Source organism: Salvelinus fontinalis, chromosome 7 (genome assembly GCF_029448725.1).
Source record: "Salvelinus fontinalis isolate EN_2023a chromosome 7, ASM2944872v1, whole genome shotgun sequence".
Lineage (NCBI taxonomy): Eukaryota > Metazoa > Chordata > Actinopteri > Salmoniformes > Salmonidae > Salvelinus > Salvelinus fontinalis.
Genome location: NC_074671.1, coordinates 41,652,466 through 41,724,554, shown reverse-complemented (window position 1 = coordinate 41,724,554; position 72,089 = coordinate 41,652,466). Strand labels below are relative to the sequence as shown.

The window sequence follows — 72,089 nt, the reverse complement described above, 5'->3', positions numbered from 1 at the left end:
GTGCACAGTGTTGTCTCTTATCGATGGCGGTTATGATATCGTTTAGGTCCTTGAGCATGGCTGAGGTGCACCCATGACCAGCTCTGAAACGAGATTGCATAGTGAAGAAGGTACGTGGGATTCGAAATGGTCGGTGATCTGTTTGTTAATTTGGCTTTCGAAGATCTTAGAAAGGCAGGGTAAGGATAGATATCTTCTTCGGGGTAGGGGGCAGTATTCAGAAGTTTGGATGACCGAGGTGTCCAAAGCTTGTTTAAAAAGAAAATTTGCAAGAGTTTGTAGTTTTTCTCGGTGGCTCCCATTTTGGCTTTAGTGTTGTGGCTCGCGTCACTGAGGGCGCGCACTTCGTTATTTATCTCTGGTAATGAACATGCTATTCTCCATCTTAACTGCTTCTGGCTGCAAGCCCAGAGCCGGGCACAATATGTCAACAGCCACTTCAAGTGCAGGGCGCGAAATTCAAAATATATTTTTTAGAAATATTTAACTTTCACACATTAACAAGTCCAATACAGCATATGAAAGATAAATATCTTGTGAATCCAGCCAACATGTCCGATTATTAAAAATGTTTTACAGCGAAAACAAAACGTATATATATGTTAGCTCACTACCAAATACAAAAAAGGACAGACATTTTTCACAGCACAGGTAGCATGCACAAAGCCAACTTAACTAACCAAGAACCAACCAAACTAACCAAGAAACAACTTCATCAGATTTATTTATTTTATTTTTTATTTTACCTTTAATTAACTAGGCAAGTCAGTTAATAACAAATTCTTATTTTCAATGACGGCCTAGGAACAGTGGGTTAACTGCCTGTTCAGGGGCAGAACGACAGATTTGTACCTTGTCAGCTTGGGGATTTGAACTTGCAACCTTTTGGTTACTAGTCCAACGCTCTAACCACTAGGCTACCCTGCCGCCCCGATGACAGTCTTATAACATGTTATTCAATAAATCTATGTTTTGTTTGAAAAATTTGCATATTTGAGCTATAAATCAGTTTATAGCTACTGTCAGAAATGGCACCGAAGCAGCCAGAGTAATTACAGACACCAACGTCAAATGCACATTTGTGGCCTGCTGGAGGTCATTTTGCAGGGCTCTGGCAGTGCACCTCCTTGCACAAAGGCGGCGGTAGCGGTCCTGCTGCTGGGTTGTTGCCCTCCTACGGCCTCCTCCACGTCTCCTGATGTACTGGCCTGTCTCCTGGTAGCGCCTCCATGCTCTGGACACTACGCTGACAGACACAGCAAACCTTTTTGCCACAGCTCGCATTGATGTGCCATCCTGGATGAACTGCACTACCTGAGCCACTTGTGTGGGTTGTAGACTCCGTCTCATGCTACCACTAGAGTGAAAGCACCGCCAGCATTCAAAAGTGACCAAAACATCAGCCAGGAAGCATAGGAACTGAGAACTGGTCTGTGGTCACCACCTACAGAATCACTCCTTTTTTGGGGGTGTCTTGCTAATTGCCTATAATTTCCACCTTTTGTCTATTCCATTTGCACAACAGCATGTGAAATTTATTGTCAATCAGTGTTGCTTCCTAAGTGGACAGTTTGATTTCACAGAAGTGTGATTGACTTGGAGTTACATTGTGTTGTTTAAGTGTTCCCTTTATTTTTTTGAGCAGTGTATTTTGAATTTCGCGCTCTGCAATTTCACTGGATGTTGGCCAGATGGGACGCTAGCGTCTGACCTACCCCAAAGAGGTTTTAAAGATCTGTAGCAGTTTGGGTCTAGAGTGTCTCCCTCTTTGAAGAGGGGGATTACCGCAGCAGCGTTCCAATCTTTGGGGATCTCAGACAATAAAAAAGAGGGGTTGAACAGGCTAATAATAGGGGTTGCAACAATTTCGGTGGATAATTTTAGAAAGAGAGGGTATATATTCTCTAGCCTGGATGATTTGTAGGGGTCCAGATTTTGCAGCTTTTTCAGAACATCAGCTATCTGGATTTGGGTGAAGGAGAAATAGGGGAGGCTTGGGCAAGTTGCTGTGGGGGGTGCAGGGCTGTTGACCGGGGTAGGGGTAACCAGGTGGAAAGCATGGCTAGCCATAGAAAAGGGATTATTGAAATTCTAAATTATCGTAGATTTTTCAGTGGTTACAGTGTTTCCTAGCCTTAGTGCAGTGGACAGCTAGGAGGATATGCTCTTATTCTCCATGGACTATAGTGTCCCAGAACTTTTTGGAGTTTGTGCTACAGGATGCAAATTACTGCTTGAAAAAGCTAGCCTTTGCTTTCCTATATGCCTGTGTATATTGGTTCCTAACTTCCCTGAAATGTTGCATATCGCGGGGGCTATTCGATGCTAATGCAGTACGCCACAAGATGTTTTTGTGCTGGTCAAGGGCAGTCAGGTCTGGAGTGAACAAATGGCTATATCTGTTACTGGTTCTAAATGTTTTGAATGAGGAAAGCACTTTTAAAGAATAACCAGTCATCCTCTACTGCGGAATGATGTCAATATCTTTCCAGGATACTGGGCCAGGTCGATTAGAAAGGCCTGCTCGCTGAAGTATTTTAGGGAGCGTTTGACAGTGATAAGGGGTGGTCGTTTGACCGCAGACCCATTACGGACGCAGGCAATGAGGTAGTGATTGCTGAGATCCTGGTTGAAGACAGCAGAGGTGTATTTGGAGGGAAGGTTGGTTTGGATGATATCTATGAGGGTGCCCATGTTTACAGATTTGGGTGTTGTACCTGGTAGGTTCATTGATAATTTGTGTGAGATTGAGGGCATCAAGCTTAGATTGTAGGATGGCCGGGGTGTTAACCTTTCACGAGTATCTACCCCGGGTTCGGGATCACCCCCCACCCCCCCCGACACTGAGTAGCATAGCCTAGCATAGCGTCACAATTAAATAGTAGCATCTAAATATCATTAAATCACAAGTCCAAGACACCTGATGAAAGATACAGATCTTGTGAATAAAGCCACCATTTCAGATTTTTTAAATGTTTTACAGGGAAGACAAAATATGTAAATCTATTAGCTAACCACGTTAGCAAAAGACACCACTTTTCTAACTCCATCAGTTTCTTACTCCATCGGGTGCTATCACCAATTCGGCTAAACTAAGATATTGATAGCCACTAACCAAGAAAAAACCTCATCAGATGACAGTCTGATAACATATTTATGGTATAGGATAGGTTTTGTTAGAAAAATGTGCATATTTCAGGTAGATATCATAGTTTACAATTGCACCCACCGTCACAAATGGACTAGAATAAATAAATAGAGCAACGTGTTTACCTAATTAGTAATCATCAAACATTTCGTAAAAATACACAGCATACACTAATCGAAAGACACAGATCCTGTGAATACAGACAATATTTCAGATTTTCTAAGTGTCTTACAGCGAAAACACAATAAATCGTTATATTAGCATACCACATGTGCAAACATTACCAGAGCATAGATTCTAGCCAAAGAGAGCGATAACGTCAACATCGCCAAAAAATATTAATTTTTTCACTAACCTTCTCAGAATTCTTCAGATGACACTCCTGTAACATCATATTACAACATACATATACAGTTTGTTCGAAAATGTGCATATTTAGCCACCAAAATCATGGTTAGACAATGACAAAAGTTGCCCAGCTGGTCAGACAATGTCGTGCGCCATATTAGACAGTGATCTAGTCGTATACATAAATACTCATAAACGTGACTAAAAAATATAGGGTGGACAGCGATTGATAGACAATTTAATTCTTAATACAATCGCTGATTTACATTTTTTAAATTATCCTTACTTTTCAATACAGTTTGCGCCAAGCGAAGCTACGTCTAAAAAGATGGCGTCATAAGCGATTAACATTTCTCGACAGAAACACGATTTATCATAATAAATTGTTCCTACTTTGAGCTGTTCTTCCATCAGAATCTTGGGCAAAGAATCCTTTCTTGGGTCTAATTGTCTTTTGGTCGAAAGCTGTCCTCTTGCCATGTAGAAATGCCTATTGCGTTCGGCATGAACTGGAACCGTGCCCAGAGATTCACAGTGTCTCAGAAATAAATGTCCCAAAATCGCACTAAACGGATATAAATTGCAATAAAACGGTTTAAATTAACTACCTTATGATGTTTTTAACTCCTATAACGAGTAGAAACATGACCGGAGAAATATAACTGGCTACACTAATGCTTGGAAAAAGAGCAGGTCGGTGTCCACCGCGCGCCCGACGCATCTGGAAAAGAGTTCCTACCTACACGTGTTTTTGTTTTATAGGGGCTGTGATTGCGCAATCGATACCATTCAAATCGTCATCACGTAAAGGCCTCCAGGGGAAGACGTAAGCAGTGTCCGTATCCTGATAGCGTTCACAGTGACCTTTAAACTGACTCCAGATCAGGCGCCAAAATGTGTGAAATCTGACTCCATGTCAGGGAAATTGCTGTAGAATGAGTTCTGTTCCACTCAGAGACAAAATTCCAACGCCTATAGAAACTAGAGAGTGTTTTCTATCCAATAATAGTAATAATATGCATATTGTACGATAAAGAATTTAGTAGGAAGCCGTTTAATCTGTAATGCAATTATGCTAATGAGAAAACAGCACCCCCTGTAGTCGCAAGAAGTTAAACAACAATGAACATAGTGCCAAATCATGTCATTTCTACCCTGCATGAATATACTGGAAGCTAACCAACTAGGTTCAATGTTAGCTAGCTAGCATTCGTCTCTAACTAGAAAAGCAAACGGCTCTGGGATACAAATAATAACATTAGCTAGCCAGCTAACAGTACACTTTAGCTTGAAATTAAGCCACTTTGTCAAAATTAGAAATGTGTAATATCTAAAAATGTAGCTAGCTAATGCTAGACTATCTTACCTGTATACATCATCATGCATGATGGACGCGTCTCCCTGTCATGGATGCCATACCACGGTTGCCCTTAGTTTGAAGATGTAATCCGGAGACAGATGTTTTCTGCATCTTTTTAGCTATCAAACTCTAATTCCACTGATTTCAAAACTTGATCCTTCAGAAAGTGGAGAGCAACACTTATGCAGCTCCACTACACAATACATTTTAAAAAGCTGCATTCGACAGGATTACCAACACAGACTGACACAGACCTACCAACACAGACTGACAGAAGCCTTCTAGTGGGAAGGTTGAAAAACGTTTTCTATGGCTTAACCAACAAGGCTCGTAATTTAACAATTTCATTAGTATTTACAAATCTAGTCTATTGCCAAAGTTATCTGATGATTTATGGCAACATTGAATGTCCACCGAGTGACTATATCTTTGCACATGAAAAATATGAAGAAAACACTTGGACACCACCACAATGTTTAAGAGAGGTTGGTGTTGTAGAAATTTAGTTTCTATAGTGAACAGTAACTTTTAGGGTTATCCAGTGTGCAATTACCACATTTGGACACTTTGGAGAAGTGAATGTACCCTGGATACCCCATAACACCACCACAATGTTTGAGTGAGGTTGATATGGTGGAAATTATGTTTTCTTACAGAACAAATAGTATTTAGGGATTGCACATTTTTTACAGACACTGAATACTGTATCTCGTTGAGCAATGTACACTTATTAAGACACTTTGGATGGTGTATTAATATACCCAGTCACTGCAAAGACACAGGCGCCCTTCCTAACTCAGTTGCCAGAGGAAGGAAACTTCTCAGGGATTTCACCATGAGGCCAATGGTGACTTTAAAACAGTTAGTGTTTAAAACCTCTTAGATGTAATGGTAAAATATAGATTTCCACCTAAATAGACATACCCAAAATTAACTGCAATTAATTTGTAATTACATGATACTGACATGCCAAAACGTGGTATATTTGGAATGAAGACATCTGGGAGATTATGAGGATATTATCAGAAGATAGATAGGAGTTACATAGTTCAGAATACACAAGATCAAGCACACACAAAATAACATTTAAAAATATATATATTTTGAAAGTAATCTTTTATTGACAAGCTAAAAGTGAATTATTGATGCCCAGAGCTGGAAACACATGAGACGGCTTCCACAACATGTGAACAATGTAAAAAAAATGGGACTGATAGACCTAACAAATAGAAATGTGCAGATGGTTTAGTAAGTGGTGTCAGGTGTGGTTACATATTGATTGCAAATTGCATATTTGCAATCAAAGTGTTTGTGGGAAGTGTGTCAAGCAAGTGAAAGTGGCAAAGATTTGTGTCGACTGTTTGGACAGCTAAATTAAATCAAACTGATGCCATTGCGTGAATACGCACATCATGTAAGCACGAGCTGACAATAATTGACTATTTTTACTGCTTTCATATCGACACTTATATTAATTATAATGCCATTATTGCTTTTGTGCTGAATTTCACAATTTATCAAGCACACTTGGCGCTTAAAATTATGTTTAGGCCACTGATGTTTTCATCATTTGACTGTGCGTCTTGCTGACTGTGCATCTTGTTGTTTGAGGTATTTTATTTATTTTGTTGTTATAAAAAGAAGCTGTTACCGTGTTCCATCACGGATGAGTTCTGTTTCATAATTGTAATATAGCCTACAGTAACATAAACAAATGAAAATGCTATTGTGATATTTGAAATAAAATAAAAATCATATTCTAATGCTACCTAAGCCCTTCATAAACAAAACCAAATATAAAACTATATAATTTATATATAAAGTATTCAGACCCCTTGACTTTTTCCACATTTTGTTACATTAAGGCCTTCTAAAATAGATGAAATATTTTTTCTCCTCATCAATCTACACACAAAACCCCATAATGACAAAGCGAAAACCGTTTTTTAGATTGTTTAGCAAATTTTGAAAAAGAAAATCTATAAATGCCTTATTTATATAAGTATTCAGACACCTTGCTATGAGACTCGAAATTGAGCTCAGGTGCATCCCGTTTCCATTGATCATCATTGAGACGTTTCTAAAACTTGATTGCAGTCCACCTGTCATAAATTCAATTGACTGGACATCACAAATAAAGAAATACGAGTCGCAGACATAACACAGTTTAGGTTTTATGTGCAACCCTGGTGCTCTGCGCCTCATTTAGTAGAACAAATAAACTATCATATGGATGTGTCTTTCGGGTTCATGGGAGAGATTGAAGCTTTGCATGCTTTCTTTCATACATTTTATATTTAGACAACCAAACTCCTTCCCTCACCAACCCCCCTTTTCTCTACCCTAAACCGAAATCACCAAGAATAAAAATAATTATTGGTCTTGTCTCCAGTTTGGGCTGGAATGGAGGCTGTACAGAGGAAGCTGCCACATCTTCTTGGCACTCCTCCCTCGCCCGCCTTGCTGCTATTATGTTTTAAATGGCAAGTGTTGCTGTAAGAGATTTATCCCGGTAAGCAAACTTATGTTGAAAAGACTTCCAGACGGTGAAGTTAGGTTCCTTTTAGGTTCTGAATGAAAGTTAAAAAGACATAATTTAGAGCTTGGTAGCACTTTATAATAACTCCACGTAATAAAGCATTTATAATTGATTAGTAAATGGTTTATTCATTACTCCATTCGTAAGATGTTTATAGGTCTTTAAAACCCATTTACTAATCATTAGTTAAGTATTTTGCGTGGGCTATTAATACTTTAGAAATATTTTAGAAATTATTTAAGTGACCAGTGCAATTTCTCACAAAAAGATGGACATGCCATTGGTAGACATTCCAGCAGTACCTGATGCTCCTGAAAGGACAAATGTGTTGCATGTCAGCAGTCAAGTTTTGAAGACATAAGATTGTCATGAAGCATGATGATGTGGCAAGTGACACTTTGCTTCTTGAAAGTCCAATATCTTTTAAACATGACTACTGGCATGCAAAACATTTTGGGACTGCTTTTAACCTGTCTAGGATCAGCGTGGCGCTAGCGGCACACCCCCCCCCCCCCCCACTGAAAAACCAGTGCCGCGAAATTCAAAAAAAATATTTTTTTAAAATATTTAACTTTCACACATTAAAGTCCAATACAGCTAATGAAAGACACAGATCTTATGAATCCAGTCAACATTTCCGATTTTTAAAATGTTTTACAGGGAAGACACAATATGTAAAGATGTACATCTATTACCTAAAAACACATTAGCATAATCCACCATCTTTTATTTGTCCACCAACACCAGTAGCCATCACCAATTCGGCTAAACTAAGATATTTATAGCCCCTAACCAACAAAAAAACTCATTAGATGACAGTCTGATAACATATTTATGGTATGGGATAGGTTTTGTTAGAAAAAAGTGCATATTTCAGGTAGATGGCATAGGTTACAATTGCACCCACCATCACAAATGGACTAGAATAATTACAATGAGCAACGTGTTTACCTAACTACTAATCATCAAACATTTCGTAAAAATACACAGCATACACGAATCGAAAGACACAGATCCTGTGAATACAGACAATATTTCAGATTTTCTAAGTGTCTTACAGCGAAAACACAATAAATCGTTATATTAGCTTAGCACATAGCAATTAGCAGCCCAGCATTGATTCTAGCCAAAGTGAGCGATAAAAGTCAACATCGCCAAAAGATATTAATTTTTTCACTAACCTTCTCAGAATTCTTCCGATGACACTCCTGTAACATCACATTACAACATGCATATACAGTTTGATCGAAAATGTTTATATTTAGCCACCAAAATCATGGTTAGACAATGTGAAATGTAGACAAGCTGGTAAAGAAAACGTCCTTGCGCCACTTAGACAGTGATCTACTCTTATACATAAATACTCATAAACGTGACTAAAAAATATAGGGTGGACAGGGATTGATAGACAATTTAATTCTTAATACAATTGCGTTATTACATTTTTTAATTTATCCTTACTTTTCAATACAGTTTGCGCCAAGCGAAGCTACGTCAAAAAACATGGCGTCCTAAGCCACTAAAATGTTTCGACAGAAACACGATTTATCATAATAAAAATGTCCTACCTTGAGCTGTTCTTCCATCAGTATCTTGGGCAAAGGATCCTTTCTTGGGAGAAATCGTCTTTTGGTGGAAAGCTGTCCTCTTGCCATGTGGAAATGTCAACTACGTTCGGGATGAACTGAAAAGCGTTCCCAACTTTTCACATCGTTGCAAAAATAAATGTCCCAAAATCGCACTAAACGGATATAAATTGCTATAAAACGCTTTAAATTAACTACTTTGTGATGTTTGTAACTCCTATAACGAGTGAAAAGATGACCGGAGAAATATAACAGGCTAAACTAACGCTTGGAACAGGAGAGGGTCGGTGTCTTCCACGCGCGTTACGCAGCAAGAAAAGACTTGCTAGCTAAAGGTTTTTTTCATTTGTAGGGCCTGTGAACGAGCAATCGAGCCCGTTGGAATCGTCATCACGTAAAGGCATCCAGGGGAAGACGTAAGAAGTGTCCGTATAGTCATAGCAACGACAGTGCCTGTTTAAATGACTTCAGAAAAGTGGCCAACGTTTCTCAAATCTGACTCCATGTCAGGGAAATTGCTGTAGAATGGGCTCTGTTCCACTTAGAGACAAAATTTCAACTCCTATAGAAACTATAGACTGTTTTCTATCCAATAATAATAATAATATGCATATTGTACGATCAAGGATTTTGTGGGAAGCCGTTTAAAAAATTAGCCACATTAGCATAAATAGTCTAAACAGCGCCCCCATCCCCAACAGGTTAAAGACATCATAAGGTAGTTAATTTAAACCGTTTTATAGCAATTTATATCCGTTTAGTGCGATTTTGGGACATTTATTTCTGAGACACTTTGAATCTCTGGGCACGTTTCCAGTTCATGCCGAACGCAATGGGCATTTCCACATGGCAAGAGGACAGCTTTCGACCAAAAGACGATTAGACCCAAGAAAGGATTCTTTGCCCAAGATTCTGATGGAAGAACACCTCAAAGTAAGAACAGTTTATTATGATAAATCGTGTTTCTGTCGAAAAATGTTAATCGCTTATGACGCCATTTTGTTAGACGTAGCTTCGCTTGGCGCAAACTGTATTGAAAAGTAAGGATAATTTAAAAAATGTAAATCAGCGATTGTATTAAGAATTAAATTGTCTATCAATCGCTGTCCACCCTATATTTTTTAGTCACGTTTATGAGTATTTATGTATACGACTAGATCACTGTCTAATATGGCGCACGACATTGTCTGACCAGCTGGGCAACTTTTGTCATTGTCTAACCATGATTTTGGTGGCTAAATATGCACATTTTCGAACAAACTGTATATGTATGTTGTAATATGATGTTACAGGAGTGTCATCTGAAGAATTCTGAGAAGGTTAGTGAAAAAATTAATATTTTTGGGCGATGTTGACGTTATCGCTCTCTTTGGCTAGAATCTATGCTCTGGTAATGTTTGCACATGTGGTATGCTAATATAACGATTTATTGTGTTTTCGCTGTAAGACACTTAGAAAATCTAATCTAAATCCTATCCTATACCATAAATATGTCATCAGACTGTCATCTGATGAGTTTTTTCTTGGTTAGTGGCTATCAATATCTTAGTTTAGCCGAATTGGTGATAGCTACTGGTGTTGAGAGAAAATGGTGGACAAGAAAAATGGTGATTTTTGCTAACGTGTTTAGCTAATAGATTTACATATTGTGTCTTCCCTGTAAAACATTTAAAAAATCTGAAATGGTGGCTTTATTCACAAGATCTGTATCTTTCATTAGGTGTCTTGGACTTGTGGTTTAATGATATTTAGATGCTACTATTTAATTGTGACGCTATGCTAGCGATGCTAATCAGTGTGGGTGCTCCCGGACCCGGGGTAGGGGCTCGTTAGAGGTTAATCAGAGAGGCAACAAAGAGACCAAATACATCCCTGAAGGAGCTGCAAAGTGGAGATTGGAGAATCTGTCCATAGGACCACTTTAAGCTGTACACTCCACAGAGCTGGGCTTTACAGAAGAGTGATCAGAAAAAGCTATTGCATAAAAGAAAAAATAAGTAAACACATTTGGTGTTTGCCAAAAGGCATGTGGGAGACTACCAAAACATGTGGAAGAGGGTACTCTGGTCAGATGAGACTAAAATTAAGCTTTTTGGTCATCAAGGAAAACGCTATGTTTGGCACAAATCCCACACCTCTCATCCCCCCGAGAACAACATCCCCACAGTGAAGCATGGAGCTGGCAGCATCATGCTGTGGCGATGTTTTTCATCGGCAGGGACTGGGAAACTGGTCAGAATTGAAGGAATGATGGATGGCACTAAATACAGGGAAATTCTTGAGGTAAACCTGTTTCAGTCTTCAAGAGATTTGAGACTGGGACGGATGTTCACCTTCCAGCAGGACAATGACCCTAAGCATACCGTTAAAGCAACACTTGAGTGGTTTAAGGGGAAACATTTAAATGTTGTGGAATGGACTAGTCAAAGCCCAGACCTCAATCCAATTGAGAATCTGTGGTATGACTTAAAGATTACTGTACACCAGCAGGAACCCATCCAACTGGAAGGAGCTGGAGATGGAGTGGCTAGATGTGCCAAACTTATAAAGACATATCCCTACAGAGTATTGATTTTGGGGGGGTGAAAGGTTATGCACGCTCAAGTTTTCTGTTTATTTTTCTTATTTCTTGTTTGTTTAACCTGTTGAGGCTGGGGGCGCTGTTGTCACTATTTATGGTAATCGTGTAATTTTTGAAACGGCTTCCTACAAAATTCTTGATCGTACAATATGCATATTATTATTATTATTGGATAGAAAACAGTCTATAGTTTCTATAGGAGTTGAAATTTTGTCTCTAAGTGGAACAGAACCCATTCTACAGCAATTTCCCTGACATGGAGTCAGATTTCAGAAATGTTGGTCCCTGATCTGGAGTCAGTTAAAAGGCCACAGTTATTGCTATGAGTATACGGACACTGCTTACGTCTTCCCCTGGATGCCTTTACGTGATGACGATTTGAATGGGGTCGATTGCGCGTTCACAGGCACTATAAATTAAAAAACCCTGTAGCTAGTCACTCTTTTCTTGCTGCGTCATGCGCCTGGAGGACATCGACCCGCACTTGTTCCAAGCATTAGTGGAGGGAGTAATATTACTCTGGTCATGTTTCTACTCGTTATAGGAGTTAAAAACATCATAAGGTAGTTAATTTAAAGCGTTTTATAGCAATTTATATCCGTTTAGTGCGATTTTTGGACATTTATTTCTGAAACGCTGTGAATCGCTGGGCACGCTTCCAGTTCATCCCGAACGCAGTTGGCATTTCCACATGGCAAGAGGACAGCTTTCCACCAAAAGACGATTAGACCCAAGAAAGGATCCTTTGCCCAAGATACTGATGGAAGAACAGCTCAAAGTAGGAAATTTTATTATGATAAATCGTGTTTCTGTCGAAAAATGTTAGTGGCTTAGGACGCCATGTTTTTTGACGTAGCTTCGCTTGGCGCAAACTGTATTGAAAAGTAAGGATAATTTAAAAAATGTAATTCCGCGATTGTATTAAGAATTAAATTGTCTATCAATCGCTGTCCACCCTATATTTTTTTGTCACGTTTATGAGTATTTATGTATAAGAGTAGATCACTGTCTTATATGGCGCACGGACATTTTCTCACCAGCTGGGCTACTTTCCCCATTGTCTAGCCATGATTTTGGTGGCTAAATATGCACATTTTCGAACAAACTGTATATGCATGTTGTAATGTGATGTTACAGGGGTTTTCATCTGAAGAATTCTGAGAAGGTTAGTGAAAAAAATAATATTTTTTGGCGATGTTTACGTTATCGCTCACTTTGGCTAGAATTAATGCTGGGGTAATGTTTGCACATGTGCTATGCTAATATAACGATTTATTGTGTTTTCGCTGTAAGACACTTAGAAAATCTGAAATATTGTCTGTATTCACAGGATCTGTGTCTTTCGATTAGTGCATGTTGTGTATTTTTATGAAATGTTTGATGATTAGTAAGTAGGTAAACACGACAAATTAGTTCTTAATGCAATCGCTGAATTACATTTCTAAAATTATCCTTACCGTGCAATACAGGGTTCGCCAAGCGAAGCTACACCAAAAAAAATGGCGGAATATGCGTTTAACATTTTTCTACAGAGCAACGATTTATCATCATAAATAGTTCTTACTATGAGCTGATCTTCCATCAGAATCTTGGGCAATGTATCCTTTCTCCGGTCTAATCGTCTTTTGGTCGAAAGATGTCCTCTTGCCCTGTCAAAATGGCCACTAACGTTCGGCATGTACTGGAAACGTGCCCAGCCGTTCAAAGTGCATCACAAAGAAATGCCTCAAAATCGCACTAAACGGATATAAATTGCTATAAAACGGTTTAAATTAACTACCTTATGATGTTTTTAACCTGTCTAGGATCAGCGTGGCGCTAGCGGCACACCCCCCCCCCCCCCCACTGAAAAACCAGTGCCGCGAAATTCAAAAAAAATATTTTTTTAAAATATTTAACTTTCACACATTAAAGTCCAATACAGCTAATGAAAGACACAGATCTTGTGAATCCAGTCAACATTTCCGATTTTTAAAATGTTTTACAGGGAAGACACAATATGTAAAGATGTACATCTATTACCTAAAAACACATTAGCATAATCCACCATCTTTTATTTGTCCACCAACACCAGTAGCCATCACCAATTCGGCTAAACTAAGATATTTATAGCCCCTAACCAACAAAAAAACTCATTAGATGACAGTCTGATAACATATTTATGGTATGGGATAGGTTTTGTTAGAAAAAAGTGCATATTTCAGGTAGATGGCATAGTTTACAATTGCACCCACCATCACAAATGGACTAGAATAATTACAATGAGCAACGTGTTTACCTAACTACTAATCATCAAACATTTCGTAAAAATACACAGCATACACGAATCGAAAGACACAGATCCTGTGAATACAGACAATATTTCAGATTTTCTAAGTGTCTTACAGCGAAAACACAATAAATCGTTATATTAGCTTAGCACATAGCAATTAGCAGCCCAGCATTGATTCTAGCCAAAGTGAGCGATAAAAGTCAACATCGCCAAAAGATATTAATTTTTTCACTAACCTTCTCAGAATTCTTCCGATGACACTCCTGTAACATCACATTACAACATGCATATACAGTTTGATCGAAAATGTTTATATTTAGCCACCAAAATCATGGTTAGACAATGTGAAATGTAGACAAGCTGGTAAAGAAAAAGTCCTTGCGCCACTTAGACAGTGATCTACTCTTATACATAAATACTCATAAACGTGACTAAAAAATATAGGGTGGACAGGGATTGATAGACAATTTAATTCTTAATACAATTGCGTTATTACATTTTTTAATTTATCCTTACTTTTCAATACAGTTTGCGCCAAGCGAAGCTACGTCAAAAAACATGGCGTCCTAAGCCACTAAAATGTTTCGACAGAAACACGATTTATCATAATAAAAATGTCCTACCTTGAGCTGTTCTTCCATCAGTATCTTGGGCAAAGGATCCTTTCTTGGGAGAAATCGTCTTTTGGTGGAAAGCTGTCCTCTTGCCATGTGGAAATGTCAACTGCGTTCGGGATGAACTGAAAAGCGTGCCCAACTTTTCACATCGTTGCAAAAATAAATGTCCCAAAATCGCACTAAACGGATATAAATTGCTATAAAACGCTTTAAATTAACTACCTTATGATGTTTTTAACTCCTATAACGAGTGAAAAGATGACCGGAGAAATATAACAGGCTAAACTAACGCTTGGAACAGGTGCGCGCCGGTGTCCTCTAGGCTCATGACGCAGCTCCCAAAGAATGACTAGCTTCAGGGTTTTTTCATTTGTAGGGCCTGTGAACGCGCAATCGACCCCGTTGGAATCGTCATCACGTAAAGGCATCCAGGGGAAGACGTAAGAAGTGTCCGTATAGTCATAGCAACGACAGTGCCCTTATAACTGACTTCAGAAGAGTGGCCAACATTTCTCAAATCTGACTCCATGTCAGGGAAATTGCTGTAGAATGGGCTCTGTTCCACTTAGAGACAAAATTTCAACTCCTATAGAAACTATAGACTGTTTTCTATCCAATAATAACAATAATATGCATATTGTACGATCAAGGATTTTGTGGGAAGCCGTTTAAAAAATTAGCCAAATTAGCATAAATAGTCTAAACAGCGCCCCCATCCCCAACAGGTTAACACCTATAACGAGTAAAAACATGACCGGCGATTTAGAAGTGGCTAAACAAAAGCTTGGAAAGAGAGCCAGTCCGACGTCCATCGTGCGTCAGGCGCAGGAAGAAAAGAAAGCTACTTCCGCCTTGTGCTCTTTTATACAGGCCCTGATTGCGCAATCGACTCCATTCAAATTGTCACCTCTTACTGACATCTAGAGGAAGGCGTAGGCAGTGTTGTATCCTCTTAGCATTTACAGGGACCTTAAAACTGACCTGGGACCAGGGGCCAAGATTTATGAAATCTCACTCCCTGTCAGGAAAGTGCTGTAGAATGAGTTCTGTTGCACTCAGAGACATAATTCCAACGGTTATAGAAACTAGAGAGTGTTTTCTATCCAATAATAATAATAATATGCATATTGTACGAGCAAGAATTGAGTACTAGGCACTTTAATTTGGAGACCAATTTTCGCTAAGTCGAAACAGCACCCCCTATATCCCCAAGAAGTTAATGTCATGACGTTGCCTGCGTGGGTATAGCAAACCCCATCCCCCTCTCCCTGCCTCCCCCTTTCCTACCACAACCCCTGCGGTGATCACAGAGAGATGTGGTAAATTCCTGAGAATCTCCCCACCACAAACAGTATTAGACAGAGGGTAAACTTTCAGGACAAAGGAATTCTCTTCCACCTCACAGAACTTGAGGTACGAACATATTTCATATTCCTGCAAAAGTATAAAGATCGGTGGAAGAGTCCAGCTATTAACATGTCCATTTGTCCCCGTGTGAGAAACTCAGGAGAGACTGTGGGACCACATTACCATACCGCTGTGTATATAATAACCTCAGATATGAGGTTTACATCTGTTTGTTGTATAAAATGAATGAGTGAGTATGATACTGTTTGTATAATTGTGTAATATGATTTTGGACTGTTTAATTAAGAAAAATACAAAATACCTTTTTGATTTGAACTAAATCCAAGGACCGCCCTGAGCCCAGTATGGGTCAGAGACCATGGGACCACCCCTCTCTGCTATCTGAATAAAAGCCAACTCTTAAGAAATTACCATCAAGACCATGTTTCTCTCAATCACGAGAGGACAAAGGTTGCAGACCAGCTTACCTCGATAACGAGAGGGCCAAGGTTTGAGACCAGACTGCTGAATCTTTTAACCATCCCACGTGGTTAAAACTCTTATACGAATCATAACAAGTCTTTGATATTGACTTCTAGTCTGCAGCTAGGAATTCGGTATCATTGAACGCGAAGAAAGACAACCGCCGAAACATCCATTCTATAACGAATGTCACTCTGAACTCTCCACAATAACTCCAACAAAAATGAACTTCTCTCCAACGATCAAGACGACACACACTGAACGTAACTATATATATATTGATTGCAATTGTTCCCGAATGAGTGAGCGTTCATGTGTAAGGATTAGCATGTCAATTGTTATAGTTATGGACTCTGTAGTGAATTATTAGTCGAACGCAACTTTCCCTTTGTCTAACAGCCACCATGCCGGTTCAGCCCACTAGGGTATATTGCTCCCATCATTTCATGTAACTATTTTAAGTTTGTTTGTTTGTTTATGCATTTCTGTGAATTAATTAGATAGTAATAAATAAATGATTTAAGACAATTGATGTATGGATGACTCATAGTGAAGACTGGGTTCGTGCAGATAATCAACGATTTACGACATTTGGAATGAGACTGACAGGGTAGAGTAAATAAATCATTAATTAGAAGACTATTGATCAGATATGAAAATATTTGAAAGGTTATATTGGGAAAGTATAACTTTGTAATCTAATAACTTTCCCTGGTGCCCTCGAATTCATAGTTAATTAGTTACGTTATTACTCAAGTGATAGCGTAAGCCCTAATTACAGGAATATATGATAAAAACTATAAGTCTTCAATTTAACGATAGCAAAGACACGACATTAACAATAAAACATATTTTCCACCTTCAAATTGGTAGGCATGTTGTGTAAATCAAATGATGTAAACCCCCCAAAAAATATATTTTATATCCTGGTTGTAAGGGAACAAAATAGGTAAAATTCCAAGGAGGGTGAATACTTTCGCAAGGCACTGTACACAGTGTTGTAACTATGTGCAAATGGTTAAGGTACAAAAGGGAAAATAAATAAACACAAATATGGGTTGTTTTTACAATGGTGTTTGTTCTTCACTGGTTGCCCTTTTCTTGTGGCAACAGGTCACAAATCTTGCTGTGATTGCACACTTGGGTAATTCACCCAGTAGATATGGGAGTTTATCAAAATTGGGTGTGTTTTCAAATTCTTTGTGGATCTGTGAAATCTGAGGGAAATATGTGTCACTAATATGGTCATGCATTTGGCAGGAAGTTATTAAGCGCAGCTCAGTTTCCACCACCTTTTGTGGGCAGTGTGCACATTGCCTGTCTTCTCTTGAGAGCTGTCTTCTTGTTTTTCTGCTCTTTTGCACATCAGTATTTCTTATAGCACATCCTCATCTGCACATCTATCACTCCAGTGTTAATTGCTAAATTGTAATTACTTTGCCAATATGGCCTATTTATTGCCTTACCTCCTTACTTCATTTGCAAACACTGTATACAGATTTTTCTATTGTTTTATTAACAATACGTTTGTTTATCCCATGTGTAACTCTGTGTTGTTGTTTTTGTCGCACTGCTTTGCTTTATCTTGGCCAGGTCGCAGTTGTAAAAGAGAACTTGTTCTCAACTGACCTACCTGGTTAAATAAAGGTGAAATAAAATAAAATAAAAAGAGCCAGGTCTGCCTGTGGCGGCCTTTCTCAATAGCAAGGCTTTGCTCACCGAGTCTGTATATATTCAAAGTTTTCCTTAAATTTGGGTCAGTCACAGTGGTCAGGTATTCTGCCACTGTGTACTCTCTGTTTAGGGCCAAATAGCATTCTAGTTTGCTCTGTTTAAAAAAAAAAAATCTTTCCACTGTGTCAAGTGATTATCTTTTTGTTTTCTCATGATTTGGCTGGGTTTAATTGTGTTGCTGTCCAAGGGCTCTGTAGGGTGTGTTTGTGTTTGTGAACAGAGCCCCAAGACCAGCTTGCTTAGGGGACTCTTATCCAGGTTCATCTCTCTGTAGGTGATGGCTTTGTTATGGAAGGTTTGGGAAACGCTTCCTTTTAGGTGGTTGTAGAATTAAATGTCTCTTTTCTGGATTTTGATAATTAGCGGGTATTGGCCTAATTCTGCTCAGCATACATTATTTGGTGTTCTACTATGCAGAATTCTGCATGCAGAGTTTCAATTTGGTGTTTGTCCCATTTTGTGAATTCTTGGTTGGTGAGCGGACCCCAGACCTCACAAACATAAAGGGGAATGGGTTCTATAACTGATTCAATTATTTTTAGCCAGATCCTAATTGGTATGTCGAATTTTATGTTCCTTTGGATGGCATAGAATGCCCTTCTTGCCTTGTCACTCAGATCATTCACAGCTTTCTGAAAGTTACCTGTGGCGCTAATGTTTAGGCCTAGGTATGTATAGGTCTTTGTGTGCTCTAGGGCGACAGTGTCTAGATATCATTTGTATTTGCGGTCCTGGCAACTGGACCTTTTTTGGAACACCATAATTTTGGTCCTGAGATTTACTGTCAGGGCCCAGGTCTGACAGAATGTGCAGAAGATCTAGGTGATGCTGTAGGCGCTCCTTGGTTGGGGACAGAAGCACCAGATCATCAGCAAACAGTAGATATTTGACTTTAGATTCTAGTAGGGTGAAGCCGGGTGCTGCAGACTGTTCTAGTGCCCTCGCCAATTCGTGGTTATATATGTTGAGGAGGGTGGAGCTTAAGTCCTGTAGAAAGAAATGTGTGGTTTTTTTTGCAAATTTTAACCATATTTTTAACATGGATTTGATAATGTCGCATGTTTTTCCCACAACACCAATTTCAATCATTTGTATAGCAGACCCTCATGCCAAATTGATTCAAATGCTTTTTTGAAATCAACAAAGCATGAGAAGACTTTGCCTTTCTTTCGGTTTGTATGTTTGTCAATTAAGGTGTGCGGGGTGAATTCGTGGGCTGTCGTACAGTAATTTGGTTAAAAGCCAATTTAACATTTGCTCATTACATTCTTTTCGCTGAGGAAATGTACATCTCTCTCTTCTCGTGGAGATTTTATTCAATAGGGTTTTCAGTACATTTATCTAAAGCCATCCCTTTAAATTCGTTGTACCATTAATTTGAATTTTCTTGACAGATTCACTAGAATATATGTAGAGAACAGTTCAGAATATTCGGGATCAGTGAAAGAAAGCCATGTAAATTGGAATAAATCTCACTAATCATGGATCTATGATAACAACGCTCCAGTCGTCGTGAACCGTGCGCCAGGCTCCAGGTTTAAATTGCTACCTATGGTCTGCATTCCGTAATGTTTCAAATAGGATACATGTCGCAAATTATTATACAATTTGTAATATATTAGCCTAATATGATCCACTATTGCTAGCAATCCTCAGGACGATGTAATGGAATTTAACCTGTCTAGGATCAGCGTGGCGCTAGCGGCACCCCCCCCCCCCCCCACTGAAAAACCAGTGCCGCGAAATTCAAAAAAAATATTTTTTTAAAATATTTAACTTTCACACATTAAAGTCCAATACAGCTAATGAAAGACACAGATCTTGTGAATCCAGTCAACATTTCCGATTTTTAAAATGTTTTACAGGGAAGACACAATATGTAAAGATGTACATCTATTACCTAAAAACACATTAGCATAATCCACCATCTTTTATTTGTCCACCAACACCAGTAGCCATCACCAATTCGGCTAAACTAAGATATTTATAGCCCCTAACCAACAAAAAAACTCATTAGATGACAGTCTGATAACATATTTATGGTATGGGATAGGTTTTGTTAGAAAAAAGTGCATATTTCAGGTAGATGGCATAGTTTACAATTGCACCCACCATCACAAATGGACTAGAATAATTACAATGAGCAACGTGTTTACCTAACTACTAATCATCAAACATTTCGTAGAAATACACAGCATACACGAATCGAAAGACACAGATCCTGTGAATACAGACAATATTTCAGATTTTCTAAGTGTCTTACAGCGAAAACACAATAAATCGTTATATTAGCTTAGCACATAGCAATTAGCAGCCCAGCATTGATTCTAGCCAAAGTGAGCGATAAAAGTCAACATCGCCAAAAGATATTAATTTTTTCACTAACCTTCTCAGAATTCTTCCGATGACACTCCTGTAACATCATATTACACATTCCATATAGAGTTTGATCGCAAATGTTTATATTTAGCCACCAAAATCATGGTTAGACAATGTGAAATGTAGACAAGCTGGTAAAGAAAATGTCCTTGCGCCACTTAGACAGTGATCTACTCTTATACATAAATACTCATAAACGTGACTAAAAAATATAGGGTGGACAGGGATTGATAGACAATTTAATTCTTAATACAATTGCGTTATTACATTTTTTAATTTATCCTTACTTTTCAATACAGTTTGCGCCTAGCGAAGCTACGTCATAAAACATGGCGTTCTAAGCCACTAAAATGTTTCGACAGAAACACGATTTATCATAATAAAAATGTCCTACCTTGAGCTGTTCTTCCATCAGTATGTTGGGCAAAGGATCCTTTCTTGGGAGAAATCGTCTTTTGGTGGAAAGCTGTCCTCTTGCCATGTGGAAATGTCAACTGCGTTCGGGATGAACTGAAAAGCGTGCCCAACTTTTCACATCGTTGCAAAAATAAATGTCCCAAAATCGCACTAAACGGATATAAATTGCTATAAAACGCTTTAAATTAACTACCTTATGATGTTTTTAACTCCTATAACGAGTGAAAAGATGACCGGAGAAATATAACAGGCTAAACTAACGCTTGGAACAGGAGCGGGTCGGTGACCAGCACGCGCGTTACGCACCAAGGAAAGAATGACTAGCTTCAGGGTTTTTTCATTTGTAGGGCCTGTGAACGTGCAATCGACCCCGTTGGAATCGTCATCACGTAAAGGCATCCAGGGGAAGACGTAAGAAGTGTCCGTATAGTCATAGCAACGACAGTGCCCTTTTAACTGCCTTCAGAAGAGTGGCCAACATTTCTCAAATCTGACTCCATGTCAGGGAAATTGCTGTAGAATGGGCTCTGTTCCACTTAGAGACAAAATTTCAACTCCTATAGAAACTATAGACTGTTTTCTATCCAATAATAATAATAATATGCATATTGTACGATCAAGGATTTTGTGGGAAGCCGTTTAAAAAATTAGCCACATTAGCATAAATAGTCTAAACAGCGCCCCCATCCCCAACAGGTTAACAAAAAATGAAAGGAAACTAACACTAAAGTCAGTGAAAGTTATAAATGTGTTTGGGTATAACTGACGATGGCTATGGATGGTGGCTAATATTTAACACAGTAGAAATTGTAAAAAATACAGTGAAAAGTCCAGACATGTCCGGTGTTATTTCTATTGGAAAAAATAAAGTAGATGTTGTTCCAATTGGAACCGACAGGTTTCTTAACCATATTCATTGCTTCATTGCGCGTAAAGGTGGTATAATTATGATGGAATTATGTCAAAGTCAGAATAAGGCATATCTGTAGACACACCTGTGCCACAGGTTTCTTTGATCTTCACCTGCAACGAATAGTGGGTTGAATAGCATGCTATTCTCATGCTCAAGTTCAAGGTGAGAATACACGTAGAGAGAGAATTCCCCCCTAGGACAACACTGCTTAGCATCATACACACACACTCACTCGATCTCTGTGTTTGTGCAGTATGCAGCGTGGAACATAAGCAGAGTCTTGTTTGAGTAGAAACCTGGAGGTAAATGCAGGTGCTGTGTTTCATGAACTGTGACTGAACTTGTTATAAATTAGTAGAAATGTTAGACAAATATGATGTCTGAAAAACCTCTGAAATGTAGCTCTTCCTCCCCTCCCCTGCCCCCCCTCCCTCCTCCTCCATTCCCTCTCTTCCTCCCTCCCTCCCTCACTCCCTCCCTCCCTCCCTCCCTCCACCCCACAGCCCTTCATCCCCTGCCAGTCCTGTCATAGCATTTTCCAAGGCCGCCTGGCTGGGCCCTGGACGGGCTGGGTTCTATGAGAGGGCTATAAATGTGTCGCAAATGCAATCATATCCCCTATATATTGCACTACTTTTGACCAGGGCCCTACTTATAACCAGCGCCCTATGGGCCCTGGTCAAAAGTAGTGCTCTATTTAGGCAATGGGGTACCATTTGGGACAAAGTCCTTAAAGTTGATTTATTCTATATTTAGCATTTCTCCTGTTCTCCATAGTTCCAACACTGTGTGGCAGGTAGCCTAGTGTTCAGAGCGTTGGACCAGTAACTGAAAGGTTGCTGGATCGAATCTCCTAGCTGGCAAGATAAAAATATGTCGTTCTGCCCCTGATCAAGACGGTTAACACTGTTCCCCAGTAATCTGTCAATGTAAAACAAATTATAATAATCTTAACTGACTTGCTAAGTTAAATAAAGGTCAAATAAAAAAACGTATTTCAAAAACACTGGACGGTGCAAAGGTCATCAATGGGTGCATAGTGTGTATGTGATTTTTTATTTTATTCTCTTATAGTGCATTCGGAAAGTATTCAGACCCCTTGACTTTTTCCACATTTTGTTACGTTACATCCTTATTCTAAAACCGATTAAATCGTTTTTTTTACTCATCAATGTAAACACAATACCCCATAATGACAAAGCAAAAACAGGTTTTCAGGAATGTTGGCAAATGTATTAAAAATAAAAAAAACTGATATATCACATTTACATAAGTATTAACTTTACTAAGTACAGTTGAAGTCGGAAGTTTACATACACCTTAGCCAAATACATTTAAACTAGCTTTTTCACAATTCACAAGTAAAAATTCTTAGGTCAGTTAGGATCACCACTTTATTTTAAGAATGTGAAATGTCAGAATAATAGTAGAGAGAATTATTTATTTCAGCTTTTATTTCTTTCATCACATTCCCAGTGGGTCAGAAGTTTACATACACTCAATTAGTATTTGGTAGCATTGCCTTTAAATTGTTTAACTTCGGTCAAACGTTTCGTGTAGCCATCCACAAGCTTCCCACAATAAGTTGGGTGAATTCCTCCTGACAGAGCTGGTGTAACGGAGTCAGGTTTGTAGGCCTCCTTGCTCGCACACGCTTTTTCAGTTCTGTCCACAAAGTTCTATAGGATTGAGGTCAGGGCTTTGCGATAGCCACTCCAACACATTGACTTTGTTGTCCTTAACCTACAAAGCGTTACATGGGCTTGCTCCTACCTATCTTTCCGATTTGGTCCTGCCATACATACCTACACGTACGCTACGGTCACAATACGCAGGCCTCCTAATTATGCCTAGAATTTCTAAGCAAACAGCTGGAGGCAGGGCTTTCTCCTATAGATCTAAATTTTTATGGAATGGTCTGCCTACCCATGTGAGAGACGCAGACACGGTCTCAACCTTTAAGTCTTTACTGAAAACTTATCTCTTCAGTAGGTCATATGATTGAGTGTAGTCTGGCCCAGGAGTGTGAAGGTGAACGGAAAGGCTCTGGAGCATTGAACCACCCTTGCTTTCTCTGCCTGGCAGGGTTCCCCTCTCTCCACTGGGATTCTCTGCCTCTAACCCTATTACATGGGCTGAGTCACTGGCTTACTGGTGCTCTTTCATGCCGTCCCTAGGAGGGGTGCGTCACTTGAGTGGGTTGAGTCACTGACGCCCCACCTTGGTTTTTCCCGTGGCGGAGATCTTTGTGGGCTATACTCGGCCTTGTCTCAGGATGGTAAGTTGTTGGTTGAAGGTATCCCCTCTAGTGGTGTGGGGGCTGTGCTTTGGCAATGTGGGTGGGGTTGTATCCTTCCTGTTTGGCCCTGTCCGGGTGTATCATCGGATAGGGCCACAGTGTCTCCTGACCCCTCCTGTCTCAGCCTTCAGTATTTATGCTGTGTCGAGGGGCTAGGGTCAGTTTGTTATATCTGGAGTACTTCTCCTGTCTTATCCGGTGTCCTGTGTGAATTTAAGTATGCTCTCTCTAATTCTCTTTCTCTCTTTCTTTCTCACTCTCGGAGGACCTGAGCCCTAGGACCATGCGTCAGGACTAACTGGCATGATGACTCCTTGCTGTCCCCAGTCCACCTGGCTGTGCTGCTGCTCCAGTTTCAACTGTTCTGCCTGCGGCTATGGAACCCGGACCTGTTCACCGGACGTGCTACCTGTCCCAGACCTGCTGTTTTCAACTCTCTAGAGACCGCAGGAAAGGTAGAGATACTCTTAATGATCGGCTATGAAAAGTCAACTGACATTTACTCCTGAGGTGCTGACTTGCTGCACTCTCGACAACTACTATGATTATTATTATTTGACCATCTTGCTCATTTATGAACATTTGAACATCTTGGCCATGTTCTGTTATAATCTCCACCCGGCACAGCCAGAAGAGGACTGGCCACCCCTCATAGCCTGGTTCCTCTCTAGGTTTCTTCCTAGGTTTGGCATTTCTAGGGAGTTTTTCCTAGCCACTGTGCTTCTACACCTGCATTGCTTGCTGTTTGGGGTTTTAGGCTGGGTTTCTGTACAGCACTTTGAGATATCAGCTGATGTACGAAGGGCTATATAAATAAATTGATTTGATTTGATTACACAATGCACATACATACCCCTTCAAATAATTGGATTCGGCTTTTTCAGCCACACCCGTTGCTGACAGGTGTATAAAATCGAGCACACCGCCATGCAATTTCCATAGACAAGCATTGGCAGTAGAATGGCCCGTACTGAAGAGCTCAGTGACTTTCAATATGGCATCGTCATAGGATGCCACCTTTCCAACAAGTCAGTTCGTCAAATTTCTGCCCTGCTAGAGCTGCATCAGTCAACTGTAAGTGCTGTTTTCGTAAAGTGGAAACGTCTAAGAGCAACAACAGCTCAGCCGCGAAGTGATAAGCCACACAAGTTCACAGAACGGGACTGCCAAGTGCTGAAGCAGGTAGCACGGAAAAATCATGTCCTCAATTGCAACAATCACTACCGAGTTCCAAACTGCCTCTGGAAGCGACGTTAGCACAATAACTGTGCGTTGGGAGCTTCAGGAAATGGGTTTTCATGGCGGAGCAGCCGCAGATAAGCCTAAGATCACCATTCACAATGCCAAGCGTTGGCTGGAGTGGTGTAAAGGTTGCCACTTTGAACTCTGGAGCAACGGAAGTCCTTTCTCTGGAGTGATGAATCACGCTTCACCAACTGGGAGTACGACAGACGAATCTGGGTTTGGTGGATGGCAGGAGAATGCTTTTTCATGGTTTTGGCTAGGCCTCTTAGTTCCAGTGAAGGGAAATCGTAACGCTACAGCATACAATTACATTCTTGACGACCTCAACCCCATCGGACACCTTTGTGATGAATTGGAACGCCGACTGCGAGTCAGGCCTAATCGCCCAACATCAGTGCCCGGCCTCACTAATGCTCAAGTGGCTGACTGGAAGTCCCCGCAGCAATGTTACAACATTTAGCCAAACGCCTTCCCAGAAGAGTGGAGGCTGTTATAGCAGAAAGGGCGGACCAACTCCCTATTAATGCCCATGATTTTGGAATGAGATGTTTGACGAGCAGGTGTCCAAAAATTTTGTGAATTATTTTCATGCACATTATACAGAGTGGATGGAAAATGTTTTCATGTTGGACTCTTGGTTTCTTGGAATCCAGGACCTAGGGAGTACCAGAGAGGAGAGCAGAGGGCTCACATCTCCCCAGCCAGTCACCCTCAATCTAGGCTGAGGGGAAACAGTAGCAGGGCCACAGGGCTTCTGGGGCAGGTCCTCTACCACCCTCACGCTTTCCATTCATTTATTATGTTTCCCCTCTCCGCCTCTTAGTTCAGGGTGGCACATGAGGTTTTTTCACTTTGGTGCTATTTTCAAGTATGTGCGGCTGGGTAGGGTCATGTTTCGGAGGACGTATGGCTCTCGACCTTCACCTCTCCCAAGTCCGTACGGAAGTTGCAACGATGGGACAAGACTATAACTACCAATTGGATATCACGTAAAAGGGGCAGATACGTAAGCTTAATAAAGAGCAGTGATACTAGCAAGAGCAGTGTATGTTTCTACTTTACAAACATACATTTTCATTATGTAGTTCTCAAAATGTGCCGAAGGCAAACTAGTTTAGAATCTGAAGATTAACCAAAGGGTTAAGTGATTATCAATTAGGAGCAGTTGCATTAAGAGCTAATAGAAAAATGTATTTTAAAAATTGAGAAAACATATCAAAAGTATTGTGAGCATTGCATTGTGCGCATTGCATTCCATCAGTAGATGATGCCTGGTTATTCTTTAACCTGTCTAGGATCAGCGTGCCGCTAGCGGCACTCCCCCCCCCCCCCCCACTGAAAAACCAGTGCCGCGAAATTCAAAAAAAATATTTTTTTAAAATATTTAACTTTCACACATTAAAGTCCAATACAGCTAATGAAAGACACAGATCTTATGAATCCAGTCAACATTTCCGATTTTTAAAATGTTTTACAGGGAAGACACAATATGTAAAGATGTACATCTATTACCTAAAAACACATTAGCATATTCCACCATCTTTTATTTGTCCACCAACACCAGTAGCCATCACCAATTCGGCTAAACTAAGATATTTATAGCCTCTAACCAACAAAAAAACTCATTAGATGACAGTCTGATAACATATTTATGGTATGGGATAGGTTTTGTTAGAAAAAAGTGCATATTTCAGGTAGATGGCATAGTTTACAATTGCACCCACCATCACAAATGGACTAGAATAATTACAATGAGCAACGTGTTTACCTAACTACTAATCATCAAACATTTCGTAAAAATACACAGCATACACGAATCGAAAGACACAGATCCTGTGAATACAGACAATATTTCAGATTTTCTAAGTGTCTTACAGCGAAAACACAATAAATCGTTATATTAGCTTAGCACATAGCAATTAGCAGCCCAGCATTGATTCTAGCCAAAGTGAGCGATAAAAGTCAACATCGCCAAAAGATATTAATTTTTTCACTAACCTTCTCAGAATTCTTCCGATGACACTCCTGTAACATCACATTACAACATGCATATACAGTTTGATCGAAAATGTTTATATTTAGCCACCAAAATCATGGTTAGACAATGTGAAATGTAGACAAGCTGGTAAAGAAAACGTCCTTGCGCCACTTAGACAGTGATCTACTCTTATACATAAATACTCATAAACGTGACTAAAAAATATAGGGTGGACAGGGATTGATAGACAATTTAATTCTTAATACAATTGCGTTATTACATTTTTTAATTTATCCTTACTTTTCAATACAGTTTGCGCCAAGCGAAGCTACGTCAAAAAACATGGCGTCCTAAGCCACTAAAATGTTTCGACAGAAACACGATTTATCATAATAAAAATGTCCTACCTTGAGCTGTTCTTCCATCAGTATCTTGGGCAAAGGATCCTTTCTTGGGAGAAATCGTCTTTTGGTGGAAAGCTGTCCTCTTGCCATGTGGAAATGTCAACTACGTTCGGGATGAACTGAAAAGCGTGACCAACTTTTCACATCGTTGCAAAAATAAATGTCCCAAAATCGCACTAAACGGATATAAATTGCTATAAAACGCTTTAAATTAACTACTTTGTGATGTTTGTAACTCCTATAACGAGTGAAAAGATGACCGGAGAAATATAACAGGCTAAACTAACGCTTGGAACAGGAGAGGGTCGGTGTCTTCCACGCGCGTTACGCAGCAAGAAAAGACTTGCTAGCTAAAGGTTTTTTTCATTTGTAGGGCCTGTGAACGAGCAATCGAGCCCGTTGGAATCGTCATCACGTAAAGGCATCCAGGGGAAGACGTAAGAAGTGTCCGTATAGTCATAGCAACGACAGTGCCCGTTTAAATGACTTCAGAAAAGTGGCCAACGTTTCTCAAATCTGACTCCATGTCAGGGAAATTGCTGTAGAATGGGCTCTGTTCCACTTAGAGACAAAATTTCAACTCCTATAGAAACTATAGACTGTTTTCTATCCAATAATAATAATAATATGCATATTGTACGATCAAGGATTTTGTGGGAAGCCGTTTAAAAAATTAGCCACATTAGCATAAATAGTCTAAACAGCGCCCCCATCCCCAACAGGTTAAAAGTGCTTTCCTCAACATCTTAAATAAGCATGCCCCATTCAAAAAAATTTAGAACCGGGGACAGATATAGCCCTTGGTTCACTCCAGACCTGACTGCCCTTGACCAGCACAAAAACATCCTGTGGTGTACTGCATTAGCATCGAATAGCCCCCGCGATATGTAACTTTTCAGGGAAGTTAGGAACCAAAATACACAGGCAGTGGGGCCTCCCGGGTGGCGCAGTGGTCTAGGGCACTGCATCGCAGTGCTAACTGCGCCACCAGAGTCTCTGGGTTCGCGCCCAGGCTCTGTCGCAGCCAGCCGCGACCGGGAGGTCCGTGGGGCGACGCACAATTGGGCTAGCATCGTCCGGGTTAGGGAGGGTTTGGCCGGTAGGGATATCCTTGTCTCATCGCGCTCCAGCGACTCCTGTGGAGGGGGGCCGGGCGCAGTGCGCGCTAACCAAGGGGGCCAGGTGCACATTGGTGCGGCTGGCTTCCGGGTTGGAGGCGCGCTGTGTTAAAGAAGCAGTGCGGCTTGGTTGGGTTGTGCTTCGGAGGACGCATGGCTTTCGACCTTCGTCTCTCCCGAGCCCGTACGGGAGTTGTAGCGATGAGATAAGATAGTAATTACTAGCAATTGGATACCACGAAAATTGGGGAGAAAAGGGGAGAAAAAAGGGAGAAAAAAAAATAAAAATAAAAAATACACAGGCAGTTAGGAAAGCAAAGGCTAGCTTTTTCAAACAGAAATTTTCATCCTGTAGCACAAACTCCAAAAAGTTCTGGGACACTGTAAAGTCACCACCGATATATCCACGATAATTGAGAATTTCAATAAGCATTTTTCTACGGCTGGCCATGCTTTCCACCTTGCTACCCCTACCCTGGTCAACAGCAACTTTCCCAAGCCTCCCCCATTTCTCCTTCACCCAAATCCAGATAGCTGATGTTCTGAAAGAGCTGCAAAATCTGGACCCCTACAAACCAGCTGGGCTAGACAATCTGGACCTTCTCTTTCTAAAATGATCTGCCGCAATTGTTGCAACCCCTATTACCAGCCCATTCAATCTCTCTTTTGTTGTATTGTCTGAGATCCCCAAAGATTGGAAAGCTGCTGCAGTCATCCCCCTCTTCAAAGGGGGACCCACTTTAGACCCAAACTGTTACAGCCCTATATCTATCCTACCCTGGCTCTCTAAGGTCTTTGAAAGCCAAGTTAACAAACAGATCACTGACCATTTTGAATCCCACCGTACCTTCTCCGCTATGCATTCTGGTTTCCGAGCTAGTCATGGGTGCACCTCAGCCACGCTCAAGGTCCTAAACGATGTCATAACCGCCATTGATAAAAGACAATACTGTGCAGCCCTATTCAGCGACATGGCCAAGGCTTTCGACTCTTTCATTCACCGCATTCTTATTGGCAGACTCAACAGCCTTGGTTTCTCAAATGACTGCCTCGCCTGGTTCACCAAATACTTCTCAGACAGAGTTCAGTGTGTCAAATCGGAGGGCCTGTTGTCCGGACCTCTTGCAGTCTCTATGGGGTTGCCAAGGGGTTCATTTCTCGGGCCGACTATTTTCTCTGTATATATCAATGATGTCGCTCTTGCTGCTGGTGATTCTCTGATACACCTCTTTGCAGACGACACCATTCTGTATACTTCTGGCCCTTCTTTGGACACTGTGTTAACTAACCTCCAGATGAGCGTCAATGCCATACAACTCTCCTTCCGTGGCCTCCAACTGCTTTTAAATGCAAGTAAAACTAAATGCATGCTCTTCAAACGATTGCTGCCCGCACCTGCCTTCCTGTCTAGCATCACTACTCTACTTTTCTGACCTAGAATATGTGGACAACTACAAAGACCTAGGTGTCTGTTTAGACTGTAAACTCTCCTTCCAGACTCAGATTAAGCATCTCCCATCCAAAATTAAATCTAGAATCGGCTTCCTATTTCGCAACAAAGCATCCTTCACCCATGCTGCTAAACATACCCTTGTAAAACTGACTATCGTACCGATCCTTGACTTCGGCGATGTAATTTACAAAATAGCCTCCAAAACTCTACTTAGTAAATTGGATGCAGTCTATTAAAGTGCCATCCGTTTTGTCACCAAAGCCCCATATAACACCCACCACTGCGACCTGTATGCTCTTGTTGGCTAGCCCTCGCTACAGATTCGTCGCCAAACCCACTGGTTCCAGGTCATCTATAAGTCTTTGCTAGGTAAAGCCCCACCTTATCTCAGCTCACTGGTCACCATAGCAGCACTCACCCACCCGTAGCATGCGCTCCAACAGGTATATTTCACTGGTCACCCCCAAAGCCAATTCCTCCTTTGGCCACCTTTCATTCCAGGTCACTGCTGCCAATGACTGGAAGGAATTGCAAAAATCACGGAAGCTGAATACTCATATCTCCGTCACTAACTTTAAGCATCAGCTGTCAGAACAGCTTATAGATAATGGCACCTGCACATAGCCCATCTGTAAACAGCCCACCCAACTACCGCATCCCCATATTGGTATTTATTTTTATGCTCCTTTGCACCCCAGTATCTCTATTTGCACATTCATCTTCTGCACATCTATCACTCCAGTGTTTAATTGCTAAATTGTAAAAAAAAAAATCGCCAATATTGCCTATTTATTTCCTTACCTCCATAATCTTACCTCATTTTCACACACTATATATATACTTTTCTATTGTGTTATTGACTGCATGTTTGCTTATTCCATGTGTAACTCTGTGTTGTTGTTTGTGTCACACTGCTTTGCTTTATCTTGGCCAGGTCGCAGTTGTAAATGAGAACTTGTTCTCAACTGGCCTACCTGGTTAAATAAAGGTGAAACAAAAAATTCTAATTGTGAAAAGCGATAACTTTATATGACGATGTATTGCAATGTGAAATCGTATGATTTTGTGTGCTGTACTTAGTCAATTGAAAAGTATTTTAGAGTTTTGAAACAACTGCCAGATACTTGGGAAATGTGCAACAAAGCTATTGAAAACAAAATGTAACAGGGACACACATACAATACACCAACACATACACACACACACGCTCAAACGCAACCACACACATACAGATTAAGTTGGAAGTTTACATACACATAGGTAGGAGTCATTAAAACTCGTTTTTAAACCACTCCACACGTTTCTTTTTAACAAACTAAAGTTTTGGCAAATCGTTTAGAACATCTAATTTGTGCATGACACAAGTAATTTTTCCAATAATTGTTTACAGACAGATTATTTCACTTTTATAATTCCCTGTATCACAATTCCAGTGGGTCAGAAGTTTACATACACTAAGTTGACTGTGCCTTTAAACAGCTTGGAAAATTCCAGAAAATTATGTCATGGCTTTAGAAGCTTCTGATAGGCTAATTGACATCATTTGAGTCAATTGGTGATGTACCTTTCAATGTATTTCAAGGCCTACCTTCACACTCAGTGCCTCTTTGCTTGACATCATGGGAAAATCAAAAGAAATCAGCCAAGACCTCCGGAAAAAAATTGTAGACCTCCACAGGTCTGGTTCATCCTTGGGAGCAATTTCCAAATGCCTGAAGGTACCACGTTCATCTGTACAAACAATAGTACGCATATATAACCTGTCTAGGATCAGCGTGGCGCTAGCGGCACACCCCCCCCCCCCCCCACTGAAAAACCAGTGCCGCGAAATTCAAAAAAAATATTTTTTTAAAATATTTAACTTTCACACATTAAAGTCCAATACAGCTAATGAAAGACACAGATCTTGTGAATCCAGTCAACATTTCCGATTTTTAAAATGTTTTACAGGGAAGACACAATATGTAAAGATGTACATCTATTACCTAAAAACACATTAGCATAATCCACCATCTTTTATTTGTCCACCAACACCAGTAGCCATCACCAATTCGGCTAAACTAAGATATTTATAGCCCCTAACCAACAAAAAAACTCATTAGATGACAGTCTGATAACATATTTATGGTATGGGATAGGTTTTGTTAGAAAAAAGTGCATATTTCAGGTAGATGGCATAGTTTACAATTGCACCCACCATCACAAATGGACTAGAATAATTACAATGAGCAACGTGTTTACCTAACTACTAATCATCAAACATTTCGTAAAAATACACAGCATACACGAATCGAAAGACACAGATCCTGTGAATACAGACAATATTTCAGATTTTCTAAGTGTCTTACAGCGAAAACACAATAAATCGTTATATTAGCTTAGCACATAGCAATTAGCAGCCCAGCATTGATTCTAGCCAAAGTGAGCGATAAAAGTCAACATCGCCAAAAGATATTAATTTTTTCACTAACCTTCTCAGAATTCTTCCGATGACACTCCTGTAACATCACATTACAACATGCATATACAGTTTGATCGAAAATGTTTATATTTAGCCACCAAAATCATGGTTAGACAATGTGAAATGTAGACAAGCTGGTAAAGAAAAAGTCCTTGCGCTACTTAGACAGTGATCTACTCTTATACATAAATACTCATAAACGTGACTAAAAAATATAGGGTGGACAGGGATTGATAGACAATTTAATTCTTAATACAATTGCGTTATTACATTTTTTAATTTATCCTTACTTTTCAATACAGTTTGCGCCAAGCGAAGCTACGTCAAAAAACATGGCGTCCTAAGCCACTAAAATGTTTCGACAGAAACACGATTTATCATAATAAAAATGTCCTACCTTGAGCTGTTCTTCCATCAGTATCTTGGGCAAAGGATCCTTTCTTGGGAGAAATCGTCTTTTGGTGGAAAGCTGTCCTCTTGCCATGTGGAAATGTCAACTGCGTTCGGGATGAACTGAAAAGCGTGCCCAACTTTTCACATCGTTGCAAAAATAAATGTCCCAAAATCGCACTAAACGGATATAAATTGCTATAAAACGCTTTAAATTAACTACTTTATGATGTTTGTAACTCCTATAACGAGTGAAAAGATGACCGGAGAAATATAACAGGCTAAACTAACGCTTGGAACAGGAGAGGGTCGGTGTCTTCCACGCGCGTTACGCAGCAAGAAAAGACTTGCTAGCTAAAGGTTTTTTTCATTTGTAGGGCCTGTGAACGCGCAATCGACCCCGTTGGAATCGTCATCACGTAAAGGCATCCAGGGGAAGACGTAAGAAGTGTCCGTATAGTCATAGCAACGACAGTGCCCTTTTAACTGACTTCAGAAAAGTGGCCGACATTTCTCAAATCTGACTCCATGTCAGGGAAATTGCTGTAGAATGGGCTCTGTTCCACTTAGAGACAAAATTTCAACTCCTATAGAAACTATAGACTGTTTTCTATCCAATAATAATAATAATATGCATATTGTACGATCAAGGATTTTGTGGGAAGCCGTTTAAAAAATTAGCCAAATTAGCATAAATAGTCTAAACAGCGCCCCCATCCCCAACAGGATAAACACCATGGGACCACGCAGCATCATACCGCTCAGAAAGGAGACGCATTCTGTCTCCTTGAGATGAACATACTTTGGTTTGAAAAGTGAAAATCAATCCCAGGACAACAGCAAAGGACCATGTGAAGATGCTGGAGGAAACATATATTTTTCTACAGTAAAATGAGTCATACATCAACATAACCTGAAAGGTCATTCAGCAAGGAAGAAGCCACTGCTCCAAAACCGCCATAAAAAAGCCAGATTACGGTTTGCAACTGCAGATGGGGACAAAGATCGTACTTTTGGGGGAAATATCCTGTGGTCTGATGAAATAAAATAACAACTGTTTGGCCATAATGACCATCGTTATGTTTGGAGGAAAAGGGGGAGGCTTGCAAGCCAAAGAACATCATCCCAACTGTGAAGCGCTGGGGTGGGAGCATCATGTTGGAGGGGGAGCTTTGCTGCAGGAGGGACTTGTGCACTTCACAAAATAGATGGCATCATGAGGGAGGAAAATTATGTGGATATTTTGAAGCAACATCTCAAGACATCAGTCAGGAAGTTAACTTCTTATGGGCAGGTGGGACAGTAGCGTCCCACATGGCCAACATCCGGTGAAATTGCAGAGAGCGAAATTATAAATATTTAACTTTCATAAAATTCCAAGTGTAATATATCAAAATAAAGCTTAACTTTTTGTTAATCCAGCCGCTGTGTCGATTTCAAAAAGTCTTTACGGCGAAAGCACACCATGCGATTATCTGAGGACAGCTCCCCGCATACAAAAGCATGAAAAACCTATTTCAACCAGGCAGGTGCGCCACGAAAGTCAGAAATAGCGATATAATAAATGTAGGTAACCTTTGATGATCTTCTTCTGTTGGCACTCCAAAAGGTTCCAGATACATCACAAAGGGTCCTTTTGTTCGATAATGTCCTTCTTTATTTCCATAAAAACTCAGTTTAGCTGGCGCGCTTCAGTCAATAATCCACCCAGTTTCCCTCCATCAAAATGCATTCAAAATGAATCCCAAACGTTACTAATAAACCTTTCCAAACAAGTCAAACAACTTTTATAATCAAACCTTAGGTACCCTAAATAAGTAAATAAACGATAAAATGTAAGACGGAGAATCGTTATTGTCTTTACTTGAGAAAAATAACCAAAGAACGAGCTCTCTTCCACGTGCTTGGAAACACTACAGCCAAAATGGGAGCCACCTAGAATAACTACAATTTCTGGCTCATTTTTCCAAAAACCAGCATGAAACTCTTTCTAAAGACTGTTGACATCTAGTGGAAGCCCTAGGAACTGCAATCTGGGAGGATTTTGCCTTATTATAAAGTGACAGTCACTTTATAATGTGGTAGGCTGAATTTTTTTTTTGGGGGGGGGGTGGTTTGTCCTCGGAGTTTCGCCTGCCATATCAGTTCTGCTATACCCACAGACATAATTCTAACAGTTTTAGAAACTTTAGGGTGTTTTCTATCCAAATCTACAAATTGTATGCATATCCTAGCTTCTGGGCCTGAGTAACAGGCAGTTTATTTTGGGCATGCTTTGCATCTAGACGTGAAAATACTGCCCCCTACCCAAGAGAGGTTAAAGCTTGGTTGCAAATTGGTCTTCAAAAAATGGACAACGGACAACAAATGGCAAAATGGCTGAAGGACAACAATGTCAAGGTATTGGAGTGGCCATCATAAAGCCCTGACCTCAATCTCATAGAAAATGTGTGGGGAAAACTGAAAAAGCATGTGCGAGCAAGGAGGCCTTACAAACCTGACTCAGTTACACCAGCTCTGTCAGGAGGAATGGGCCAAAATTCACCCAATTTATTGCGGGAAGCTTGTGGAAGGCTACTCGAAACGTTTGACCCAAGTTAAACAGTTTAAAGGCAATGCTACCAAATACTAATTGAGTGTATGTAAACTTCTGACCCACTGGGAATGTGATGAAAGAAACAAAAGATGAAATAAATCATTCTCTCTACTATTATTCTGACATTTAAAATAAAGTGGTGATCCTAACTGACCTAAAACAGGACATTTTTACTGGGATTAAATGTCAGGAATTGTGAAATACTGAGTTTAAATGTATTTGGCTAAGGTGTATGTAAACTTCCGACTTCAACTGTACACACAAACACACACAGACGCAGTACATATAATCAAATTAATAAAAAACTACCTGTAATCAGTTACGTTACCAGAAAAAATATTGTTATCAGATTACAGATACTGAAAAAGTAGAAAAAAACTCAATGTAAGAATGAGAAGCGTAAAAATAGCGCTCATAGTACAAATCTACTGCTTCCAAGACATGCTTTGAATGAGAATGACATATCTATAACATATTTATATGTGAATTTGGTCAGGTCACCCAAAAAGTTACATATTGCTATAAATTTGTTCCACCTGAGTGAGTCAAACCACCACAGCCACGGGAATTAAGGGAGCAGAGGGTGCTGCAACACCCCCAAATCAATATCAAAATAATAATAATTTTTCTAAATAAATCTGAAAGTAATCAGATTACGTTACTGAGTTTGGGGAGTCCAAAAGTTACAATACTGATTTAAAAAAAATGACGGGTAATTAGTAACTGTAACAGATTAAATTTAGAAAGTAACCTACCCAACTCTACACACACACACACACACACACACACACACACACACACACACACACACACACACACACACACACACACACACACACACACACACACACACACACACACACACACACACACGCACACACACATGAACACACTAGCGTACACTAACGTTTCTGCTTGTTTGTTAGTGTTTAGTTTAGTTTTATAGATTATTTCAGAGCCATGTGTATTTCTCACTTTAATTTCCATGGATGTTTATATGGCCTTGGTTAGTCTGCCACTCTGTCACACAACTGCAGAAACAGAGAGAGAGAAAAGGCAGTAGCAAGAGAGAGAGAGAGAGAGAGAGAGAGTATGAGAGACAAAGAGGGAAAGAGAAAGAGAGGGAAGGAGAGAGAGCGAGAGAGAGAGAGGGTGATAGACCGAGAGGGAAAGATAGAGAGAGGGGAAGGAGAGAGCTTTTTCGGTAGCGGTGTGGACAGAGAATTTAATTGAAAAATTCAAACGTAATTCAGAGATTTATACCCCTACCACTACCTATTTCTAATTTTATTTTCAAAATAATTGTTCCACTTCAATTTCCAGTAACATCCTTAAACTAAAACAGATTAAATGAATGGCCGCAATCTGGTTCTTATTTAGAGACATAAATATCGAAAGACAAAAACAAGGTTTGAGGCTCTTCTGTTGTAAATGAGAGAGCAAAAGAAAGAATGAAAGAAAGAGAATGCTAGCTGCTGCCTGCCTGCTCCCACTGAGTGAGCAGCTAACCATTTCCATGTGTTAGTGTGTCTCAGCTCTGAGGTTTTTCCTCTCTGTTTTTTTCTGGTCGCGTCTTGCTGACTCTCTGTCGCTAAATAGACTATAAAGCACACGCATGTAAGAGGGAGTGACTTAACAAGGTGCAAGTGTCTGGCTAGGCCAATCAACAACCAGAATCTCTGTCTACTTCCTTTTCCTCTCTGACTGGCTGCTCGGGGTTACACAGATGTTCCTCCTTTAATTGTTTTTCTTAACCATTAAGTTAATAGTTGTTTATGGCTGTGAAATGCAGGAATGTATTGGGGGGAGGTGTCTTGGGGATGGAGTTAACTCAGTAGAGGGGTTAGAATGGGAGAGGTTTGATGGTGGGGTGGGGGCTTGAGGATGGATGGATGGGCAATGGATTGTGGGGGACGAGGTGATGAAGGGAGACATTTGGGCAACAGTGGCTGGAGCAACTAGTATGAGACAGTCAGGTTTATGTTTCTACTAGGGTATGAAGACAGAGTCCACACACACACACATACTCAATCACACATGCGTAGACGTTAAATACACACAGAGAGACGCAGACACAAATTTGTGTACATGCATACACATACACACACATATGCTCAGTGCCAGAATGTCTTGCCAATAGATCGAAAATAGTCCCACATTCATTATCGAAGACAGAAGCCTGGGAAGTAGTGACTGATGTGGTCACTGGAACATACTGTAAAGAATACAAGACCACTCAGGCACTGTGTGTGTGTGTGTGTGTGTGTGTGTGTGTGTGTGTGTGTGTGTGTGTGTGTGTGTGTGTGTGTGTGTGTGTGTGTGTGTGTGTGTGTGTGTGTGTGTGTGTGTGTGTGTGTGTGTGTGTGTGTGTGTGCTGTCTCCATGGGAGAACCGTTTTTGGTTCCAGGTAGAACCATTTTGGTTATATGTAGAACTCTCTTTGGGAAGGGTTCTACATGGAACCCAAAAGGGTTCTACCAGGAACCAAAATGGTTCTACCCAGAACCAAAAATGATTCTTCAAAGGGTTCTCCTATGGGGACAGCCGAAGAACCTTTTTAGGAACCTCTAAATTGCACCTTTTTTTCTAAGAGTGTAGTGCGATTAACATTGTTGCTTCATACTACCCTGATTCCTAGTCGTTCAAATAGGGCCCTAACCAACCCAGCAGACAAAACAACAGGATTTTAGTCTCAAATCGCACCCTATTCCCTATGTTGTGCACTACTTTTGACCAGAGCCATAAATAGGAAATAGGGTGTCATTTGGAATGCAACCATAAATCCCATCAAGCATTTTTACAGAAGAGCCTCAAACATCTAAACAGATGAGTCAGCATACAACACAGTGGTCTACCACACACACACACACACACACACACACACACACACACACACACACACACACACACACACACACACACACACACACACACACACACACACACACACACACAATACAATACATTCTTTGTCTTTACTGGAGGCCAGCATTGAAACATACTTAATGCTGGACCCCTGAGAATCATACAGGTCAGACCCCCTCTCTGGGTTAGGTACACCCCTCTTGGGGTGGGGTCTAGTGGGGCTGAATAAGAGCTAGGTGTCCCTGAGAGAGGGCCACAGTGGAGGGGACCGTGGCTAGCTATCACTAATGATGTTAACACAAACCTTCTGTTCAAGCCAAATAATAACCTGCCTGCCCCTTGTTAACATCAAAATGAAAGATGCTTTTCTATAGGTGCTCTCTTGTGCTGCTCTCTGGAGCGTGTCATGGCGGTGTGTGTGTGTTTGTGAGATGAAAGGGAAGATAACACACAGGTCGCCAAGACGACAATGTATAACCAGCATAAGAACAGCTGAAAACATACAACACAAAAATCCCACCTTTCAAACATCACATCATATCCAGAACACTCTACAGTTCGGTACCATTCCTCTGCTATTTGAACATTGTCAGGCTAACATGTACGGCAATACAACTTTGGGAATCTCTCTCTTGCCTCATTAAGAGGAGTGAAAATTACAAGGCCCTAGACAGAACCAGGCGGTGCTTGCTGATTTGTGGCTGAACATAAATTAACAATATGGGCTGTTCTGACACAACAAATGGGATCCCATGGAGGAGTGGATGAGCAGAGGCAAACAACACACAGATGTGTCGTACAACAAATACTTCCTCATTTTTTTTTACATCCATTTGTTTGTTGAGTTGCATGTTTGTTTTTGAGTCAGCCCCTGTGGAGGGAGGGTTAGCATTTTAAAAGACCTGTACAGTGTTCATTAGAGGAGACAGCTATGTCATGACTCTCCTGTGAAGATCTGAAGGATCAGGTTACAGTGGGTCCGCTCTACAGCGCCCTCTCTCTCCCGCAGAGTGGGAGTTGACCATTTTATGACGGTTGTAAATACCTGCAGGAACTCTCTCTATCCCACTCTGCAGAAATGAAAGTTGAAAATCCCTTTTTTACAACAGAGAGAGATTTTGTAGTACTGTGACATCCAAGATTGGATAATGAAACAATATTTCTGTAATCCAAACAGTTGGAATTGTCCGTGGGTACTTAGAGAACAATTATGTCTGATCAGTTGTTGTTTGGGATCTCATTAATGCACCGAAATTAATGGCGGAATAGTAGGTCAACATTTTTCAACAGAACAACGAATTAACTTCATAAATATTTCTTACTTTTTGATGAGCTTCCATCAGAATCTTGGGCAAGTTGTCCTTTGTCCAGAATCATCGTTGCTCGGTTGTAGATTGCCGTCTTCAACTTAGGAATTAGCAGCAAACATTAGCTATGTGGCCCAGACGTGCCCAACTCACTATAACGCAGCACAAATAAATATCCGAAAATCGCAATATACTGATATAAACTGATATAACTCGGTTTAAAATAACTACATTATGATGTCTTTAACACCTATATCGAATAAAATCAGAGCCAGATATATCTAAGGCCTATAACGAGTGCTTTTCAGAATGCCATCCTGAGGTCTGTCTTGCGCCATGACGAACGTTGAAAAGAGTGCACCCCACGTTCCAAGACCATTTATATGGCCTCAGATCTGCCTAGCAACTCCATTCCAATTCTCACTGCTTGCTGACATCTAGGGGAAGGCGTATGCAGTGCATGTCGACCAATAGAATACATGCAAATTAATAAACTGACCCTGGAACAGATTGCCTGATTTCAGATTTCTCACTTCCTGACAGGAAGTTTGCTCCAACTTGAGTTCTGTTTTACTCACAGATATAATTCAAACGGTTTTAGAAACTAGAGAGTGTTTTCTATCCAATAGTAATAATATGCATATTGTACGAGCAAGATTTGAGTACGAGGCAGTTTAATTTGGGAACGAATTTTTACAAAGTGAAAACAGCACCCCCTATTGAGAAAAGGTTAACCTCTAACGCCTCACAAACCCGGATCCGGGATCCCCCCCATCAAAAAAGCTGACTAGCATAGCCTAGCCTAAAGCCACAGGGATATCATATAATAAAATGTTCATGAAATCACAAATCCAAGACACCAAATGAAAGATACACATCTTGTGAATCCAGCCATCATTTCTGATTTTTAAAATGTTTTACAGGGAAGACACAATATGTAAATCTATTAGCTAACCACGTTAGCAAAAGACACCACTTTTTTACTCCACCATTTTTTTACTCCATCAGTAGCTATCACAAATTCGACCAAATAAAGATAGAAATAGCCACTAACCAAGAAACAACTTCATCAGATGACAGTCTGATAACATATTTATTGTATAGCATATGTTTTGTTCGAAAAATGTGCATATTTCAGGTATAAATCATAGTTTACATTGCAGCTACAGTCAGAAATTGCACCGAAAGCAGCCATAATATTTACAGACACCAACGTCAAATACCTAATTACTCATCATAAAACATTTCTGAAAAATACATAGTGTACAGCAAATGAAAGACAGGCATCTTGTGTTTCCAGCCAATTTTTCCGATTTATTAAGTGTTTTACAGCGGGGAAAAAAATGTAGCGTTATATTAGCTTTGCACAATAGCCAGAAACACTTGGGCGCCGGCGACTACGACAGATATATGAAATAACATCATAAAATGGGTCTTACTTTTGCTGATCTTTCATCAGAATGTTGGACAAGGTGTCCTTTGTCCAGAACAGTCGTTGTTTGGACTCAGAACGGACACTTTCCCTCTTCATTTAGCAAGCACACTAGCCGGGTGGCACGACACTCTCCATGTCAACAAACGGAAGAGAACGGAACACGGCAAAACTCCCGAAAAAAATTCAATAATCTGATGAAACTATATTGAAAAAACATACTTTACGATGATATGCTGACATGTATCAAATAAAATCAAACCCGGAGATTGTAGTCGCCTATAACGGCAGCCAAACAAAAGGCAATCCCACTGTCCAGCTCGCGCTCTTCAGAGTACCGAAAATGGTGGACACGTCATTCCAAGATGATGTGTTCCATCTCAGACCAAGATAATCACCTCATTTCTTCTCTCACAGCCTCTTGACACCCAGAGGAAGGTGTATGACGTGCATGTATACTAATAGGTCTTGTGCCCATTTATAGGCAGGAAGAAGAACAGAGCATCGATTTCAGACTTTCCACTTCCTGGTCAGGAAATGTGCTGCAGAATGAGTTATGTTTCACTCAGAGAAATAATTCAAACGGTTTTAGAAACTACAGAGTGTTTTCTATCCAATAGTAATAATAATATGCATATTGTACGAGCAAGAATTGAGTACGAGGCCGTTTGAAATGGACAACTTTTATCTGGCTACTCAATACTGCCCCTTGCAGCCCAGACAGGTTAACTTCTTGCAACTATAGGGGGTGCTGTTTCAAATTAGCATAATTGTCTCTACAGATTAAACTGCCTAGTACTCAATTCTTGCTCGTACAATATGCATATTATTGTTATTATTGGATAGAAAACACTCTCTAGTTTCTATAGCCGTTTGAATTATGTCTCTGAGTGAAACAGAACTCATTCTACAGCACTTTTCCTCCCAGTGTGTGAGATTTAGACATCTTGGCCTCTGGTTCCAGATCAGTTTTAAAAGTCTCTGTTAATCCTATGAGATACAAACACTGCCCACGCCTTCCTCTAGATGTCAGTAAGTGGTGACAATTTTAATGGAGTCGATTGCGCAATCATTGGCTCTATAAATGACAAAATACCGGAAGTAGCTTTCCTTTGGACACTGCGCTCAACGCAAGAAGGATATCTGACTGGCCTTTTTCCAAGCATTGGTTTAGCCAGTAATATAGCGTCGGTCATCTTTTTACTTGTTATAGGTGTTAGAAACATCATAATGTAGTTAATTTAAACCGTTTTATAGCAATTTATATCCGTTTAGTGCGATTTTGAGGCATTGCTTTGTAATAGACTTTGAAGCTCCGGGCACGTTTCGGGGTCCCGGTCGTACGTTAGTGGGCATTTCGACGGACAAGTGGACATCTTTCGACCAAAAGAAGATTAGACCCAAGAAAGGATTCATTGTCCAAGATTCTGATGGGAGAACAGCTCATAGTAAGAACAATTTATGATGATAAATCGTGTTTCTGTCGATAAATGTTAAACATTTTTCTAACAAAACCTATCCTATACCATAAATATGTTATCAGACTGTCATCTGATGAGGTTTTTTCTTGGTTAGTGGCTATCAATATCTTAGTTTAGCCGAATTGGTGATAGCTACTGGTGTTGAGAGAAAATGGTGGACAAAGAAAAATGGTGATTTTTGCTAACGTGTTTAGCTAATAGATTTACATATTGTGTCTTCCCTGTAAAACATTTTAAAAATCTGAAATGGTGGCTTTATTCACAGGATCTGTATCTTTCATTAGGTGTCTTGGACTTGTGATTTAATGATATTTAGATGCTACTATTTAATTGTGACGCTATGCTAGCGATGCTAATCAGTGTGGGGGGGGGGGGGGTGCTCCCGGACCCGGGGTAGAGGCTCGTGAAAGGTTAAAAAGTAACATGATGATTGAGTGTCTATATAACTGTACCATGATATTAGCATTGCTACTAAGTAAACCTCCAATTGGTCCCCACTATTCCACCTGCTAAAGGACCTCCTCATCCCGAGTTGGTTGTCATCCCAATGCCCGGCAGACCACCCCAGACCCCCCCGGATCCTATAGCCACGGAGAGACCGGGATCCATCCTTCGAAAAGAGCACACAGTGCCGCCCACAGAACAGAAGCAGATCAACCGCCAAATGCATTTCCATCGCCCTCACCTCGATTTGTATTAAATATAGAGATTACTTTTTATTTTATTTTTTATAAACAGGATTTTTAAACTATATATTATCTTATTTTCCATAATTAGTAGTAGTGTAGGTAATTTATGCAAAGGATTCTTACCTATCACCAGTCTGGCCATTACCAAAATTAAATTATGGCAAGCAATTATTATATTAGCAAACAATAATTGTGAATCATCCTATATTGTCCCTAATATCTTTTATTCCCTCGCAACAGTTGTGGGATACACACACTCATACACACTCAACCCCTTTCCCCCACAACAACCATAGACTCACATTCTCAACTGTTGCACCATCCCAGAGCCCAACTCAAGAAAGGTCTTGAATTACGAATGCATATACAGTTGCAGCTGTATGAGAAGGCCTGCAAAACTGTGAAAGAAATGGGCAGAAATGGGGAGATTTTATTAACCATTGTCACGTCCTAGTAGATGGAGGTCAGATATACCCCCTTCACCTGAAACACCCACAACATGGTCCAAACATTGAGACATCACAACCCCTGCTCACAGCAATACATTGGTTCTGGGATATGCAACCATTTCCTTTCTCACTCAACGCCACACTTTCCCAAACGCCAAAAAAGACACAGCACACCATCCATCCACACATACTGTGCCTTCTGTTAACTAAGTTTTTATCTCCACCATGTTGAATTAGCGCTTTTGTGTTCTAATTAGTTATATTTGAAGATAGATAGATAGAAAAGCTATATGTTTTGTTGTATTATTACAACCCATAACTTGGCTAGAATTGTGTGTTTCCTTATTTGCCTCCTCTATAAGAACTTTGTAATATTTAAAATAGCCATGGAGTAGTCTTTGAACAACTGGTTATCAATATACCGTTTATTGACGATGAGAGCTACGCGTTTCCCTTTCAATCTATTTTCCTTGAAAATTGGATACAGAACTTTACGCCATTCTGTAATTTTCTTTGGGAACTGGTCATTCATGCCAGTTTTCGTGCCAGCAAGTCTTTTAACCATTATTTTATCTTTAAAGAAAGCAAATTTGGCAATGATTGGGTGTTCATACCTCTGCCCTCTCTGTCTGAAGCGGTGTACACGTTTGAGTTGGATTTTTTCGATAACTTCGCGTGGAATCAGAAGCGCTGTAAAGGAGGAACTCTCTAACTACAGATTCATGAACTTCTCCTTCTTTCTCTTGGATACCTGTAAGTACCAGATTCTCTCTCATGGATCTAAGTCTGTATGTCAAGTAAGGCTTCTCTCAACATGATGTTCTCCTTTTTAAGTTCATTAACTTCAGTTTCAATCTTATTGACTTTCCCTTTTAGCATGTTTGTGTCTTTCTCCAATGTCGCAGCTTTTTCATCACTCATCTCGAGGCTTGCCTTCAACTCTTTTATATCCTTACTGACTAGTTCAAGTATACCCAGTTTGTCATTTATTGATTTTAACAGATCAGTTTCGACCTTTACCATTCCCAGTGGTGAAAATATAAAATCATCTGTGTCTAGAAGAGTCACGTTTTAAGATAGGTTCCCTTGTCTTACTCTCCTTCATGTTTGGGTGTTACTTGTTTTTGTAATGTTTGTCGATAAATTTCTCTAGTCTTATGATTTGTTTTGTGTTGTTATCCAGATTGAAGGTTGTTACCCACCAGATTGTGCAGTGCTAATATTTAGTCCAACTTACCGATATTGAATATTACGTTTTTATCTTGAGGTGGTCTATATAGCTATGTTCAAGCCGCCATCTTGCCATTTCCGTTGCTCACTGACCAGGAGCCTCTAACTGGACTCTAATGCAAACAGACTCTTTCTATTTATCCTATGTAAGATTAACCTCCTTGTAGTTAAAAAAATGTGTTCATGCTTTGTTTCTTCAGGGGGGATGAGAGCACTTTAAAGGGGAGGTAATAGGGAATAGGGTGCCATTTGGGACGCATACCCTTTGTGTTCCCAAGGATTCCAAAGCCACATTTAGTTTGTTACCTTTCCTTTCATTTGAGGGTAACATCTTTCCTGTATGGGGAAAAGAACCAGGAAGAATTTTGGGGGAGGACTTGGCTGCTCCCTTGTCTTGAAGGTTGTGGGGTGTAGGTGGGGAGAGAAAGTGACACAGTCCCACATAGGGTTGTGTTAGGTTTGGTATGAGTGTATGTGTGTCTGTGTGTGGGTTTACCAATACTGGGATGCTCTGGTATTATTGCTCTGGTATTATCAAACCCAGGGTAATGGCCCCTACGTGGATTGTGTGAAACCCTTTATAACACTAAAATAAAACTGTTATCCAAAACAAAAAACATCTCCTGAATGAAATACCATTTATTCTGTATCTATAATGGAAATCGACCACTTGTACCGTCTTTCTGTCACTTGCATATGGGCGAAGGCTTGTATAACTCACAGCGTTGTCAGATGTCCTCTCCGTCTCCCTCTCCTCTAATCAGCAGTACAGCTTTGTTAAGCTAAGGATGAAAGAAAGTCATCTGGAGCCCTGTATGGCCTCTGGCTATGTGTTTACTTTGACATCTGTGCCCGCTTTGGCTTTGCCATCCTGTGTCACACTCCACTCCCATATACTCCCATTGCCCAGGCTCTTTGATTTGCCACATGAGACCCTGTCTCCTGCTGGGTTGGACTCATTAGTGTGTCTCTACAACCACCATCACTATGAAGACATTTTAGTTCCACCTGCTGTAGGCTTACCCTCTCTGACTGCACCCACAACATGGAAGAGGACTTGATAGATAGCATTGACTTTGACCCTTATCTAACCATGCATCTACAAAATTTCTCAAATTGTTTTGGGGAGTTGTGTGTGAAACTAAAGGGGAAAAATATAACTGTTCATACATACTTTAATAGTCTTCATACAGTATAGCTTACCATTTCCATTTTATATTAATACCTTTTCTTTTTCGATCTGGTCACTAACGTAGGCCTACTGTACAGCATTGCAACAATTTCTTGTTAATCTAATAGGTGCAACAGAACCAAAAAGTTGCCTATCTTGACTGTTGACCAATGACCAGACATCATCGTTGGTCGTCAAAGGCGGGCGCACATATCCAGATTAATTATTATTATTATTATAATTAGATTAGTGCTTGTTTAATTTTCTCTAAAACCAAGTCCCCTACCTATATTAATATTATCCATATAAAGTACCATTTAGCAATATACTACAGACAAGTATTTGCCACAACAATAAGATACCTGGTGATTGCATTGATCATTTTTATATTTCAGATAGGCCTAGTTTGGGTGGGTTATAATTACATAACTCAGAGGTGGTATTTCAAATGTCTAAAGCTGTAACATCGCACAACCTTCAATACAAATGGGATGAAGATGTAAATATTCTGGCAAGATAATTACAGTTGAAGTCAGAAGTTTACATAAAAAGTCATTGGAGTCATTAAAACGTTTTTCAACCACTCCACAAATTTGTTGTTATTTCATTGCTACCCATCCCGGATCCGGGAGCATCCTCATCAAAAAAGCTGACGAGCATAGCCTAGCCTAACGCGACAGGGATATCATATAATATAATTTTCATGAAATCACAAGTCCAATACAGCAAATCTTGTGAATCCAGCCATCATTTCCGATTTTTAAAATGTTTTACTGCGAAAACACAATATGTATTTCTATTAGCTAACCACAATAGCAAAAGACTCAACCTCATATTTTCACCATTTTTCTACCGCATAGGTAGCTATCACAAAACCGACCAAATAGAGATATAAGTAGTCACTAACCAAGAAACAACTTCATCAGATGACAGTCTTATAACATGTTATACAATACATTTATGTTTTGTTCGAAAATGTGCATATTTGAGGTATAAATCCTAGTTTTACATTGCAGCTACCATCAAAAATATCACCAAAGCAGCCAGGATAATTACAGAGAGCAACGTGAAATACCTAAATACTCATCATAAAACATTTATGAAAAATACATGGTGTACAGCAAATGAAAGATAAACATCTTTTGAATCCAGCCAATATTTCCGATTTTTTAAGTGTTTCACAACAAAAACACAATATAGCATTATATTAGCTTACCACAATAGCTAAACACACAAATGCATTTATTAGCAGCAAAGGGTAGCGATCGCAAAAACCAGCAAAAGGTATAAAATTAATGACTAACCTTGACCAACTTCATCAGATGACAGTCTTATAACATCAGGTTATACAATACACTCATGTTTTGTTCAAAAATGTGCATATTTAGAGCTGCAAACCGTGGTTATACATTGTGAATATGTAGCATCGATTCACCAAATTGTTCGGAGCTATTTTGGACACTCACCTAATCTGACCAAAGAACTCATCATAAACTTTACTAAAAAATACATGTTGGACAGCAAATGAAAGATACACTAGTTCTTAATGCAACCGCCGTGTTAGATTTTTAAAAATAACTTTACCATAACAAACAGCTTACGTTATAGCGAGACAGCGCCCGCCAAACTGCGAATAATAGGACTCAACATTTTCCACAGAAATACGAAATAACATCATAAATTGTTCTTACTTTTGCTGAGCTTCCATCAGAATCTTGTACAAGGAGTCCTTTGTCCAGAATAAATCGTTGTTTGGTTTTAGAATGTCCTTCTCTCCTGTCGAATTCGCTTCACAAGGCTAGCCAATGTTGATGACGTTCCCAATTTCTCTCGACGCAGAGAACGGAAAACTCCAAAAGTCCCATTAAACGTTGAATAAACTGATGAAACTCGGTTGAAAAAACCTACTTTATGATGTTTTTCTAATATGTATCAAATAAAAACAAAGCCGGAGATATTAGCCATGTATACCGAACGCTTATCATAAGACAATAGGGAGGTGCTTCCCGCGCCTAGGTAGAGAAAGGAAATTCTGGACACGTCATTCCAAGAGCTCTTGTTCGATCTCAGATCAAGCTAGACCCCCAATTCCACCTTCCACTGCCTGTTGACATCTAGTGGAAGGCGTATGCAGTGCATGCATGTCCATAAATATAAGGCAATTCAATACTTCCTGTCTGGAAGTTTGCTGCAAAATGAGTTCTGTTTTACTCACAGATATAATTCAAACAGTTTTAGAAACTTGAGAGTGTTTTCTATCCAATAGTAATAAAAATATGCATATTGTACGATCTAGAATAGAGTACGAGGCAGTTTAACCTCCAACGAGTCACAAACCCGGATCCGGGATCCCCCCCATCAAAAAAGCTGACTAGCATAGCCTAGCCTAAAGCCACAGGGATATCACATAATAAAATGTTCATGAAATCACAAGTCCAAGACACCAAATGAAAGATACACATCTTGTGAATCCAGCCATCATTTCTGATTTTTAAAATGTTTTACAGGGAAGACACAATATGTAAATCTATTAGCTAAACACCATAGCAAAAGACACAACTTTTTTACTGCATAGGTTGCTATCACAAATTCGACCAAATTAAGATATAAATAGTCACCACCATCACAACTCTCACCAAAGCAACTAGAATAACTACAGAGAGCAACCTGAATTACCTAAATACTCATCATAAAACATTTATGAAAAATACACAGCGTACAGCAAATGAAAGACAAAGATCTTGTGAATCCAGCCAATATTTCATATTCTTTAAGTGTTTTACAGCGAAAACACAATATAGCATTATATTAGCTTACTACAATAGCCAACCACACAGCAGCATTGATTCATGCACATTAGCGATAGCGAATAAACCAGCAAAAGATATGACATTTTTCACTAACCTTCTCAAAACTTCATCAGATCACAGTCCTATAACATCATATTACACAATACATATATTGTTTGTTTGAAAATGTGCATATTTAGCGGCACAAATCGTGGTTATACAATGAGAATAGTAGCCAAGCTGCCAACAAAATGTCGGGAGAAATCTTGGGAGAGGCACCTAATCTAACCAATAACTAATCATAAACTTGACTAAAAAATACAGGTTTGTGTTTTCCCTGTAAAACATTTTAAAAATCGGAAATGATGGCTGGATTCACAAGATGTGTATCTTTCATCTGGTGTCTTGGACTTGTGATTTCAGGATATTTAGATGCTAGTATTTACTTGTGGCGCTATGCTAGGCTATGCTAGTCAGCTTTTTTACTGATGAGGGTGCTCCCGGATCCGGGATGAGTACCAAGTAGAAGTTAATTTGGGCACGATTTTCTCCAAAGTGGAAACAGCGCCCCCATATTGACAAGAAGTTTTAACAAACTATAGTTTTGGCAAGTCGGTTAGGACATCTACTTTGTGCATGAAACAAGTCATTTTCCAACAATTGTTTGCAGACAGATTATTTCACTTATAATTCACTGTATCACAATTCCAATGGGTCAGAAGTTTACATACACTAAGTTGACTGTGCCTTTAACTTCTAATGGCTGCAGGGGCAGTATTGAGTAGCTTGGATGAAAGGTGCCCAGAGGTGCCCATAGTAAACTGCCTGCTCCTCAGTCCTAGTTGCTAATATATGCATATTATTATTAGTATTGGATAGAAAACACTCTGAAGTTTTTAAACTGTTTGAAGGATGTCTGTAAGTATAACAGAACTCATATGGCAGGCAAAAACCTGAGAAGTAATCCAAACAGGAAGTGGGAAATCTAGGGTTGGTCGATTTTCAACTCAGCCCCTATTGAACACACAGTGGGATATGGATCTGTTTGCACTTCCTACGGCTTCCACTAGATGTCAACAGTCTGTAGAACCTTGTCTGATGCCTCTACTGTGAAGTGGGGCCAAAGGAGACAGGAATTTGTCAGTTCTACCATGACCTGACCATGCTCTGACCATGCACGTTCACATGAGAGGGAGCTCTGTTCCATCGCACATCTGAAGTCAATGGTATTCTCCGTTTGGAACGTTATTCAAGATTTATGTTAAAAACATTCTAAAGATTGATTCAATACATCGTTTGACATGTTTCTACTGACTGTTACGGAACTTTTTGACATTTTGTCTGCTTTTAGTGAACGCGCTTCCTGACTTTGGATATGTTTACCAAACACGCTAACAAAAATAGCTATTTGGACATAAATGATGGACATTACCGAACAAAACAAACAGTTCTTGTGGAAATGGGAGTCCTGGGAGTGCATTCCGATGAAGATCAGCAAAGGTAAGTGAAGATTTATAATACTATTTATGAGTTTTGTTGACTGCACAATTTGGCCTGTAACTATGGCTTCCTTTTGTGGCTGAACACTGTTCTCATATTATTGAATATTGTGCTTTTGCCATAAAGCTTTTTGAAATCTGACACAGCGGTTGCATTAACTTCTTATGGCTGAAGGGGCAGTATTGAGTAGCTTGGATGAAAGGTGCATAGAGGTGCCCATATTAAACGGACTGCTCCTCATTCCCAGTTGCTAATATATGCATATTATTATTCATATTGGATAGAAAACACTCTGAAGTTTCTAAAACTGTTTGAATTATGTCTGTGAGTATAACAGAACTCACATGGCAGGCAAAAACCTGAGAAGTTCCACTTCCTGTTTGTATTTTTTCTGGGGGTGCCAATTTTCAACCAAGCTCTCATTGAAATCACAGCGAGTCATTGATGAGTTTTCACTTCCTACGGCATCCACTAGATGTCAACATTCAACAGAACTTTGTCTGATGAATCTAATGTGAAGGGGGGCCAAAGGAGACAGGAATGAGTAAGAACAAGTGTATCTTTAATTCTATGTAAAACATGTATCTTTCATCAAAGTTTATGATAAGTATTTATGTTATTTGAGGTGGCTCTCTGCAATTTCTCCTGATATTTTGGAGGCATTCCTGAACATGGCGCCAATGTATACTGAGGTTATTGGATATAAATACTTTTTATCTCTATTTCTGCTTTTTGTGACTCCTGTCTCTGGCTGGGAAAATGGCTGTGTTTTTCTGTGATTTTGCGGTAAGCTAACATAATCGTTTGTGGTGCTTTCGCTGTAAAGCCTATTTGAAATCAGACACTTTGGTGGGATTAACAACAAGATTACCTTTAAAATGGTATAAGATACATGTATGTTTGAGGAATTTTAATTATGAGATTTCTGTTGTTTGAATTTGGCGCCATATCACCCCGTTAATGGGATTGCAGCCATAAGAAGTTTTAAACAGCTTGGAAAATTCCAGAAAATTATGTCATGGCTTTAGAAGCTTCTGATAGCCTAACTGACATCATTTGAGTCATTTGGAGGTGTACCTGTGGATGTATTTCAAGGCCTACCTTCAAACTCAGTGCCTCTTTGCTTGACATTATGAGAAAATCAAAAGAAATCAGCCAAGACCTCCACAAGTGGTATATGTTTACAAGTGCTTAGGATGTTTAGACCTCCACAAAAATGGTAGACCTCCACAAGTCTGGATCATCCTTGGGAGCAATTTCCAAACGCCTGAAGGTACCACGTTCATCTGTACAAACAATAGTACACAAGTATAAACACCGTGGGACTACCAAGCCGTCATACCGCTCAGGAAGGAGAGGCGTTCTGTCTCCTAGAGATGAACGTACTTTGGTCTGAAAAGTGCAAATAAATCCCAGAATAACAGCAAAGGATCTTGTGAAGATGCTGTATGAAACAGGTACAAAGTATCCATATCTACAGTAAAACGAGTCCTTTATCGACATAACCTGAAAGGCCGCTCAGCAAGGAAGAAGCCACTGCTCCAAAACGGCCACAAAAAAGCCAGACTATGGTTTGCAACTGCACACGGGGACAAAGATTGTACTTTTTGGAGAAATGTCTTCTGGTCTGATGAAACAAAAATGGAACTGTTTGGCCGTAATGACCATCGTTGTGTTTGGAGGAAAAAGGGGGATGCTTGCAAGCCGAAGAACACCATCCCAACCGTGAAGCACGGGGGTGGTAGCATCATGTTGTGGGGGTGCTTTGCTGCAGGAGGGACTGGTGCACTTCACAAATTAGATGGCATCATGAGGATGGAAAATTATGTGGATATATTGAAGCAACATTTCAAGACATCAGTCAGGAAGTTAAAGCTTTGTCTCAAATGGGTCTTCTAAATGGACAAGGACCCAAAGCATACTTCCAAAGTTGTGGCCAAATGGCTTAAGGACAACAAAGTCAAGGTATTGGAGTCACCTTCACAAAGCCCTGACCTCAATCCTATAGACATTGTGTGGGCAGAACTGAAAAAGTGTGTGCGAGTAAGGAGGCCTACAAACCTGACTCAGTTACAGCAGCTCTGTCAGGAGGAATGGGCCAAAATTCACCCAACTTTTGTGGGAAGCTTGTGGAAGTATACCCGAAACGTTTGACCAAAGTTAAAAAATATTAAAGGCAATGCTACCAAACACTAATTGAGTGTATGTAAACTTCTGACCCACTGGGAGTGTGATGAAAGAAATAAAAGCTGAAATAAATCCTTCTCTCTATTATTTTGACATTTCACAGTCTTAAAATAAAGTAGTGATCCTAACTGACCTACGACACGGAAATTTACTAGGATTAAATGTCAGGAATTGTGAAAAACGGAGTTTAAATGTATTTGGCTAAGGTATGTAAAACTTCTGACGTCAACTGTATATCAAAAACAACTTTCTGTTGCTGAATTCAAACATGCAATCTGTTTAACTTCTTATGGCTGCAAGGCAAAGTGTTGAGTAGCCAGTGAAATCGTGCCCATTTCAAACGGCCTCCTACTCAAATCTTGCTCATACAATATGAATATTATTATTCTTTTTGGATAGAAAACACTTTCTAGTTTCTAAAAGAGTTGGAATTATTTCTCTGAGTGAAACAGAAGTCCTTCTGCAGCACTTTTCCTGACCAAGAAGTGAAATGTCAGAAATCGATGCTCTTTTCAACTTGATGCCTATACATGGTCTTGACACTTAGGAGTCTGCTGACACTCCATACGCCTTCCTATTGGTGTAAAGAGGATGTCAGAGAAGAAATCTTTGTGCTCATCTTGTTCTGTGTTGGGAAAAAAACTATTTCTTTGACGTGACCGTCCACTTCCGGTACTCTGAAGGAAGTGGGATTGACTTCTGTTTTGCCTTCGTACCGAACGGCTAACATCTCCGGCTCGAATTTTTTTTGATACATGTGACCATATCATCGTAATGTATGTTTTTTCAATATAGTTTAATCAGATTATTGAAACTTTATTCGGGAGTTTTGCCGTGTTCCGTCCTCTGACTGTGTTTACGTTGGAGAAATTTATGCCACTCGGCTAGTGCCAATGCTAATTGAAGAGGGAAATTTGCCATTCTGAATCGAAACAACGACTCATCTGGACAGAGGACACCTTCTTCAACATTCTGATGAAAGATCAGCAAAAGTAAGACCCATTTTATGATGTTATTTCATATATCTGTCGTGCATGTGAACTGGCCGTGGGCGCCCAATTGTGTCTGTCTATTGTAGCTACGCTAATATAGCGATACATTTTGTTTTCGCTGTAAAACATTTAATAAATCGGATATATTGTTTGGAATCACAAGATGCCTGTCTTTCAATTGCTGCAGACTATGTATTTTTCAGAAATGTTTTATGATGAGTAATTAGCTATTTGACGTTGGTGTCTGTAAATATTATGGCTGCTTTCGGTGCAATTTCGGATTGTAGCTGAAATGTAAACTATGGTTTATACATGAAATATGCAAATTTTTCGAACAAAACATATGCTATACAATAAATATGTTATCAGACTGTCATCTGATGAATTTGTTTCTTGGTTAGTGGCTATTTATATCTTTATTTGGTCGAATTTGTGATAGCACCTGATGGAGTAAGAAACTGATGGAGTTAGAAAAGTTGTGTCTTTTGCTAACGTGGTTAGCTAATAGATTTACATATTTTGTCTTCCCTGTAAAACATTTTAAAAATCGGACATGTTGGCTTGATTCACAAGATGTGCACCTTTCATCTAGTGTCTTGGACTTGTTAATGTGTGAAAGTTAAATATTTAAAAAAAAATAGATTTTGAATTTTGCGCCCTGCACTTTGAGCTGGATGTTGTCATAAGTGTACCGGTGTCGGGCTGCCCCCGTAAAAGGTTAATCAGAGGCATAAGCTTACGCCCATCCACCGTCCCTGTCCACAACGCCCGAGCAAAACCGAAACCTACTTCAAGGTTCCAGTGCTGACTGTTGCTCCTAGTGGACGGTTTCCAAGTAATTTCCTAATGTCCTCAGACATGGATGGATGTCGAAAACTGACTTGTAGCACGGGTGACCTGCCTGGGAAAAACACTATTTACTTTCCTGCTTCTCATCCCCTCCCCCCAAAAAATATAAAGTTCACCTTGTAAGGTGATGAGCCTCCCTTCCTTTCCCTCAGAGGCTCCAGGAAGAAAAGGCGGCGTCACGTGACATGGGGTAATTTTCATACCTGTCACATTGGTAATGGTGTATCGCTTTCATGTCGGGGATCCAAATAGAGAGAGAGGATTCAGTCTACCTCGTCTACTGCTGTACCTTCAGCAGGAAGAGAGAGGTGAGTGAGATTTGGAGGAAATGCTACCCTTGCTAATGTCTGATCCATCTCATACCCTGTGTTGAAGAGGTGGGGGGTAGCTACATTATGGTTAAACCATACAGAACAGAAACCACCCAGCAGAACAAAAAACACAGGTTCCCCTCACCCCACCCTTCTATCTCTTTCTCCCTCTCCCCCCCCCCCTTTATCTCTCACACTCTCCCTCCCTCTATTTCTCGCTCTCTCCATTCCCTCACATTTCATTTCAGGTTTTGTAATAACACCAGACCAGAGATGGGACCTTCAGGAGCTCATGGTTAATGGCCATATTATATTGTTAACGCACAGAGGTTGTGTGGGGGTGGATCAGAAAGAGAGAATACTGGCAAACAATAACCGGTGTCATCTCCATCCCCACAATATTTCTGTCTTTGACATCAGAACCCCTGCCAGAGGGCCAGGCGTTAGTGTCAGGCCGACAGTGTGTGTGAAAACGGTGTTTGTGCGTCTGTGTGCGTGTGTGTGTGACTGGTGCGCAGGGGCCATTCAGGGCAGGAAGGAGGGGGCACTCTTTTCTTCTTTTCCTGACACCTCTGTGAGACATTGGAAAAAGGGAGGGATGTAGTAGAAGAGAGGAGGGATGGAGGGTGAAAATTGCAATAGCAAGATTATGGAAGATTACTGAGCAGAGGCAGGAGCCTGGGCCTGGGTAGGATGTGAGAGAGGCTTTTATCCAGCCTGGAAGACAAAGGAGCTGCCGGTGATAAGTCTGGGTACACCCCTGCCTTCGCCCTGTCGGATGGTGGATGGGGTGTAAGGGAGGCAAGAGGTTGGAGGGGGGATGTTAGGGAGGGAGGAGGGGTTGTTAAGATGGCAGGGGGAGGGGTAGGCAAGGGGTCGGAGAAAGAGGGTGGGGGCTCTCACAAATTACTGCTCAGTCTCTAATGGGAGCCTCTCGCTTGCTCTCTATGTCTCTCTCCTTGTTTGTTTTAGACAGGCTGTGTAATTACAGACTTAACATTAGAGAAGGCTGGGTGTCTTACTCTTATAGGACAGAGATGTGTCGTTTTGTGTGGGTAGCCCAACTGACTGTGTGTGAAGGGTTGGGTGACTTTCATGTCTCATGTTCCATTTCCCTCGTGTGTGTGTGTGTGTGTGTGTGTGTGTGTGTGTGTGTGTGTGTGTGTGTGTGTGTGTGTGTGTGTGTGTGTGTGTGTGTGTGTGTGTGTGTGTGTGTGTGTGTGTGTGTGTGTGTGTGTGCGCGCAGCCACCATCAGTCTCCGTCATCCTCTGTGCAGTATCTCATGACCAGCACCGGGCCATCTGGACTTCCTCATCCCCGACCTACGCTAAGTGCCAAATGGCACCCCATTTTTTATATAGTGCACTACTTTAAACCAGGGCCCATACGGCTTTCGTTAGTGGTAGTGCACTATGTAGGAAATAGGATGCCATTTGGGATGCAGACCCTTCTACTCCCATTTCACAGGCGCGCTGCACTAACGCTGCCCATATAGTTTAGACACACACGGATACACACACGAATACACACATATATACCCAAAACACATTCGATCATTCTCCAGCGAACCGTATGACCTCACAGAAAGATTACCCAAAAATCATAAGCATTGGAACAATACACAAGCTAAACATAGGGGCACTCCTATTACAATTTTTTAAAGCCGTTGTTTTGGTGTCGTTTTCATATGATGCACATTTGTCTGAAGTGAATGAATACATGGGACTTTAAGATGATTGAACCTGTGTGAAGTGTGTATAGCCTATAGTGTATAGGTCGATGCCATTTCAAACATCTCAACCTTTATTGATGTGTTAGGGAGTGCGCGTTAATTTATGAAACGTATGTGGTTGCATGGTGGTTTGAATGTTATGACTAGAGTTATGACTACAGATTGACCAGAGTTTTTCCGAGACATATTTAGCTTTGAATGGGAGAAATGTACCCAAAGGCTGAAAATAGTTCCCCAGCCCTCCAAAACAGCTACTCCCCTCGGGGCTCTTACCTCTATAGTCTCCTCCCCACCCTCTACACAGGGTGACGGGCCTAGGGGCTATTCCATCTGTCTTCTCCAACCCTCCCTCTACTCATGGTGATAAGCCTCTGTCTCAGGAGCTTAGGACCTGTCTCCTAAATATCCCTGAGCTAAGACCATAATCTCAGGCAGAAATTTGAGCAACAGGTTTAATGGACTATAATGCTGACAAAATGTTCCCCCAACGTACCCACGTGACCTGCATGGGTACTTTCTCTGTTTCTTTCTTTCTCTCTCACTTTCTCTCTCTCTTTCGCTCTCTTTCTTTCTTTTGCTCCACTCCCTCTCTCTCTTCCTTCTCTCTACTATTTCTCTATGACTCTCTCACTCTCTCTCTTTCTGTCTCTCTGTTTTCTGTTCATTTTTCTATCTCTCTCCCTCCCTCTCCAATCTGTAGTGTTCCTGCACAGGCCTCTCAGTGGAGGATGATTCCACTGCTTGCTGGCTGCATATTTGTCTGACTGAAGCTTTGTTAGGTGACCTCCTGACCTGCCACGGCTGGCCTCTACTACAATATTCAGGGAATGGAGACTAATATTCAGGGAACGGACCAAATGGCACGGTATTCCCTATATAGTACATTACTTCTGACCAGAGCCCTATGGGCCCTGGTCAAAAGTAATGCACTATAGAAAATATGGTGCCATTTGGGACGCAGACCTATTAGTTGATGGCTTATACTTATACTCATACATGACCTCACTGATGGTTGGTTCATACATTACACTTATCTGTGCGTAGATCACGCACAGATACACGTATACACAAGCACACACACACACAAACATGCACATGTCAAAATTATTTAAAACATTGAGCACAGTTGACTGCTACATGTCATTATAATAGCCCAGAGCCTAAGAGCTTTTCTGCTTGAGTAACCTGAAGAGTTTATCTTCCTCCATACTTCCCATTCTAATGACAACAAGGTGTGGCGATGTGGCCTTAACAACCGCAGCGCTCTCCAGAGGGTGGTGTGGTCTGCACAACGCATCACCGGGGGCAAACTACCTGCCCTCCAGGACACCTACAGCACCCGATGTCACAGGAACGCCAAAGATCATCAAGGAAAACAACCAGCCGAGTCACAGCCTGTTCACCCTGCTATCATCCAGAAGGCAAGGTCAGCACAGGTGCATCAAAGCTGGGACTGAGGGACTGAAAAACAGCTTCCATCTCAAGGCCATCAGACTGTTAAAACAGCCATCACTAGCACAGAGAGGCTGTTGCCTATATTAACAGACTTGAATTTATTGCCCACTTTAATAAATGGAACACTAGACACTTTAATAATGTCACTTTAATAATGTTTACATATCTTGCATTACTCATCTCATATGTATATAATGTATTCTATACTATTCTACTGTATATCAGTCTACACCGCTCGGACATTGCTCGTCCATATATTTATATATTCTAATTCCATTCCTTACTTAGATGTGTGTGTATTGGGTATATGTTGTGAAATTGTTAGATATTACTTGTTAGATATTGCTACACTGTCGGACCTAGAAGCACAAGCATTTGCTAAACACCTGTATGTGACCAATCAAATTTGATTTGAACAGTGCTAAGAGTTGTCTCCTACACACAAATTAACACGCAGGTTTGTTTGTCTATGCCTCTTCACACTTCTTAGAACAACAGTCAAATATACACATTCGTTTTTTCATTGTCAGTCAACCCAGGCTTTGTTTTGAGGGACAAAGAGGACAAGTGATGAGATGTGGATTAGCTCAATGGTCCACCCCAGGATCCTCTTGTTTGTATGTACTGGATGTCCCTTTGAAGACTATTGTGTCAGTGAAGAAAAATACCTGTACTATAAATGCAGTCTGTACATCCCCTTTCTGTTAGTCACTCAGACACCATGCTTATCATGGTTGCGTCATCTGAGTGATAGGAGGTTTGTGAACACACACACACACACACACACACACACACACACACACACACACACACACACACACACACACACACACACACACACACACACACACACACACACACATAACCACCCATAATTGCACCACCACCAGTAAACGGAGGAAGGGGGGGGGGGTGTTTGGATTTTTAGATTTGGATGACACCCTATCTCACTGACAGCTTGATGCCTGTTGGTCTAATGAGACGATTGTCCCCATTGTCTTCCCCAAACAGAGACTCAAGTGACGAAATGGTGCAAGCATTTTGTTCAGCCTGACACTTGTTGTCACCACCTGGTTGGCTTATGGGACCTGTGTGTGTGTGTGTGTGTGTGTGTGTGTGTGTGTGTGTGTGTGTGTGTGTGTGTGTGTGTGTGTGTGTGTGTGTGTGTGTGTGTGTGTGTGTGTGTGTGTGTGTGTGTGTGTGTGTGTGTGTGTGTGTTTGTTTGCTGGCTCTCACACCACCTTGGCTGGCTCATGGGACTTTTCATTTCGGCGACCCGCTCCTCCCCTCCTGCATTCAACGTTGCCGGTATATTAACCACCGGTCCTGGGATCCATCATTACGCACACATGGCATCAATCATTTACGCGCACCTGCACGCCAACGCCACCCCTTCCCTGTGTTCTGCTGGTGACTAAAGCAGCCAGGTTACCCGTGATACAAGTCAGTATTCCACGTCCATCCATGTCTGAGGACGTCGGAGATGATGTGGAAACTGGCCACATGAAGCGCTGTTACCTTCAAGTTAATTTAGGTTTTTCTAGGGCATTGTGGACGGGGGTGGCAGATGGGTGTAAGCATCTGCCTCTGATAAGCATCTGCCTCTGGTTGCAAATTCAAATCCAGTGACAGAAAGTTGTTTTTGAGGGTTTTAGTTTAAAGCCTATCCCAAACCTTAACCCTTATCTTAACCATTCAGAGTTAATGTCTTACCTTAAGATTTCGAAGTTAAAACTTCTTGCGACTATAGGGGGTGCTGTTTCAAATTAGCATAATTGTCTCTACAGATGAAACGGCTTCCTACTCAATTCTTGATCGTACAATATGCATATTATTGTTATTATTGGATAGAAACCACTATCTAGTTTCTATAGCCGTTTGAATTATGTCTCTGAGTGGAACAGAACTTTTTCTACAGCGAAATCCATGACAGGTTTTGCGAAGGTCTGAGAGCGAAGCTCTGATCTCAGTTCAGTTTAAAGGGGTGTGTATATCCTATGGAACGACACGAACTGCACCCGCCTTCCCCTGGATGTCAGTAACCAATGAGAAGTGGAATGGGCTTCCTAGGTGGCTCTCAGAGGTTATAAAACACCAAGGAGTGAGGTGCGCCATCTTTTCGACGTTGAACTTTACGCAGAGAGAGACCTGGGCATGCCATTTTCGAGCGCTCAGTAATGAACTTTAGATATATCAGTCTGTAATTTAATTTGATATAGGTGTTAGAAACATCATAACGAAGCTATTTGAAACCGAGTTATATCAGATTATGCGAGTATATTGCTATTTTTCGGAATTTCCTCAGTATTGCGTATTGAGGATTTGGACACGTTAGCTAATGTTAGCAATTGTTAGCTATAGTTAGCTGCTATATCAGAAGTTGAATGCAACGTTTTACAACCAAGCAACGATTCTTTTGGACAAAGAACAACCATGGCAAGATTCTGATGGAAGCTCGTCGAAAAGTAAGAGCTATTTATGATGTTATTCCGTTTTTATGTGGAAAAATGTAAACTCAATAATGGTGATTAGTGACGCCGTTATTGCGTCACTAGTCTGGCTGTAACGCACACTGTATGTCTAGTAACGTTAATTTTAAAAATCTAACTCTGCGGTTGCATTAATAACTAATACATCTTTCATTTCATGTCCAACCTGTATTTTTTTAGTCAAGTTTATGAATAGTTTTCGATAAAAATCGTTGTATTATCATGATGCTGCCGGGCAGATTGCTTGAGTAGTTGGACAGTATTTCCATTGTGTAAGCACGATTTGTGCCGCTAAACATGCACATTTTCGATCAAACTCTATATGGATTGTGTAATGTGATGTTACAGGAGTGTCATCGGAAGAATTCTGAGAAGGTTAGTGAAAAAATTAATATATTTTGGCGATGTTTACGTTATCGCTCTCTTTGGCTAGAATCAATGCTCTGGTAACGTTTGCATATGTGGTATGCTAATATAACGATTTATTGTGTTTTCGCTGTAAGACACTTAGAAAATCTGAAATATTGTCTGTATTCACAGGATCTGTGTCTTTCGATTAGTGTTTGCTGTGTATTTTTACGAAATGTTTGATGATTAGTAAGTAGGTAAACACGTTGCTCTATGTAGTTATTCTAGTCCATTTGTGACGGTGGGTGCAATTGTAACCTATGACATCTACCTGAAATATGCACATTTTTTTAACAAAACCTATCCTATACCATAAATATGTTATCAGACTGTCATCTGAGGAGGTTTTTTCTTGGTTAGGGGCTATCAATATCTTAGTTTAGCCGAATTGGTGATAGCTACTGGTGTTGAGAGAAAATGGTGGACAAGAAAAATTGTGATTTTTGCTAACGTGTTTAGCTAATAGATTTACATATTGTGTCTTCCCTGTAAAACATTTAAAAAATCTGAAATGGTGGCTTTATTCACAGGATCTGTATCTTTCATTAGGTGTCTTTGACTTGTGATTTAATGATATTTAGATGCTACTATTTAATTGTGACGCTATGCTAGCGATGCTAATCCGTGTGGGGGGTGAGGGGTGCTCCCGGACCCGGGGTAGGTGCTCGGTAGAGGTTAATGCCAAAACATACCCTAACCTTAAAAATGTGGAGTTAATACCTAGACTTAACCTTACACACTCAACATCGAACTTTTACGTTTGAGAAATATGGATGAACGTTTAATTGTGAAGTGAGACAGAGCTAGTTAGAGTAAACTGCTATCCTGTCATGACAATGTTACAGTAAGAACTGGTAACTGCAGAGGAAGAGGTGGAATTACCTCAAATAATAAATGGTGGAGTCATTCTACTCATTCTTTAACCCTTTTAGGATCTGGATAGAAAAAATTTATCCAATTGATCAGAAATACAGTGTAGATATTGTTCATGTTGTAAATAACTATTGTACAGTGGTTCCTCCTTTAAAAGTTGTGAGCTTGCACCGCAGGACTTAGAGGTACCCAGCATCACGGCTTCATTGCTCCAGACCACCACAAGGGGGAGTTAGAGCACTCATTATGCATCTGGGTCCCAAGGTTTTTATATGACCAATCATATCGAGTGGTTCCAATGACAAATTTTGACGCGAGACACGCTTGCCTCGTGGCGTTCTTCAACAAAGATGGCTGACAAAACATTACAGTGGAACCAGATGCACGTTGTTATAACGTCAAAATGAGTCCAGCAAAAAATGTACAATTGAGAGAAATATGTTAGTTAATGTAGAGACAAACGTTTGTGCATATGCTTTTGTCATAAAGTTAATTTATGAAAATCGCTATTTAGTAAGTTATCTGACTAGCTGACATTAGCCAGCTAGCTAGTTTTAGGAGAATTAATTTGTAATTTGTGTTGTTTAATGTTTTAGGGACTTCTGAGAAGACCAGCAAACCAGGCTGCCGTCTTGTGAAACAGTGGCTGTAAAGAATCTAAAGAAGCTAAAGAATTTACTTCAAATTGAATGTGCAATTGTGTAAGCTTGCCTTGCAATGCAGCTGAAGTAACATAGCTAGCTAACTATTTACTTGCTTATTGTGTAGTGGAGGATAAAAATAACTGTATGCCTGTGGATGTGTAGCTAGCTACAGTTTGTAGCCGATCTGTGTATGGACCCAAAAACGTTAGGTTCTGAACTAATATTCATACCAATCTATGAACATCAGCTATCATAGTTGTTGTATCAACTTCAAGTCTGAATGGCATTAATGAAGCCTATGGAAAGAGTAGAATATAATAACTGTATTGTGCCAAGGATGCAAGTCCAATATACACATGTACTGTAGTTATTACCACGCATGAGATTCCTACATTGTAGCCTGTACATTGAATATATTCACTGATCATGTACTCTTCCTTGGCAAATAAAGGTGCGGTTCAGGTATGAATCTCTGAGACATTATTTTTCAGTCATATCAAACTCCATTATTTGAATGATGCTGTGTCTGCATGTATGTATTACAATTATACACTTCAACAGTGTTTACCACTCCTGCTCCTGGAACATCAATGATTACACATTGTAACTATGCAATAAACTAGAAACATGATTGATTTGTAATTCATATATACAGAAAAAAAACTATGCCTATCTATCTCCATCTGCATTAATCTGAGGACACAGGATAGTATTTCAATTAGATACTTAATTTCAACCAGTGGAGAATGTGAAATGCTTTATTGAAAGAAGTACCACCCTGCATACCACTGCTGGCTTGCTTCTGAAGCTAAGCAGGGTTGGTCCTGGTCAGTCCCTGGATGGGAGACCAGATGCTGCTGGAAGTGGTGTTGGAGGGCCAGTAGGAGGCACTCTTTCCTCTGGTCTAAAAAAAATAATATATCCCAATGCCCCAGGGCAGTGATTGGGGACACTGCCCTGTGTAGGGTGCCGTCTTTCGGATGGGACGTTAAACGGGTGTCCTGACTCTCTGAGGTCATTAAAGATCCCATGGCACTTATCGTAAGAGTAGGGGTGTTAACCCTGGTGTCCTGGCTAAATTCCCAATCTGGCCCTCAAACCATCATGGTCACCTAATAATCCCCAGTTTACAATTGGCTCATTCATCCCCCTCCTCTCCCCTGTAACTATTCCCCAGGTCGTTGCTGCAAATGAGAACGTGTTCTCAGTCAACTTACCTGGTAAAATAAAAAATAAAAAATAAAAAATCCACGTGTTATAAATACATAAATGCGTTATAATTATGATAATTGTAATATTATAAATACAAGTTCAATCTGTACTTCAATGCACATATGGTGTGCATTATAAAACAAGGAAGAAAGACGAGGTGGGGAGAGAGGTGTAGAAGACAAAAAGGGAAAGAGGTAAGAACAGCGGCAGACAGCATATGATTCATGAATTACAGTGATACTCTACTATTCTCTCAGTTCATCACAATTGCGGTGTCTCCGAACCAGCCTTGGGCCCCCAGTTGGCCTGAAGGTTATCTTAAGAGCGGGTAAGGTGGCGATGACGGGACTGGCTTCCTCTCTCACATCAAAACATACCTGCAGAAGAGTGACAGATGGATAAAGAGAGAACATGATTAAGCCTTGTTTTTTTATTCTAACACGGTCAGTCCTCTTAAATCAGGAGGTGAAATGCAAAATTGACCTTGGATCATTAACTCTGAGGACTACTACATCTCTGTCTGTATTTCAATGTAAAGCATCTCTTTAATAATACTTCCTGTTGACCCGACCAAGTGACATCTTACCTATGATCATGCTGTGCCCTCTGTGTCAGCCAGTTCAGATGTGGTAGGGGTTCACCAAAACAGCTGATATGACCTTTCAGCTGTTTTGGTTTAGGGAGAAGGGGGAGAGTATGAAGTGAATAAGAGAGACTGTTATTGTGTGTGTGTGGTCTCACCTGGTGTCCACACTAAGTGGCTACAGAGTACTTTATGCTGAAAAGCAGACACAAGGACAAACAATAGAAGATAATGTCAATAGAAAATACTGTATGTGATGCAGACACCTATCGGAGTGTACCTGAAACATTTAAATATAGAGGACTATGTGTCTCACCACTTGGTTATTGCAAGGCTAACCCCCAGGGAAATCATGACTTGGCATTAACAGATAGTCCAGTGAAGATGGATGTGCTTATGTGGTGTAAATCTGAAAATTAGAAGCTGACATCTTAACCTGTTGGGGATGGGGGCGCTGTTTAGACTATTTATGCTAATGTGGCTAATTTTTTAAACGGCTTCCCACAAAATCCTTGATCGTACAATATGCATATTATTATTATTATTGGATAGAAAACAGTCTATAGTTTCTATAGGAGTTGAAATTTTGTCTCTAAGTGGAACAGAGCCCATTCTACAGCAATTTCCCTGACATGGAGTCAGATTTGAGAAATGTTGGCCACTTTTCTGAAGTCAGTTAAAAGGGCACTGTCGTTGCTATGACTATACGGACACTTCTTACGTCTTCCCCTGGATGCCTTTACGTGATGACGATTCCAACGGGCTCGATTGCGCGTTCACAGGCCCTACAAATGAAAAAACCCTGAAGCTAGTCATTCTTTGGGAGCTGCGTCATGAGCCAAGAGGACACCGGCGCGCTCCTGTTCCAAGCGTTAGTTTAGCCTGTTATATTTCTCCGGTCATCTTTTCACTCGTTATAGGAGTTACAAACATCATAAAGTAGTTAATTTAAAGCGTTTTATAGCAATTTATATCCGTTTAGTGCGATTTTGGGACATTTATTTTTGCAACGATGTGAAAAGTTGGGCACGCTTTTCAGTTCATCCCGAACGTAGTTGACATTTCCACATGGCAAGAGGACAGCTTTCCACCAAAAGACGATTTCTCCCAAGAAAGGATCCTTTGCCCAAGATACTGATGGAAGAACAGCTCAAGGTAGGACATTTTTATTATGATAAATCGTGTTTCTGTCGAAACATTTTAGTGGCTTAGGACGCCATGTTTTTTGACGTAGCTTCGCTTGGCGCAAACTGTATTGAAAAGTAAGGATAAATTAAAAAATGTAATAACGCAATTGTATTAAGAATTAAATTGTCTATCAATCCCTGTCCACCCTATATTTTTTAGTCACGTTTATGAGTATTTATGTATAAGAGTAGATCACTGTCTAAGTGGCGCAAGGACATTTTCTGACCAGCTGAGCTACATTTCACATTGTCTAACCATGATTTTGGTGGCTAAATATAAACATTTTCGATCAAACTGTATATGCATGTTGTAATGTGATGTTACAGGAGTGTCATCGGAAGAATTCTGAGAAGGTTAGTGAAAAAATTAATATCTTTTGGCGATGTTGACTTTTATCGCTCACTTTGGCTAGAATCAATGCTGGGCTGCTAATTGCTATGTGCTAAGCTAATATAACGATTTATTGTGTTTTCGCTGTAAGACACTTAGAAAATCTGAAATATTGTCTGTATTCACAGGATCTGTGTCTTTCGATTCGTGTATGCTGTGTATTTTTACGAAATGTTTGATGATTAGTAGTTAGGTAAACACGTTGCTCATTGTAATTATTCTAGTCCATTTGTGATGGTGGGTGCAATTGTAAACTATGCCATATACCTGAAATATGCACTTTTTTCTAACAAAACCTATCCCATACCATAAATATGTTATCAGACTGTCATCTAATGAGTTTTTTTGTTGGTTAGGGGCTATAAATATCTTAGTTTAGCCGAATTGGTGATGGCTACTGGTGTTGGTGGACAAATAAAAGATGGTGGATTATGCTAATGTGTTTTTAGGTAATAGATGTACATCTTTACATATTGTGTCTTCCCTGTAAAACATTTTAAAAATCGGAAATGTTGACTGGATTCATAAGATCTGTGTCTTTCATTAGCTGTATTGGACTTTAATGTGTGAAAGTTAAATATTTAAAAAAAATATTTTTTTTGAATTTCGCGGCACTGGTTTTTCAGTGGGGGGGGGGGGGGTGTGCCGCTAGCGCCACGCTGATCCTAGACAGGTTAAGGTTTTTTTAATTAATGCATGTGAGACAGGTTCCATGTACAACAAGACAGGCAGGGATGGAGAAAAAATACACAGAACATTTTAATTACCTCTGATAGAAAACACTCTGAAGTTTCTAAAACTGTTTGAAAGATGTCTGTGAATATAACAGAACTCATATGGCAGGCAAAACCTGGGACAAAATCCAACCAGGAAGTGGGAAATCTGAGGTTTGTAGGTTTTGAACTCGCTAGCGTCCCACATATCCCAGAGAGGTGAAGAACGTTGGCTAAACTGGAACACTAGCGCAAGCCCATAGCAAATTAATGGAATCGAACGTTCGTAGAGCCTGTTTTGACTGCAGTGATGCTTAGAATTCCATAAAAAATATATCCCTTTTTATTTTACCACTACAATGTGTTTGTCAGATGAAAATGGAAAAAAACAACTTGTGTAGAAAGTTAACACCTCGATGGTGTCAACTGTGCTTATGTCTGCGTAATGAAAAAGTAGGGAAAAAATAACAACTTCTGACTATTTCTGGTCTAGCGATCGATGACAAACGAGCTCGCTGCCAGACTTACAAAGAGGAGATTCTCCTGATTTAAAATGGTGCCCGTGTAACAGTTTTTCTTCCATCCCTCTCCTCGCCCCTACCTGGGCTCAAACCAGGGACCCCCTGCACACATAGACAACAACCACCCTCAAAGCATCGTTAGCCATCGCTCCACAAAAGCCGAGGCACTTGCAGAGCAAGGGGAACAACTTCTTCCAGGTCTCAGAGCGAGTGACATCACCGATTGAAACGCTATTAGCGAGCAACCCGCTAACTAGCTAGCCATTTCACACCGGTTACACCCGATTTGAAAAAATCGAAATATACACATTGCGAGATATTTGGCGATATAGACAGACATGCCTATATTTCCCCCATAGGAAACAATGGGAAGACCGCAGAGTTCCAATATTATTTTTGTTGTTTACATTTTAACTATAAAACAACGTGAGCAAGTCTCATTACCAACATTAGCGAACCAGGCATTTTGATGTTAAACAATAAGCTGGGAATAGAACGTTCGGAAGGTGAGTTTGTGCCATGGTGCTCAATAGAACTAATAGGAGCTGGCAGGGGGGGGGGGAGCACTGAAATAAGGCCTGTTTTTTCGCGATTACTTCAAAATGACAGGCTTACCAGGTCTGCTAGGGTGAGTAAAATGGTCAGAGTGTTCTCATTTGTGTCTGTATGTAGCTAGCCAACGTTAGCTTGGGTGCATGACTGCCGTTGTAAGGCCTGAACGCTCAAATCAACCCTACTCCTCGGCCTGAACGTCCAGTGTGCGCTCCAAGAGCAAAACGGTCTGAATTTACAAACTGAAATGTTTTCTCTGAATGGAAACACCATAATATTAATCAAATTATTTAAGCCAAATTTCTTAAAATCAATCAATTCTTAAAATCAATCAATATACTATTTTATTACAAAAAAGTTTTTAAATTATCTGGTAATGCCAATGCGGAATACAATCAAATGCTTCTCAAAACTAGAAATAACTTGCAGTTACAGAAGAAATGGCTGACAATTAAATGACGTGCCATAGAATGCTGCAGCAGCACGCAAGTTGGTCCGCAGTATGACGCAACTTTTAATGGAGGAATCGCTGTAGCTGGAAACCGCATATTTTTTATGGAATATCTACATAGGCGTACAAAGGCCCATTATCAGCAACCATCACTCCTGTGTTCCAATGGCACATTGTGTTAGCTAATCCAAGTTAATCATTTTAAAAGGCTAATTGATCATTAGAAAACCCTTTTGCAATTATGTTAGCACAGCTGAAAACTGTTGTCCTGATTAAAAAAGCAATAACACTGGCCTTCTTTAGACTAGTTGAGTATCTGGAGCATCAGCATTTCATCACCAGTGCTCCAGGCCATGGAGGATTACATCCAAGAGGCACTCCAACATCCAAGAGGCGCTCCTCTCTCTCTATCTCTTCCTCCTGTGCAACTGTATACTAACCGTTTTATCCGTCTCGCTCCATATCTCTACCATTATTTTGCCAGACTGCGTTTGTCTGTCTCTCTTTTTCTGTCTTTCTTCTTTCCCTCTCTCCCTACCTGTTCTCTCTCTCTCTCTCACACACACACACACACACACACACACACACACACACACACACACACACACACACACACACACACACACACACACACACACACACACACACACACACACACACACACACACACACACACACACACACACACACAGAGGAGTGAGGACTGTAATCTTGGCTGGGTCTTGGGATCTGTCTATACCCTACAATCTAGCAGGGTCATAACCACCAAGCGGAGAGGATTCTAAATCCCTCCAGGGGTGGTTTGGCCTCCCTTCTTTCTCTTTCTCTTCTCCTTAAAGAGAGAGAGAGAAGGAAAAGCTCAATTTAGGTCAGTTTTGAAGGCTAAATTATAACTCTGCTACAGTTCCTTTTGCTGAGTCGTGTTTTTACATTTTCTCACTTTCTATCGTCTTTATAAAAAGGGAGACAAAAATGTAAGCTCTGTATTTCTCCTACAAAGGCTCTTCACTGAAAGAGGCCCATGTTGCAACATCTTATAGACTACACACAGGAACTAACTTAAACCTGTCTAGGATGAGGGTGCCGCTAGCGGCACTCCCCCCCCACCCCCACTGAAAAGGCAGAGCCGCGAAATTCAAAAAAAATATTTTTTTTAAATATTTAACTTTCACACATTAAAGTCCAATACAGCTAATGAAAGACACAGATCTTGTGAATCCAGCCAACATGTCCGATTTTTAAAATGTTTTACAGGGAAGACAAAATATGTAAATCTATTAGCTAACCACCTTAGCAAAAGACACCACTTTTTCTAACTCCATCAGTTTTTTACTCCATCAGCAGCTATCACAAATTCGACCAAATGAAGATATATATAGCCACTAACCAAGAAACAACTTCCTAAGATGACAGTCTGATAACATATTTATTGTATAGCATATGTTTTTTTTGAAAAATCTGCATATTTATGGTATAAATCATAAATTACATTTCAGCTACACTCAAAAATTGCACCGAAAGCAGCCATAACATTTACAGACACCAACATCAAATACCTAATTACTCCTCATAAAACATTTCGGAGAAATACATACTGTGCAGCAATTGAAAAACAGGATTCTTGTGATTCCAGACAATATTTCCGATTTATGAAATGTTTTACATCGAAAGCTAAATGTAGCGCTAAATTAGCATAGCCACGCCAGACAGACACACTTGGGCGCGCGCGACCAGTTGACATGCACGACAGATATATGAAATAACATTATAAATTTGGTCTTACTTTGGCTGATCTTTCATCAGAATGTTGATCAAGTTGTCCTTAGTCCAGAATAGTCGTTCAATCCATTCAGAATGGCAACTTTCCATCTTCCTTTAGCCTGGGTACTAGTCGAGTGGCATGGATCTCTCCAAAGTAAACAAAGGAAACATTACAGAACACGGCAAAACTCCCGAAAAAATTCAAATAATCTGATTAAACTATATTGAAAAAACATACATTACGATGACATGGTCTCATTTATCAAATCAAATCCGAGCTGGAGATAGTTCACATCAGAAACGGCAGCAAACAAAACATGATATCTCTCCCAAGTTGCGCGCTTCTGACTTCCTGAAATTGACGGTCACGCTAAAGAAATAGGTCTTATTTCACGTCAGAACAAGATAAACGCAAGATTTCTCTTCTGACGTCCTCTTGAAACCCAGAGGAAGGCGTACGAGGTGTGTTTCGGGTCATAGGTGGCATGACCATATATAGGCAGAGCGTTGAAGCGAGCATAAACATCTTGCATTTTACTTCCTGGTCGGGGAAAGTGCTGCCAAAGGACTTGTGTTTCACTCAGAGAAAAAATTAAAACGGTTTTAGAAACTATAGACTCTTTTCTATCCAACAGTATTAACAATATGCATATTGTAAGAGCAAAAATATATTAGGAGGCCGTTTGAAAATTTGCACATATTTTCCATTTTTTCCAAAACGCCCCCTACAGCCCTAACAGGTTAACCTGTTGGGGATGGGGGCGCTGTTTAGACTATTTATGCTAATGTGGCTAATTTTTTAAACGGCTTCCCACAAAATCCTTGATCGTACAATATGCATATTATTATTATTATTGGATAGAAAACAGTCTATAGTTTCTATAGGAGTTGAAATTTTGTCTCTAAGTGGAACAGAGCCCATTCTACAGCAATTTCCCTGACATGGAGTCAGATTTGAGAAATGTTGGCCACTCTTCTGAAGTCATTTAAAAGGGCACTGTCGTTGCTATGACTATACGGACACTTCTTACGTCTTCCCCTGGATGCCTTTACGTGATGACGATTCCAACGGTGTCGATTGCGCGTTCACAGGCCCTACAAATCAAAAAACCCTGAAGCTAGTCATTCTTTGGGAGCTGCGTCATGAGCCTAGAGGACCCCGGCGCGCACCTGTTCCAAGCGTTAGTTTAGCCTGTTATATTTCTCCGGTCATCTTTTCACTCGTTATAGGAGTTAAAAACATCATAAGGTAGTTAATTTAAAGCGTTTTATAGCAATTTATATCCGTTTAGTGCGATTTTGGGACATTTATTTTTGCAACGATGTGAAAAGTTGGGCACGCTTTTCAGTTCATCCCGAACGCAGTTGACATTTCCACATGGCAAGAGGACAGCTTTCCACCAAAAGACGATTTCTCCCAAGAAAGGATCCTTTGCCCAAGATACTGATGGAAGAACAGCTCAAGGTAGGACATTTTTATTATGATAAATCGTGTTTCTGTCGAAACATTTTAGTGGCTTAGAACGCCATGTTTTATGACGTAGCTTCGCTAGGCGCAAACTGTATTGAAAAGTAAGGATAAATTAAAAAATGTAATAACGCAATTGTATTAAGAATTAAATTGTCTATCAATCCCTGTCCACCCTATATTTTTTAGTCACGTTTATGAGTATTTATGTATAAGAGTAGATCACTGTCTAAGTGGCGCAAGGACATTTTCTTTACCAGCTTGTCTACATTTCACATTGTCTAACCATGATTTTGGTGGCTAAATATAAACATTTGCGATCAAACTCTATATGGAATGTGTAATATGATGTTACAGGAGTGTCATCGGAAGAATTCTGAGAAGGTTAGTGAAAAAATTAATATCTTTTGGCGATGTTGACTTTTATCGCTCACTTTGGCTAGAATCAATGCTGGGCTGCTAATTGCTATGTGCTAAGCTAATATAACGATTTATTGTGTTTTCGCTGTAAGACACTTAGAAAATCTGAAATATTGTCTGTATTCACAGGATCTGTGTCTTTCGATTCGTGTATGCTGTGTATTTTTACGAAATGTTTGATGATTAGTAGTTAGGTAAACACGTTGCTCATTGTAATTATTCTAGTCCATTTGTGATGGTGGGTGCAATTGTAAACTATGCCATCTACCTGAAATATGCACTTTTTTCTAACAAAACCTATCCCATAC

General features: G+C 40.2%; 1 long non-coding RNA gene across 1 annotated transcript; it reads left to right on the top strand.

Annotated features, from left to right (window-relative positions):
- Positions 1-23,524: 23,524 nt before the first annotated feature.
- LOC129859481 (uncharacterized) lies at positions 23,525-63,005 on the top strand. Its single transcript, XR_008760171.1, has 2 exons — positions 23,525-24,478; positions 62,475-63,005. It is a non-coding gene; the product is annotated as an uncharacterized LOC129859481 (long non-coding RNA).
- Positions 63,006-72,089: the final 9,084 nt, after the last annotated feature.